Below are 70,913 nucleotides of genomic sequence, written 5' to 3' on the forward strand. Positions count from 1 at the left end.
GGAGGAGAGAGGAGGCCAGAGAAAGGGTGGTTGGTTTGCAAACACTGATGCAAGTGGTGTGGAATCACATCGCCGGCCTGTGCATGCAGAGTTGTAGAGAGATTCAGATCATGGCGATCGATAGCCGTGGTACGGGGGGAGGTGAAACACCAGCCATTATCTCTCCCTCATACTCGGCACAATTGCCTGTGTCACAGAGTGGGAGGAGAGTGGAGGGGCGACGTAGATGGGGAGCGTTTAGCGGGTGGAGTTTATCACAGTCACAGGGCGGGGCGTATGGTTATGTACGCGATGACGGAGACGGCGAAGTGTGCACGAGAGTATGTGGGTCACGGAGACGCGGTTGCTTGTAGGAGAGGGATGGGTGACGGAGACGGGAGTGGTGTACTGCAGTCTGTGTGACGGTGACTGGGAGTAGTGTCGGAGTACGGTGACGGTGACTGGTAGTGTTTTTCGACAGGGAGGGTGTTATGCATACGGGGAGGACTGTATTCGAGTTACAGTGCAGGGCCTGACTCTGTGTTGGTATCGTTGAGTGGGGAGATCCTGCTGTGGTGCAGAGCCTGTCAGTGTGTCAGTGTCACGATGAGGGGCGTGTTCATGTCAGATGTGTGTTGTGGCAGTGACACCGAAACACATTCAGTGTCCCATTGAAGAACGTCTCCGTGTCACAGTGAGGGTTGTGTGCCCCGTTCATAGCTTATGCAAACAGTGCTGTCCCACCTGCAATCAAGTCTCACTAATATCTGCCGTGTTTAGCCTTAGATGCGTTGACCCCTGACCTGAGCGCATCTGCCCTTCAGACAATACTTCCCGCATTGAAACGTACGCAGCTCAGAATATGAGTCCCAGCAGGCTCAACTTTTTGCTTCCTGACTTTTTCAGAAGTCTTTGCAACATCTGACCCAACAACCACTCAACTATCTGTAATGGCGTTCTTGTTTACATGTCCCTGCAACTTTAGTTTATACCACCACTCTCCCCTTTTAATGGCAAACTTTACCGCTGGGATATTAGTTCCAATCCAGTTCAGGTGTAAATTGAGAGAGTTGCTCATGGGAGAGCAAGGTGGGTGCGGTGTGGCGCGGTCGCCAGCCAGGTGTCTGTGCTGCCCCCCAGTGTTCGTTCGGCAGAATACAATCTCTGTTGTGAACAATTGTAGATGACCGTGGCATTCAAAATGCCCAAGGGCCTCAAGCTGCATAAACGTGTGTGTGTGTGTGTGTGTGTGTGTGTGTGTGTGTGTGTGTGTGTGTGTGTGTGTGTGTGTGTGTGTGTATAAATCATTTGTGAATGTACTTACTGATATCTAAATATATCCTGCAATATTTATATTTTATACATATTATGTGCACTTCAACCCTAACTCTTTAGCCACATTTTAAACAAAATGTTTTTCTAATTTTTTCCACCCCTGCACATACATAAGTTTGAAAAACCGGCTGCCTTTTCCTACTTATATACTGGTGACGATAACGACAGCATAGCATCGAGGAATCTCGTTCTGGTCTGCAGTACCTCTTTTCCCATCACCTAACAAAGACAACCCTATCGATACAGCTCGCCAGATTTCAACCCCTACCCCCTGCTGAGCCACAGAACCAGTTAGTGCCAGAGACCTGACCGGTGAGACTTTCTCCTGCTTGGTCATTTGCACCTCTCCCCTCCCATCCAGAAGTATCCAAAGTGGTCTACCAGTTATTGAGCGGGTTGGCCACAAGGTGTCTCTGTACCTGCTCTGGCTGATTAACCCTTTACATCTTCCTGTCTGTCACCCAGTTTCCTGTATCCCACACCCTGGTTGTAAATACCTGAATACATGTCTTCCACGTCATCCCCTCAGCTTCCTGAATGATCCCGAGTTCAGCCAGTTCCAGTTCCAACGCTGTTACACAGAGCGTCACAGCGAGATTCGTGTGGGTTCATGGTATGGGTCGCTTAGCGTCCGGTCAGGGTTGAGTCCATGTCATGGTGAGGGGTGTGTACGTGTCACTGTGACAGCTGTGTGGCTCTCTCACTGCCTAAGCCGTCTGTGAAGTGGTTGTTCTCTGTGTTTCACAATCTATCATCAAAGTCCTTGACCTACCCCACTCCCTTCTCTGCCCCCTTGATGAGTTTAAATATGTCTTTTTGCTTCTCTTGCAGAGCAGTGAACGTAAATCACCGAACAGAACAGACACTTTGGCCCACAATGTTGTGGTATACCAGTTGAGCTAAATCACTTCTGACTGCACAACAACAAACTCCCTGCATTCACCGCACATTAACGTCCCTGTCGAAGAGGCACATGAACCCCTCTCTCCCTGAGTTCGTCAATGAATCTCGTGACTAGTAAAGCCGCCCCTGAACTTTGAATACTTCCCACTTCACCACGACTAATACACCCGAAACCGGGAATGTTGAGCTGACTCTTCTGTCCGCCCTGCAACGGCGTCTCTACAATATCATAGTTCCAGCCGTTGACCCCTGCCCTGAGCTGATCTGCCTTTCGTACAATACTTCCTGCATTGAAACGGAGGCAGCTCAGAACATGAGTCCCAGCAGGCTCAACCTTTTGCTTCCTCGCTTTGTCTCTGGTCTTAACAACATCTGTCCCTGAAACTAATCTACTAACCGTTTTGGCATTCTGTTTTTCATCCCCCTGCATTTCTGGTTCAATACCTTCCTGCCTCCTCTTTAATGGCAGAGCTTCCCGCTGGGATATTAGTCCTGTCCAGTCCCGGTGGAAACGGTGAGATTTGATCAGTGGCGGAGAAAATGAAGGGACTGCGGAACATGTGGTGGGGGGGGGGGGGGGGCGCGGCGGGTGGTGTGCGCCGGCCTGCGGACAGTCGTATGTGCCGCCCCCTAGTGTTCGCTCGGCAGAAGACAACCTCTGTTGGTGGTGAATCCAGATTTCGGTCGCATTCTGTGGACCCCGGGACTCAAGCTGCGTTGTGGCCGATTTTAAGCCTTATATTTTACAGGTGTTTTTGCACCTTGGTCCTGGAGTAACGCTGTTTCGTCCAGCTGTACTAATGGCTATTCATCTAAGATTGAATGAAAATTAAACTTTTCATTGTATTGAAATAGGACATACACTGGTCGCACCTTCCTCGGAAGAGAACCCAATGATCCAACTATCAGAAGCCCTCATTCATATCACGGCATCTTAGCCACGTGTTAATCGGTGTTGTCTTCCTATTTCGGGCCACACTAGCACGGACCGAACTTCTCCTCCCACTTAAGATTGCTGAGCATACGCTGAGAGTGGTAGTGTCCCTGACACTCTGGAGGCAAAATTCCGTCTAGGAATCTCTCTATCACACACAGAACCTCTTTTCTAATATAAAAACGGACAGTAAAACGCTTTCTAATTACATAAAGCGAAAAGGCTAATGTGAACGCGTATCCAAGTTTCGCCACGCCCATTCCCCGGAGTGTGGTGAGCTGTCACTTCCCCTTTAAGACTCAGGCTGCCATTTTTTGCCCGCCACATTCATTCCTGGAATGTCTGTAGTTAAAGGGATCCTCAACCGTAGGAGATCCCTTTCTGATACCAGTCTTTGTGAATTCGTCTTTGGTTTTCTTCAATGTGTTCTTGTTTATTTCGCATCTGAGTCTGAGTGTATTCTACACCTTGCTCTGCACTCACCTTCACCACCATCCACAGCACTCAGATACAGAAGGGATGACAACTTTAGGAGTCTGGGGATCTGTCGTCTCTCGCTGAAGATTCGGAAATTTCTCCAGAGGTACAATGGGGAGGCTCAGGATCTGGTATGGAGCCCGCAACTCAGAGGGTCGCAAGAGGCTGCAGAGGGATGTAGCCCCAACCGGCTCTATCATGATGAATCCTCCCCTCCATGGCTGTGGGGTGAATTTGAGAGGATGGGGAGATCTGAATGAAATCCTCTCTGGCATCACAATGTCCATCTCCCTCCAATCCCTGTACATCCACACGCCTGTCAAAGAAGCACTTAAACACCTCTATCGAACTGTCTCACCCACAAACCCTGGCAGCGCATTCCAGTCACCCAGGCTCTCTGTGTAAACAAGAGCTTGCCCATCACAGCTCCTATAAGCATCCCTCTTCTCACCTTAAACTCTGCTGTATTAGAAATTTCTATCCCAGGGGAGAAACGTACAGGTTATCTCGTCTGTCTATGTCTTTCGAAATGAGAAATACCTGTATCTCTCACCTCTCACACTACGCCTCTTCAGGAAAATTTGCCAGTTATCTGGTCTATCTGTGTCTCTCGTAATAATATAGAATTTATCCCCAAGAAAATGGTCATTTATTTATTTTATATTCCTCATTTCCACCCATAGGGCCTCACTTAGACGAGTTCTCATGTCTGTCGTGACTGAGCACGGCGGTGACATTTTCTCTGCCTAGGATTTTCACCCCTCCTCCTTCAATTCCTTCCGTTTTCTTTCTGATGTCCAACGCTGGAATTGAATTGAATTGTAAAGCAGTGAAACTGTCACGCCTGTAGGTGTCGCACCTTCCTTGAAAGGTCCCACTGAGATTTTCCATCATTAGGTCACCTCTCCGACCGTATCCACAGTAATATACCCTTTGCTAAGGGTGAGAGATATCCGGAGGAAGGTGGTAGGTGTAGCAACAGACGTCATCTCTCCCTCATAGTCCCCACAATTGCCTGTGAACGCAGTAAGGGAGGCGAATGGGGCGGTGACCGAGATGGGGATAGTTTAAGGGATTGAGGAGGTAACGGAGACGTGGGAGGTGCCACAGGAAGGTAGGGGATAACGGAAACGGGACGTGTGCAGGGGAGGGAATAGGTCACGGAGACGTTGTAGCCTGTAAGGGAAGGGGGCTACTGAAAGTGAGTTGATGTTGTGTAAGGAGTGTGTGACAGAGACAGAGAGTAGTGCAGGTAAAGGAGAGGTTGACGAAGACGGGTTCGGGTTTAAGTGATGGGGTGGATCACGCGGAAGGGGTGGGGCGTAGTGAATGTTGTAGATGACCCAGCCGGAGAATGTGTGCAATGTAGGGACTGTGTCACGGAGAAGGGGTAGATTGTAAGGGAGGGACGGGTGACGGTGTGGTGTTATGGAGGGAATGTGTGACTGGCACGAGGAGTAGTGTTGGAGAGGGAGTGTTTTACGGATTTGGGGAGGGAATTTGTAGAGGGAAGGTGTTATGAACACAGCGAGGAAGTTTCCTTGTTGCAGTGCAGTGTCTGTTTGTGTGTGGGTGTCGTTATGAGGGGCGTGTTTGTATCTCGACGAGGGTTGTGTCGGTGACACAGAAATACTGTAAGGGGTTTTTCAGTGTCCCTTTGAAGATGGCGTCGGTGTGTGTCTTTTTCAAGGTCTATACCATCAGTGAATTGGCCGTCGATGTGTGCACGAGCGTTTTAGTTTGATGTCTTCTTTCGACAAATTGCAGATTTCGGTGGCTTTTAAAGTGCCTAGAACCTCAAGTTGCTTATATATAAATATGTGCGCGCGCGCGTGCTTGTGTGCACGTGTACATAAAGCATGAAAGTATTTCATTGATATCCTACATATGCTTGCTATCTTTCTATTTCATACATATTATGTGTGCTTTGTGCCTCGTGCGACAGTTGGTTTTGTGTTTAGCAGCTTGGCACCGACGGTCATGTGTGATGGAATTGCCGTAAACTTAAATTGAATTGAATTGAATCCGTCTCGTCTGTAGAGGTCGCACTTTCCGAGGAAGAGATCCCAGCTATTCACATATCTGAAGACCTCGTTCCAAACCTAACATTTTAGCCACGTTTTGAACTGAATGTTCTTTCTAATTTTGGCCACAGCTGCGCATACACAAGTTTGCAGAACCGACTCCCTTTTCCTATCTATATACTGGTGAGGATAACGACCGCATACCATCGAGGAATCTCGTTCTCGTTCACAGTAACTTCTTTTCCCTTCCCCTAACAAAGACAACCCTATCGATACAGCTCGCCACATTTCAACACCCTCCTGTCTGAGGAACAGAACCACAGTCAGTGCCAGAGAACTGACCGGTGAGACTTTCCCCTGCTTGGTCATTTGCACCTCCCTCCTCCCATCCAGACCTATCCAAAGTGGTCTACCTGTTATTAAACAGGTTGGCCACAAGGGGCTCTGCACCGGCTTTGGCTTTTAACCCCTTTCACCCTCTTGTTTGTCACCTAGTTTCCTGTATCCTACACCTTGAGTGTTAATACCACTCTGTATGTCCTCCCTATCACCCCCACAGCTTTCCGAATAATCCCGAGTACCTCCATTTCCAGTCCCAACTCCGTAACGCCGAGTGATAGAAGGTGCAGCTGGATTACTTTCTTTCATCTCGCAAAAGGAGTATTTAACTCTCCAGACAGGCATTGTTACTGCTATGACTGTGCGATTACAAAGAAAGAAACAATGATTAAACCGAAAACAAATCAAACAGCATTTTTTTAACTACAGTCAGTTGCCCAAGACTCTCTTTTTTGAAGATTCAAAGAGATAATCCCTCTGACTTCCACTGAAATCCAATATCCCGACACTCTTTCCTTCTTATCTGGCTCATCTCACAGACTGACAGACAGACAGACAGACACGCACGCACACACACACACACACACACACACACACACACACACACACACACACACACACACACACACACACACACACATTCAAACACTGTGTGAAATTCTCCGCACACCATCCCATCACACACTCTCGGGTTCAAACACAGTGAAGCCCCTCCACACCGTCCCATCACACACTCCCGGGGTCAAATACAGAGTGAGTATCCCTCCACACCGTCCCATCACACACTCCCGGGGTCAGGCACAGAGTGAAACTCCCTCCACACAGTCGCAGCACACTCTCCTGAAGTTAGACACTGGGTGACACTTTCTGCAGACCGTCCTATCGCACACACCCGGGTTCAGACACAAACTGAAGCTTACTCCCCCTGGGTCCCTTCAGAAACTCCCATGTTCAGAAGCTCCTTCCCTCTCACCAATCCCCAGAACTCCGCCGTTCCAGTAGTCTTGAATTGTGTGCCGGCTCGGAGAATGTGCGTGTGTTTCTGTTTAGTGAATGTGCAGGGAAAAGGAGCGAATTGGAAGAGGGGATGGTTTTGGTGGGAGAACAGACGTGGTGGTGAGATAGCGGTCACTGGGATGAAGTGTTATCGAACCAAACGATCGGCCTGTTGACAGAGAACAGTGCAGAGGTTCAGAACCGAGAGATCGATATCCGGTGAAGGAGTCTGGTGTAACATCAGACGTCACCTCACCCCGTCCTCCCCAGACTTCCGTATGAACACAGAGAGGGAGACGTGTAGAGGAGAGTGAGGGTTAATGGAATCGTGGAGGACCTGCAGCTGATGTAGCGGGTCAGGGAGACGGGGAGAGGAATTGGAGAAGGAGGAGATAATGGAGACGGCACGGAGTGTAGGGGACGGAATGTTGATGGAGACAGGGTGTGCAGAAGAAGATGGCGGTGGAGGATACGGGAAGGGCTGTAGGGGAAGTCGTGGATGACGGTGACGGGGATGGTCGGCTGGGAAGGAGGGTTGATGACGAACAGGAGACTGAAATCTCAATGAACCAGGAAGACCCTCTTCCCCTCCGCCAGCATATTCCTGAACGCATCAGCACTATCTCCACATTTTTGAAGCATTTATTAGCTTTCAGCATTTGACATTAATTTTACATATTTGCACCCTAACAGATTCTTCAAAAGAACAAATCTCGGGTGGTCTAAGTCACAGATAATAAAACAGACCGTGAATCCGGTAGAAAAGATGCGATACAGGTGGACAGGACATTTGACACGCTGGCCTTCATCAGTCAGGACACTGAGTACGGGGGTCGGAGGTCACGTTGCAGTTGCAGATGACGTCGGTCAGCCCGCACTTGGAGTATGGAGTTCGGTTCTGCTTGCCTTGCTCTAAGAAAAATCTCAACGAACTGGAAAGATTGCAGAGGGAGATTTCCGAGGATGCTGCCGGGACAGGAGGGACGGAGTTATGGAGCGAGGTTGGGAATTCTGAGACTTTTTTCGGTGACCTTACAGAGGTGTACAGAACCACGAGGGACACTGATCAGGGTAATGCGTGCACTCTATTTCCCCAGGACTGGGGTACCGAGAAAATTACGCACATGATTGAGGGGAGTGTAGCTAAAGACTGAAGCGGGGAGCGATATGGTTTAGATAAAATAGAGAGAGTGGGATGGGGAGAGTGGGTAGAAGCAGAGTAGAGAATCGAGGGAGAGACCGGGAACAGAAGGGGGAATTGGGGGAATGGGAGGTAAGAAAGCGTGTGAGGAAAATATGCATGAAACTAAGGAGGTGGGAGTGGAGAGGGATGGAAGAGTGACTTTATAGGGACGAGGGTAAAGAGAGGACAAGATGGTGAGTAAGATTGTGATAGAAGGAAAGAGGAGAATAGGGTAAGGGTGAGGGGCAGCGGCGCGGAAGGGGTAGTGTGAGGGTTTAAGAGAAATGGGGGAGAAAGAGGATTTTATCATTATATTCACGTCGGCTCCACTGGTTGTTGACAGAGATCCCGGATCTTTTCAGAAATATCCGGACACAAAGGTGCAGACTTCTCACAGACGAAGCGCGTACGAACCTGACTGCAATGTTTAAGCTCAGTGTACCATGTACATTCACCGCACTCGGGGACTCCACCGTACATCCGGAACATGACATTCGAAGCCACTTTCCTATCAAAGAGGCGTAAACAATGTCAACGCACCTCCAGCAGTCAGTCTCCAAAACTACTGATACACTCCCTCGCCATTTACCTGTGGCACCCCAGCATCTCCCACAACCCCACTTTCCAAGCACAGCCCTGTGTCAGTCTGCAGAATTCTCCCACTGACCCACTCTCCCCCGGCAGCCCTGTGTCAGTCACCAAAGTAATCCCTTGTCCCACTCTCTACCCACTGATCGGTGTCAGAGTCCAGAATAATAACAGTACCCAACCTTCTCCTCACAGGCCCGTGTCAGTCCGCAAAATATTACCACAGAGCCAGTCTCTCCCAAGGCCACATGTCAGTCCTCAAAATGCTCCCATTCTTTACTGGCTCCCCACAGGCCTGTGGCTTCTGCCTAAGTGTTCACACTCACCACCCCACTCCACAGATCAGTGTCAGACCAAACTACACCCACTGCCTGACTCCTTGTAAGGAGATAGCAGATATTTGTAGTAAGCAGAAGGTTGTGATTTTGCGAGATTTTAATTATCTACACATAGACTGGGAAGCCGATCCTGTTAAAGGGCTGGATGGTATGGAGTGTGTAAAATGTATGCATGATAGCTTTTTGCAACAATACATAGAGGTACCAACTGGAGAACGGGCAGTATTGGATCTGCTGTTAGGGAATGAGATGGGTCAGGTGACGGAGGTATGATTTGGGGATCACTCCGTGTCCAGTGATCACAATACCGTTAGTTTCAATACAATTATGTAGAAAGATAGGACTGGACCCAAAAATGAGATTTTTGATTGGAGAAAAGCCCTCTTTGAATAGATACGAATGGATTTAGAAAGAGTGGATTGGGACAATTTGCTTTTTAGGAAGGATGTAATAGAGAAATGGAGGTCATTTAAAGGTGAAAATTTGAGGGTACAGAATCTTTATGTTCCTGTTAGGTTGAAAGGAAAGGTTAAAAGGTTGAGAGAGCCATGTTTTTTAAGCAATATTGGAAACTTGGTTTGGAAAAAGAGTGAGATCTACAACAAATATAGGCAGCGTGGAGTAAATGAGGTGCTCGAGGAATATAAATAATGTAGAAAGAATCTTAAGAAAGAAATTAGTAAGCTGAAAGAAGATACGCGGTTGCTTTGGCAAGTAAGGTGAAAATAAATCCAATGGGTTTCTACAGTTATATTAATAGCAAAAGTATAGTGGGGGATAAAATTGGTCCGTTAGATAATCACAGTGGACAGCCATGCGTGGAGCCAAAAGAGATGTGGGAGATTTTGAACAATCTATTTTCATCGGTATTCACGAAGGAGAAGGATATTGTACTGTATAAGGCAAACAAGTAGGGTAGTTATGGAAGCTATGATGATTAAAGAAGAGGAAGCACTGGAGCTTTTAAAGAATAACAAAAGTGGATAAGACTTCGGGTCCTGAAAAGATATCCCTAGGACTCTGAGGGAAGTTAGTGTAGCAATAGCAGGGGCTGTGACAGAAATATTTCAAATGTCATTAGAAACGGGGATGGTGCCGGAGGATTGGTACAATGCTCATGTGGTCCCATTGTTTAAAAATGAATCTAAAAGTAAACCTAACAATTATAGGCATATCAGTTTGTCGTCAGTGGTGGGTAAATTAATGGGAAGTATTCTTAGAGATGATATATAATTATCTGTATAGACAGGGTCTGATCAGGCGCAGTCAACATAGATTTGTGCGTTGAAAGTAATGTGTGACAATTCTTAATGAGTTTTTTGAAGAGGTTACTAGGAAAGTTGACGAAGGTAAAACAGTGGATATTGTCTATATAGACTTCAGTAAGGCCTTTGACAAGGTTCCGCGCAGATGGTAAGTTAGGAAGGATCAATCGTTAGGTATTAATATTGAAGCAGTAAAATGGATTCAACAGTGGCTGGATGGGAGATGCTAGAGAGTAGTGGTGGATAACTGTTTGTCAGGTTGGAGGCCGGTGACTAGTGGTGTATCTCAGGGATCTATACTGGGACCAATGATGTTTGTCATATCCATAAATGATCTAGATGATGGGGTGGTAAATTGGATTAGTAAGTATGCAAAATGATACTAAGATAGGTGCTGTTGTGTATAATGAAGTAGGTTTTCAACGCTTGCAGAGAGATTTAGGCCAGTTAGAAGAGTGGGCTGAATGATGGCAGATGGAGTTCAATACTTATGTATGAGGTGTTACATTTTGGTAGCACTCATCAAAGTAGGACATAGATGGTAAACGGTAGGGCATTGTGGAAACCTGTAGAACAGAGTGATCTTGAAATTATGGTGCATAGTTCCCTGAAGGTGGAATTTCATGTGGATAGGGTGGTGAAGAAAGCTTTTAGTATGCTGGCCTTTATAAATAAGAGCAATGTGTATAGGAGTTGGGATGTAATGTCAAAATTGTACAAGGCATTGGTGAGGCCAAATTTGGAGTTTTGTGTACAGTTCTGTCACCGAATTGTAAAAAGATGGCAACAAAATAGAGAGAGTACAGAGAAGATTTACTAGAATGTTAGCTGGGTCTCAGCACCTAAGTACAGAGAAAGGTTGAACAAGTTAGGTTCCTTGGAGCGTAGAAGGGTGAGAGGGGTATTGATAGAGGTATTTAAAATTATGAGTGCGATAGATAGAGTTGATGTAGATAGGCTTTTTTTCCATTGAGAGTAGGGAGATTCAAACAAGAGGACATGAGTTGAGAGTTAATAGCCAAAAGTTTTGGGGCAACACGAGGGGGAACTTCTTTACTCAGAGAGTGGTAGCTGTGTGGAACGAGCTTCTAGTAAAAGTGTTAGAGGCATGTTTGATTTTGTCATTTAAAAAAAAGTTAGGTTTTTGGACAGGATTTGAATGGAAGGTTATCGGTTGAGTGCAGGTTGGTGGGACTAGGTGTAAGTAAGCTTTCGACATGGTCTAGAAGGGCCGGAAAGGCCTGTTTCCGTGCTGTAATTGTTGTATAGTTATATGGTTATGGTAATTTTACTGCGCACTCTCTACCAACAGATCGTGCCGAACCCCAAACAAATCCAATTGCCCATTCTCGCAACGCAGGACTTTCTCTCTCTCCAAAATGCCCCGATTGCCCACTCTCTTCCCACAGTCCTTGTCAGTCCGCAAACTCATACCAATGTCCACTCTTTTTATCAACCCGTGTCTGACCACAAACTAATCCCGCTGCACATACAGCCTGTGCCAATCCCCAAAATAAATCCACCGCCCACTCGCTTCTCGCAGCCTGTATCAATCCGAAGACCCACTTTCTTCTCAGAAACTTTCAAGATCCCAAATCTCACCCGTCTTTGCATTTTCCAATCCAGTATGAACTGCGTTGGTCGCGTACAGCTTTGACAACAAATTTCTGTGAAATTAAATCACAATCATTAACGATTGAATTCGAGCTAAATTTAAGGAGCGTTCCTTTATGTCTGACCCCAGGACAGTTTGAAGGGATGGTGTTGCGGGAGCTTAATTCCGTGCCTCACCACAGTAGAATGAGATGTCACTGTGTGGAGGAAGATTCCCTCTGTGTCTGACCCCGGGACTGTGTGATGAGACCGTATGGAGGGTGATTCACTCTGGGTCTGACTCCTAAAATATGTGAAGGGACCATGTATAGGAGATTCACTCAGTTTCTGACACCGGGAGTGTGTGCTGGTATTAGAAGGAGGGTGCTTCACTCTGTGTCTGACCCCGGAAGTGTGAGATCAAACGATCCGGAGGGAGCTTCCCTCTGGTGTGGATATATCTTCCGTCGATCTGACACGTACCTGTTCTTCTGCTGAATTTATTTCAAGAAGTGTCGAATAAGAGATCGAACAATACTGCTTCGCTTCATCGTAGGAAGTGTTAACCGTCGATATAAAATAAGACCGGTTTTCATTTCTGATCCAATCCTGGTAACACCCTTGCTCTGGAAATGAGGAACAAGGAACAGTGAGTCTCCCTGCGTACCGTCCATTACATTCGACGGAAGACCGTCTTCCCTACAGTCACACACTCCCGGCGTCAGACACAGAGTGAATCTCCCTCCACACCGTCCCGTCACACACTCCCTGGGTCAGACACAGAGTGAATCTCCCTCCTCACCGTCCCGTCACACACTCCCGGGGTCAGACACAGAGTGAATCTCCCTCCACACCGTCCCGTCACACTCTCCCGGGGTCAGACACAGAGTGAATCTCCCTCCACACCGTCCCGTCACACACTCCCAGGGTCAGACACAGAGTGAATCTCCCTCCACACCGTCCCGTCACACACTCCCAGGGTCAGACACACAGTGAATCTCCCTCCACACTGTCCCATCACACACTCCAGGGGTCAGACACAGAGTGAAGCTCCCTCCATGCCGTCCCATCACACACTCCCGAGATCAGAGTCGCAATGAAACTACCTCGGCACCGTCCCAACACAGGAATTCCGAGTGAGTTATAGAGTGAAGGTCCCTGCAGGCCATTCAATCACACACTTCCTGATCGGTCAGACACATATTTGGCTTCCGTCCACAATGTCAGGTCTCATAATCTCGGGGACAGTCGAAGATTGAAGATTTTATCTCACAGTTCCATTATACTCTCCCAGTGTCAGACGCAGAGTGATGCTCCTTCCACACTGTCCCATCACACACTCCCGAGGTCAGACAGAGAGTGAAGATCCATGCACCCTGTCCAATCACACACTCCCTGGATCAGACACTGAGTGAATCTCCCTCCCACCGTCCCATCACACACTTCCGGGGTCAGTCTCAGACTGAAGCTTCACTCCACCACACTATCACACACTCCTTGGTTCAAACATGGAGTGAAGCTCCCTGCACACTCTCCGAATACTCAGTCCTGCCGATTAACACAGAGAGAACCTCCCAGAACACTTCCCTAACACACCCCTGCCGCATATTCCCGTGGTCAAACACAGTATGATGCTGTTTCTAAGCGGAGACATCAAATAACACAGGGATCAGAAAACGAGAGAAGTTCCCTCCACACCGTCCCATCACACACACCCGACCTAACACAGTGTAAATCTCCCTCCTTACGAACTCCGTACAACACACTCCTCCTGGCGAGTCACAGAGTGAAGCTCTCTCTCAACCGTCCCATCACGCTCAGCTGTGCTCACAAATAAAGTGAAGTTCCGCCCACGCTCTCCCATGGCACTGATGGGTTCAGACTCCCTCCACAACATCCAATCACACAATGCGGTATCACATCGTATGAACGTCCCCCTGCACTATCCCCTCACACAGTCCCTGAGTAAGACACAGAGTGAAGCTCCATCCACACTCTCCCATCACACACTCCTGATTTCAGACACATAATGATGGTCCCTTTATTCCGTCCCATCCCTCCCTCTGGGATTCAGGCACAGTGTGAAGCCTCCGCTACACCGTCTTGTCGCATACCCCCGGATTCAGAGTGAAACGCTCTCCCCACGGTGTCATAACACACTTCAGGGGTCAGACATGGAGTACATCTCTCTGGGCACTGTTCCTTCACAGACTGCCGCTATCAGACACAGAGTGAAGGGGATCCATACTGTCCCATCTGAACACCCACTGTGAGACATCGAGTGAAGCTGTATTGTTACGTCTCACAATCCCGTGTTCAGACACAGAGTGAATCAATCTCCACAACGTCCCATCACACTCTCCTGGATTCAGTGACAGAGGGAAACTCCCTCCACGCAGCCCATCACACACTCACCGGGTTAAACACAGAGTGGATCACCCTCCATACCATCTCTTCACACTCTCCCGATGTCAATCACAGAGTGACGCTTCCTCTCTCCATGCCTGCCCTGTGATGAGGAGCGGGTGGAGGAGGGGGATGATGCCTCACCTCTTCTGCTGGTCAACAATTCACAAATTTGATTATTGGTTTCGTTGACAGATCTGTACTTCGTTTCCATCTCAGTGAACTGGTGACGGAGATCGTTGTGCACTCGGTTAAGATCGGACAGATAAGAGTTGAACGGAAAAGCCTTGGATTCAACGGTTGAGTTTATCTCATGACAGCTTCGGTCGCAGGTGACCTCAGACTGACGAATCTGTGATACTGAGAGAGATGGTGAAGGACGTTTAGCGTTTGCTGTGACACGTGAGTCAGTGTCACGCCACCGAGCGATTCACAGGGAACGATTGTGTCAGTGTCACGGTGATGAGTGTCACAGAGAAGGTGTTGAAATTGGCACCGTGAGAGGTGTCGTCGGTGTCAAGCTGAAGTTTTGTTGATGTTACACTGGGGGTCTACGTCAGTATCGTGTGTGTCACAGCGACGGCCTTGTCACTGTCGCGGTCTGGAGTGTATCTGTGTCTCGGTGAAGGTCGTGACCGTTCTTCTGTAACAGCATTTTTGATGTTATGGTGAATGACGTGTCTGTGTCAGCATGAGTCATGATTGTGTTACGATAAAGAGCGTATTTTTTTTATCACGGTTTGGGGTGCATCCGTGTTATAGAACATAGAATAGCACAGCACAGTTCAGGCCATTCGGCCCACAATTTTGTGCCGACCCCTTCAAAGCTGCCTCCCATGTAACCCACCACCTTAAACTCCTCCATGTACCTGTCTGGTAGGCTATTAAATATTAAATATCACTCGTGTATCTGCCTCCACCACTGACTCAGGAAGAGCATTCCGCGCATCAACCACTCTTTGAGTGAAATAACTTCCTCTAATATCCCCCTTGAACCTTACCATCCCTTACTTTAAACCCATGTCCTCTTGTGTTGAGCAATGGTGCCCTGGGGAAGAGGTGCTGGCTGTCCACTCTAATTCTCTTTATGTCTTGTATACATCTATCATGTCTCTTCTCATCGTCCATCTCTCCAAAGAGTAAAACCCTAGCTCCCTTCAACTCTGATCATAATTCATATTCTCTAAACCAGGCAACATATTGGTAAATCTCCTCTGTACCCTTTCTAATGCTTCCACAACCTTCCTGCATTGGGGAGATCAGAACTGGGCACAGTACTCCAGGTGTGGCCTAACCAGAGTTTTATGGAGCTGCATCATTACCTCGCGACTCTTAAACTCTATCCCTCGACTTATGAAAGCTAACAACAATAAGAGTTCTTAACTACACTATCTACCTGTGAGGTAACTTTCAGGGATCTGTGGACATGTACCCCCAGATCCCTCTGCTCCTCCACACTACCAAGTATCCAAGTATCCTGCCATTTACTTTGTACTCTGCCTTGGAGTTTGTCTTTCCAAAGTGTACCACCTCACACTTCTGCGGGTTGAATTGTCTCTCTGCAAACTATTCAAGTATTCCAACCCGCCCTTCTGCCCGCACATCCATGTCGTTAATAAAATCACGAAATGCAGTTGTACTAGAACCGATCCTTGTGGAACATCACTAGTCACGGAACTCCAATCCGAATGTACTCCCTCCACCACGGCACTCTGCTTTCTCCAGGCAAGCCACTTTTGAATCCCCCTGGCCAAGCCTCCCTGGATCTCATGCTTTCTGTCTTTCTAAATACGTTCTACCATGTCGAACATTGTCCTATAGTGAGGAGATCAGAACTGGACCCAGCACTCCAAGTGAGGCCTAATTAGAGTTTTATAGAGCTGCATCATTACATCGCGTCTCTTAAACTCTATCCATAGACTTTTGAAAGCTAACACTCCAAAAGCTTTCCTAACTACTCTATCTACCTGTGAGGCAACTTTCAGGGATCTGTGGACATGTACCCCCAGATCCCTATGCTCCTCCACACTGCCAAGTATCCTGCCATTTACTTTGTTCTCTGCCGTGGAGTTTGTCCTTCCAAACTCACAATTCTCCGGGTTGAACTCCATCTGCCACTTTTCAGCCCACTTCTGCATCTTATCAATGTCTCTCTGCAATCTTCGATAATCCTCTACACTATCTACAATACCACCAATCTCTGTGGCGCCTTCAAACTTGCCAACCCACACTTCTACCCCCACATCCAGGTCATTTATAAAAAAAACGAAAGGTAGAGGTCCCAGAACAGATCTTTTTGGGACACCACTAGTCACAACCCTCCAATCCACCACAACAATCCTTAACAATATTCAAAAGACCACCAACCTTTGTGTCGTCTCCACACTTTCCAACTCGCCCTTCTACCATCCATGTCGTTAATAAAATCACGAAATGCAGAGGTACTAGAACCGATCCTTGTGGAACACCACAAGTCACGGAACATCAATCCGAGTGTACTCCCTCCACCACGACACTCTGCTTTCTCCAGGCAAGCCACTTCTGAATCCATCTGTCCAAGCGTCCCTGGATCTCATACTTTGTGATTTTCTAAATAAGCTCGACCATGTCGGACCTTGTCAAATGGCTTACTAAATTCCAAGTATATCGCATCCACTGCACAACCCTCCTCTATATGCCTGGTCACCTCCTCAAAGAATTCAATCAGGCTTGTTCGACACGATCTGCCCTTCACAAAGCCATGCTGACTGTCCCTGTTCAGACCATGATTCTCTAAATGCCCATCGATTCTATCTCTGAGAATCTTTTCCAACAGCTTTCCCAAAACAGACGTAAGGCTCAATGGGCTAAAATTACTCGGACTATCCCGACTAACTTATTTTAACAAGAGGACAATAATCGCCTCTCTCCAATCCTCCTTTACCATTCCCGTAGACGACGAGGACATAACGATACTAGCCAGAGGCTCAGCAATCTCTTCCCTCCCCTCATGAAGCAGCCTGGGGATTATTCCGTCAGGCCCCGGGGACTTGTCCGTCTTAATGTATTTTAACAACTACAACAGCTCCTCTCCCCTAATATCAACATGCTCCAGAATGTCAAACTCCCTCATATTGTCCTCACCGTCATCAAGTTCCTTCTCATTGGTGAATACCGAAGAGATGTATTCTTTGAGGACCTCGCTAACTTCCACAGCGTCCAGGTATATCTTCCCACCTTTATCTCTAATCGGTCCTGACTTTACTCCTGTCATCCTTTTGTTCTTCACATAATTGAAGAATGCCTTGGGGTTTTCTTTTACCCTACTCGCCAAGGCCTTCTCTTTCTCCCTTCTTTCTGTCACAGCCCCTTCTTCATCTCTTTTCTTGCTACCCTATTTTCCTCAATAGACCCATCTGATCTTTGTTTCCTATACCTCATGTATGCTGCCCTCTTCCATCGGTGTTACGGTAAGGGGTGTGTTGGTTTCACTGTTGTGTTTTACAATCTCAATATACTCCACTCTCTTTATTTACGGTCTGACTCCATCCGGAGACCGTTCCACTCACCATGGATCGAGAGTCCGACCACAATCACGATGAGGGCGAACGTAACTAGGCAGAGTAGGCAGATCAGACGGTACGGTCTATTTCCGATCTTCACTTTCGACTCCCGTTCTTGCGCAGCTGTAGAGATACCATACGACCATAAGATCACAATAAATATTTAATAAAACAATAGGAGTTACTTAATGAATACTGTACTTCAGTATCTTAGTGACTGTAGTGATGACTTGCAGCAGACTGAAAAGCCTGAACATGTAGATGTTACGAAACAGGATGTAATGGAGCTTTTGTAAAGCATCAAATCGGATAGGTCGCCGGTACCGGACGAAATATACCCCAGGCTACTGTGGGAGGCGAGGGAAGAGATTGCATTGCTGAGGCTCTGTCGATGATCTTTGCATCATCAATGAAGACGTGAGAGGTTCCGGAGGATGGAGTGTTGTGGATGTTGTTCCTTTATTCATGAAAGGGAGAAGAGATAGCCCAGGAAATTATAGACCAGTGAGTCTTACCTCAGCATTTGTTAAGTTAATGGAGATGATCCTGAGGCTGGATTTATGAACATTTGGAGAAGTATAATATGTGTAGGAGTTGTCAACATGGCTTTGGGAAGGGCAAATCCTGCCTTACGAGACTGATTCATTTTTTCTGGGGGTGTGACTAAACACATTGGTGAAGGAAGAGCAGTTGATTTAGTGTATACGGATTTCAGCAAAGCATTAAATAAGGTACCCCATGCAAGGCTTACTGCGAAAGGAAGGAGGAATAGGATCCAAGGGGATATTGCTTTGTGAATTCACCACTGGCTTTCCCACAGAAATCAAAGAGTGATTGTAGACGGGTCATATTCTGCATAGGAGTCAGTCACCATTGGGGTCCATCAGTGATCTGATCTGGGACCCTTATTCTTCGTGACTTTTATAAGTGAATTGGATGAAGATGTGGAGGGATGGGTTAGCAGGTTTGCTGAGGACACCATGTTTGGGTGTTGTGGATAGTTGGAGGGCTGTCAGACAGAACAGCGGGGAACTGATAGGATGCAAAACCGGGCTGAGAAGTGGCAGATGGAGTTCAAACCAGTTAAGTGTGAGGTGGTTCATTTTGATAGGTCAAATACGATGACAGAATATCGTATTAATGGTAAGACACTAGGCATGGTGGAGAATGAGAGTGATCTTGGTGTCCGAGCTCAAAGCAGCTGCGCAGGTTGACTCTGTGGTGAAGAAGGCGCATGGCGTATGGGCGCGAGGGATGCAAAAGTGGAGGAAAAGAGGGAAGGAAATGGAGAGAGAGTGGGAGAGAGGGAATTGAGGGACAGATAGCGTGAGAGAAGGCAGGGGAGAGGGGCAATGAAGGTGTGTGTGGTTGAAGGAAGGAGAAAGTGGGGAGGGGCCGTTAGAGGGAAGGGAGAGAAAGGGAACAGCATGGGAAGGAGAGGGAAAAGAGAGGGACAAGGGGCTGAGTGAGGACAAGAGAGGGGAGAGCGGATGAGATGGGAAAAGAGGGATAGAGGGGAGAAGAGAGGGAACACAAGAATGACGTGAGAGGGAAAGGGAGAGAGAAGGGGAAAGTGATAAGGCTTGTGCAGAGTGAGAGGAGGGAGAGTAGAGCGAAGGGACAAGAAGGGATTGTCCCTCCACAACGTCCAATCACACACTCCCGGGGTCAGACACAGAGTGAAACTCCCTCCCTCCATCTCTCTGCCCCACTCACCTCTGGAAGGAGTCTCTGAGTCCGTTTTTGTGAATTTCACATTCACGTAAGTCTCGCTGTCGTCCATCCTGTCGAGGATCCTCTGCGTCTCTGAGCTCAGGAAGGTTGTCAAAGGAAGTCTGTTTTGACACTGGAGTCCGACAGACACCAAGAAAAACGAGATGAGCGGCTGATAGAGAGTAACCAAGAGCACGTCTTGGGGAGGTGCCGTGGAGAGGGATTGGGAGTGTGCGAGAGGGTGGCCCACAGAGATAAGAGTGGGGAGAAATAGGGGGAGTGAGAGAGGGGGAGATAGCGTGTCGACGGAGAAAGAATTGGGTGACAGTGGACAGTGGGAGGAACGGTAGAGGGAAATGATGGGAGAGAGGTGGGAGTGAAGGGAAAATAAGAGCGATGGAGATGAGAAAACGGAAGTAGATGGGTAGCGAAATAGAGGGAGAGGCGTTTGGGAGAGAGGGGAAGAAAAGTGGGGGCGTGTATACGGGAGGAAGAGAAGGAGAGAGATGGAATGAGAGGAGCGTAGAGGATGATAGGAAGGAGAGAGAGTGTGGCACAGGGAAGAAAGCGGTCAGGAGAGGGAGGGATGAGGGAAAAGGAATGTAGACGATGAGGGAGAGCGTAGTCGAATGGGGAGAGAGACGAAAGGAATGGAAGGAGGGAGGTAGAGAAGGACGGCGGGTGGAAAGAATGTCGGAGTGATTTGTTTCCCTCATACAGAGTCCCGGTTGTTCTGGAGATTTACATTCCCCGGTTGGTTCCTGGTTTGCGCGACCGACGTTCCCACTACACCTGCTCATCGCCGGGGCTTCAGACGCTCTGTCTGCGAGAAACCACGGCCCCAGGGCAAACATCCAAACACCAACAAGGTTAGTGAGCTCCCCCTTTCACCGATTAACCTGAACAGCTCCCCTCCACTCTTGCCCTTCTCATTGTTTCCTCGTCTCTCTCTTCCAGTTGTGCACTCTGTATTCCCTTCTTTATACAATGGCGCGCGCTCTCTCTCTCACTCTCACTCTCTCTCTCTCACACACACACATACACGCCCTCATTCTCTCTGTCTCCTCTCTCTCTCTCTTTCAGCCTCTCTGTCCCTTCTCTCTCGTCCCCTTTGCCTTCACCATTCTTCTCTTCCCTTCTCTCCCACCTTCCCCCACTTTCAACTATTCCTCATCATCTCAACCCACGCCCTCATTTGTCTGCCTTTCTTTTTCTCTTTCTCCTCTCCACCAACGACGCCCGTGTCACTCCAAACTGTAGATACGCCTCACCCATCTACCGTTTGCCCCCCGAGCACAGTTCCTTGCATTATCCCCCACCATTCCGCTTTTCCGAGGGTTGGGTGAGATGGTTTTGGGAATTTCGTGGCGTTCAGCCCGGAAATTCCAGCTGTCTGTCAGAACCTCTCCCTTTTTCCAGTTACCCGCCCTCCCCCTCCGTCGCCCTCTATCCATCGGTCCCTTCCTTACTCCTCCACCCAACCCTCCCCTTCTCTTGCACCACATCGTTCCTCTTTTCAGTTTGTCCTTTCCCTCCTACATTCGTCTGATACACTCACTCCCTCTCTTAATAGGGTTGTATTATAGACCGACAGTTAGAGAGAATTGGAGGACCAAATCTGCAGAGAGTTGGCAGGCAACTGCAGTAAACATAAAGTTGTGATAGAAGGGGCTTTTAATTTTCGACATATTGGTTAGGACTCTCATACTGTTAAATGTCAAGACAGGTTGGAATTTGTAAAATATGTTCATGAAAGTTTTCTGTATCAGTATATAGAGGAATCGACTGGAGATGAAACAATATTAGATCTCCTATCAGGAAAAGAGTTATGACATGTGACGGAAGTGTGTGTAGGGGGACATTTTAGTTCCAGCGATCATAACAATATTAATTTCAACTTGATGATGGATAAAGCTAGATCAGGCGCTCGGGTAGAGGTTCTAAAAAAAAGGCTAATTTGAAGACATGAGAACAAAATCTAAAAAGCGTGGATTGGGACAGGTTGCTCTCTGGCTAGAATGTTGTTTGTAGGTGGGAGGACTTACAAGGAGTAATTTTGAGAGAACAGAGCTTGTATGTTCGAGCCAGGATTAAAGGAAAAATGAATATGAATATGGAAACTTGGTTCTTTAGGGATATTGGAACTCATAAAGAAGATGGAAAGATGTATGACAAGTATAGGAAACAAGGAAGAAGTTACTTGAGGACTATAAAAGTGAAAAAAAATTAAGAAAAAATTCAGGAGGGCTAAAAGATGACATGAGGTCGCTTTGGCAGTCAAGGTGAAGGATAATCTAAAGACATTCTACAGGTATATTAAGAGCAAAATGATATTAAGGGGTGTTTCTCCTGAGGCTCCTGTACCACCCTCCCTCCCTCCTGATGTTTGAAGTTTAGTAACTGTTCCTGAACCTAATGGTTTGTGTCTTGAGGCTCCTGCCACTGTTCCCGATGGTTGAGGGATAATAATTGCTCCGGAACCTTGCGGTGTGGATCCAGAGGCTCCTGTAACTCCCTCCTGATGGCTGAACGGCGGTAAGGGTACATGAACCAAGTGGTGTGTGTCCCGAAGCACCTATACCTCCCTCCTGATGGTTAAGGGGTAATAACCGATCGTAATCCGGGCGGTTCGGGTCCTGAGGCTCCTGTACCCTCTCTTCTTATCTATTTGGGACTTTTACCTACGAATTATCATGTTCTTATGTTTCCTGCAAACCGTCTGCGATCTCTCTACAGGTTTGTTTATCCTAATCCAGCGGACTGTTGTCTGGTCTATAATGTAGCCCCATGATCACGGCCATACATTTCTTATTCCTCATTTCCACCCATATAGCCTCACTGAGACGAGTCGGCTCGTCTGTTCTGACTGTGCACTGTGGTGACATTTCCTCAGGCAAGCAATGTCACCCCTCCTCAATCTCACGTCTAAAAATAGGGAAACCCGAAATCAGGACCCATAACCACTCTGCTACCTGCGCTGGAACTCTGAATCCCATCCCCCTGCAATTCGAGTTTAACAACTCTCCCAAAATCTTCATGCATTGTTCTGACAAACCTTCCCGCTGGAGTATCAGTTCCCCTCCAGTTTAGGTGTAAACGGTCCTCCATCTCTTCTGTAGACATCCCACCTTCCTTGGAAGAAAACACACTAATGCCAAATTTTGAAGCCATCCCTACTACACCAGCTCTTGAGCCACGTGGTAATCTGTATGGTTTTCCTATGTCTCGCCTCTCTGGGACGGGTGGTGACCCTGTCCTTTAATTTAATTGCTAAATCCCTGCCCTCATTTTGCAGAACGGCCTTCCATCCATACTGATGTCATTGGTGCCGATATAGACCAAGTCTTCCTAGGTCTGGGCACACTGGGACGGGTGGTGGTCCAGTCCTTTAATTTAACAGCTGAATCCCTGACCTCACTTTGCAGAACCACCTTCCTATACATACTGATGTCATTGGTACCGATATAGACCAGGTCTTCCTTGGTCTGGGCACACTGAGACGGTTAGTGGTCCTGTCCTTTAACTTAATTGCTAAATTCCTGACCTCACATTGAAGAACCATCTTCCCATTCATATATATGGACCAGGAAATGGTCAATATTCATATATGGACCAGGTCCTCGTGGGGCTCACTCACCCAATTAAGAGTCATGGAGAAGGAATGGTGTGTTGAGAGAAGAGGAAGGAAAGGGAGGAGAGTTTAGTCCACAGAAATGGTGATCAGATTGCAGTCTTTGCAGCAAAATGAGTGAGTTACCATTTTTCTGCAACCTAACTCAGATTGGAGTCTGTTTAAATGCCGAAATCCACCGACACATGACTGGGAGTCAGAGACAGAGCGATACTCCCTCATTTCCCCATTTCCATCCATAAAGCCTCACAGAGACGAGTTCTGTTGTCTGTTCTGACTGTGCACTGCGGTGCCATTTTCTCTGCCCAGTCATGTCAACCCTCCTCCTGTAATTCCTTCCGCTTTCCCACGCCTGAAAATAGGGAACCCCGAAATTACGCGCTGTTCCGCTTTCTCCTATTGCAACCACGTTTCAGTCATGGCCGGAATATCATATCTCAGTGTGTGGATTCCTGCCCTGAGCAGCTCAGCTGCCTTTCTTTAAAGCTCGTGCTTTGAAATAACCCTTTGATGCCCGCCTCTGTCTGAGGTCTTTACAACATCTATCTCCACACCAACTCCGCTATCTGCTCTGGAACTCTGAATCCCATCGCCCTGCTACTCGCATTCACCAACTCACCCGAAAGGTCTCATTCCCAGTACTGGCAAACAATCAGTTCCCCTTCAGTTTATGTGCAAACCGTCCTCCATCTCTTTTGTACAGATCTCACCTTCCTTTGAAAAAACACAATGATGTCAAATTTTGAAGCCCTCACACCTACGTCAACACTTGAGCCACGTGCTAATCTGTAGGGTTTTCCTATGCCTGGGCTCACGGGGACGGGCAGTTGTCCTGTCCTTTAATTTGATTGGTAAATCCCTGATCTCAGTTTTGTAAACCACCACTTTATTCATACCGATATCCTTGGAACCGGTATGGACCAGGACCTCTGGCTGCTCACTCACTCATTGAAGAATCATAAAGAAGGAATAGTGTTCTGAGGGAAGAGGAAGGAATGGGAGGTAACTGGAGGCCACAGAAATGGCGTTCTGATTGCAGCTTTTGGAGCAGAACGTGTGAGTTACCATTTTCTTGCTCGCTACCTCTGATCGGAGTCTTTCTAAACACCGAAATCCACTGACCCATGACTATGAGTCAGAGACAGAGCGAGATTCCCTCCGTACAACACCATCACACAGTCCTGGAAACATACACAGAGTAACGCTCCCTTCGCAACGATCCATCACACACTGCCGGGGTTAGACATGTGAAGTAAATCCCGCACCATCACAGCACACTCTACTGGAGTCGGAAAAAGTGCGCCACCCTCTCCCTCCTCCGGTCTCCCCACTCACCCATACCCAGCCTTTCGGCGTTCCGGTTGTCTCGAATTGTGTGTGTGTCTCTCGGAGATGGTGAGTGTGTGTTTGTGACCAGTTGGTGTACTGCGGGAAGAGGAAGGAAGGGGAGGAGAGGAGGAGGCCAGGGAAATGGTGTTACGATTGCCGATTCTGACGCAAGTGGTGTGCAACCACATGACCAGCCTGTGCATAGAGAGCATTGGAGAAGCTCACAAGATATCGTGGAAAGGGGGAAGTGTAATACTAAACGTCATCTCTTCCTCATACACCCCACAATTGACTGAGACACATAGAGAGGGGAGAGTTGGGAGCTGTGGAGGGGGGCGTCGTAGATAGGGAGAGTTTAGCAGTTGGAGAGTATCACGAAGACGGGGAGGGGCGTAGGCAACGCACGGGATGATGGAGAAGGTGCAATTTTCAGGAAAGTCACTGGGTCACAGAGACGGGGTTGCATGTAACCGAGGGATGGATGACGGAGACGGGAGTAGTGTAGTGGAGACAGTGTGTCACGGTAAAGAGTACAGAGGAGACAGGGTAGTTAAGAAAGCTTATGGGGTGCTAGCTTTCATAAGTCGAGGGACAGAATTTAAGGATCCCGAGGCAATGATGCAGCTGGATAAAACTCTGGTTAGGCCACTCTTGGAGAACTGTGTCCAGTTCTGGTCACCTCACTATAAGAGGGATGTGGAAGCATTGGAAAGGGTACAGAGTAGAATTACCAGGATGCTGCCTGGTTTAGAGAGTATGCACAATGATCAGAGATTAAGGGAGCTCGGGCTTTACACTTTCGAGAGGAGGATGAGAGTTGACATGATAGAGGTGCACAAGAAATTAAGTGGAATAAGCAGAGTGGACAGCCAGTGCCTCTTCCTCAGGGCACCACTGCTCAGTACAAGAGGACATGGCTTTATGGTAACGGGAGGGAAGCTCAAGGGGGATATTAGAGGAAGATTTTCTACACAGAGAGTGTTTGGTGCGTGGAATGCACTGCCTGAGTCAATGGTGGAGGCAGAGACACTAGCGAAGTTTAAGAGTCTACTGGACAGGTATATGGAGGAATTTAAGTTGTGGGGTTATATGGGACACAGTGTTTGAAGGTCGGCACGACATTGTGGGCCGCATAGCCTGTAATGTGCTGTACTATTCTATGTTCTATGTAACTGGGAGTTGTGTAGGAGTTGGAGTGTTTGACGGAGTTGGGAAGTGTTTTGGAGAGGAGGGTGTTATGTTTACGGGGAAGAGTGTTTTAGAGTTACACTGCAGGTCGTGACTCTGTCGCCTCACTACAGGAAGGATATACAGATAGAATTCATGGTTAGACTCTTGGCTGTGTGGAGGATCAGAGAGATATGCGGACTCTGTGTTTGAGCAAGCATATGGTGTATTGGCCTTTAACAATTGTGGGAATGAATTCAGGAGCCGGGAGGTAATGTTACAGCTATATAGGACCTTGGTCAGACCACACTTGGAGGACTGTGCTCAGTTCTGGTCGCCTCACTACCGGAAGGATGTGGAAGCCATATAAAGGGTGCAGAGGAGATTTACAAGGATGTTGCCTGGATTGGGGAGCATGCCTTATGAGAATAGGGTGAGTGAACTCGATATTTTCTCCTTGGAGCTACGGAGGATGAGAGGTGACCTGATAGAGGTGTACAAGATAATGAGAGGCATTGATCGTATGGACAGTCAGCGAGATTTTCCCAGGGATGAAATGTTTGACACAAGAGGACACAGATGAAGGTGCTGGAGAGTAGGTACAGAGGATATGTCAGAGGAAATTGTTTTACTCAGAGAGTGATGAGTGCGTGGAATGGGCTGCCGGCAATGGTGTTGGAGGCAGATACGGAAGCGTCTTTTAAAAGACTTTTGGATAAGGAGCTTAGAAAAATAGAGTGCTATAGGTAAGCCTAGTAATTTCTAGGCTAGGGACAAGTTCGGCAAAAAATCATAGGCCGAAAGACCAGTATTTTGCTGTAGGTTTTCTATGTTTCTGTGTATTCATGGATATTCACGTATAGTTGAATGACGATTTCTCTTGGATTGCATAGAAACCGTATGTTATGCACAGGTCGCAACTTCCTTGAAAGAGAAACCAAAGATCCAGCTGTCTGAGTTCCTCATTCCTGCTCCAACACCTCAGTCACGTGTTAATCTGTATTATCCTCCCTTGCCTTCTGAGCCACTGAACTGATATCATTGCTGGAGTCCTGACCTGTCAAACATATTTCTAATTGTACATCTGCACCGCTTTCCTCCCACCCAGAAGTAGGAAAAGTGGTTTACGTGTTATTGAGGAGATTGCCCACAGCAGGCACTCTGCACCGGGCCTGGCTTTTAAACCGGTTTCATCCTCCGGACTGTCACCCAGTTTCCTGTGAACTGCACATTGGGTCAAACTAACTCCCATAAGTCCCCTCTATCAGCTCCTCAGTTTTACGAATTATCCCGAGATCATCCCGTTCCAGTTCCAGATCCTTAACCGGGGAGGGTTCGACGCTGCAGCTGGATGCCCTTCTCACAGATAAAGTCCTCAGAGACACTGCATGTCTCCATTTCGTGCCACGTCTTACAAGCGGAGCATTCAAACTCCCCCGCCAGGCATGTGTTCTGCTTTAACTGTGCAATTATAAAGAAGGAAACAATCAACATACTAAAACCAAACCTACCAAATGTTTTCCCCTGCCTTCTTTATTTTACCTTGCTAATGAAACCGCTTCGTAGATTTGTTGCTGGTCAAACAAATGCGAGGGGCTGCTTTTGAAAACCACAGTCTTCCCGCTCCCAATATCTGAATGGAAGCTGCCCCAATGGCTCCTTTCATACCATAGCATTACACAATCCCGGGCTCAGACAGAGTGAAGCTCCCTCCACACCGTCCCATCACACACTCTCGGGGACATACACAGAGTGAAGCCTGTTCCACACAGTCACATCACACACTCCCTTGGTCAGACACAGAGCGAATCTCCCTCCACACCGTCCCATCACATACTCCCGGGGACAGACACGGAGTGAAGCTCTCTCCGCACTGTCCCAACACACACACTCGGGGTCAGACAAAGAGTGAATCTCCCTCCACACCTTCCCATCACACACTCCCATGGTCAGACACAGTGTAAATCTCCCTCCATACCATCCCATCACACACTCCCGGGGTCAGACACAGAGTAAATCTCCCTCCACACCATCCCAAAATTTACTCTCGAGGTCAGAAACAAAGTGAATCTCCCTTCACACCGTCCCAACATACACTCCCGGGGTCAGACTCAGAGTGAATCTCCCACCACACCGTCCCAACACACACTCGCGGGGTTAGACACAGAGTGAATCTCACTCCTCACCGCCCCAACACACACTCCCGGGGTCAGACATAGAGTGAATCTCCCTCCACACCTTCGCATCACACACTCCCGGGGTCAGACATAGATTGAATCTCCCTCCCCACCTTCCCAACACACAGTCTCGGGGTCAGACACAGAGTGAATCTCCCTCCAAACAATCCCATCACACACTCTCGGGGTCAGAAACAGAGTGAATCTCCCTCCACACCTTCCCATCACACACTCCCGGGGTCAGACACAGAGGAAATCTGCCTCTACACCATCCCAACACTTACTCCCGTGGTCAGAAACAAAGTGAATCTCCCTTCACACCGTCCCAGCAGACACTCCCGGGGTCAGAAACAGAGGGAATCTGCCTCTACACCGTCCCATCACACATTCTCGTGTTCACACACAAATGGAGGCTCCTTCCACACCGTCCCATCACAGACTCCGGTGGTCAGACACTGAGTCACGCTCAATTAGCAACGATCCATCACACCACCCATGGTCAGACACGGGCTGAGGCCCCCTCCGCACTCTAACATCACACTTTCCCTGTTGCAGACACAAAGTGAAACCTCTTCTTCCTCGTCTCGTCACACACTTGCGGTTCAGAAATTATGTGCCGTTCCCCTCCACCCATTCATTTCGAGAGGACTGGAATGTAGAAAAGAGGATGTAATTTTAAGACCTAATACGGAACCGTGAGGCCACGTTGGCAGCATTGTGAGCAGGTTTTGATCTCTTATCGAACAAAGTATGTGCTCCTATTGGAAAGTGTTCAAAACAGATTCACGAACATGATTCCAGGATTGGACGGCTGGTCATATGAAGGCAGTTTGATGTCTCTGGGGACTGTTGTCACTGGAATTCAGTGGAATGTGTGATCAACTATTGAAAGCTCTCGGATGGTGAAATGCCATGACAGAGTGGATGTGGAAAGATTTTCTTCCTGTTTTAGGGCAGTCTAGGACCAGAGGACACAGCTTGGAATAGAGGACATCTTTTATCATGGATATAAGGCGGATCGTCTGCGCCAGAGTGCGGTGAATCTGCGGAATCCAAAACGCTGGCAACGGTGGAGGCCGAGACATTCGGAACCTTAAGGCTTTTTTGAAAGATTCCTCATCATTCAAGGCCGGAAGGTGTAGCTGGAGAAGGCGGGAGACTGGAGCTGAGAGGAGAATGGATCAGCCATGATGAAATGGCGAGCGGTCCCGATGTCCTAATTCTGCTCCTATGTCGTGTGGGTTTAATTGAAGTTCCTGGGTTACTGTGTGTCAGCAACTCAAAGGATCTATAGTGGATCCAACACGTTCACGCAAACATAAATAAGTTGTCACGTGGCCGAATGAACTTCCGGAACGTCCAGTCCCCGGACTTCGGTTACCTGTCGCTGTCCCTTCAAAACTGTGACTGGCAATTATTCACTGCCACATTCCTTCATGGAAAGTTAGAACCAAAAGTAATCTTGCCGAGCACTCACTGCTCAACCGTATGAGTTCCATTTCCTGGTTACTGTCTGTCATGTCGTCTTTGGTTTGTGTTAGTTTCGTCTTGTTTACTTCGAGTCTGGTTCTGAATTAATTCCAGACCTTCCTCTGCAGTCGGGTTCAACACGATCCATAGCTGTCTTATTACAGAAGGGATCACAGCTTTAGGATTTGAGGAGATGCGGTCTCTCATTGAAGGCCGGGATACCTCAATGGATTTACGGTGGAGAGTGTTCTGTCATGTCGCATCTCCGCCTGTTGTGGGGTTTGCAACACACAGAACCGCAGGAAGCTACAGAGGGTTCCGGACTTAGTCAACACCCCTCCCCACTATCCATGACATTTTCAAGAGGCGATGCCTTGAAAGTGCGGCATCCATCACGGAGGACAACCCGCCCCTCCCCCCCACCCGGGAGAAGCTCCATGCTCGTTGCTATCATCAGGGAGGAGTCGCTGGAGCCTGAACACCCACACACATCGATTTAAGGGACAGCTTCTTCCCCTGCGCCATCACATCGTCGAACAAATGAGCATTAACTCGACATTTGTGTTGTATTTACCATCTATATTTAATTAACACTAATTTTGCATTTTACGCATACTGTGGTAGCGAAAGAACAAATCCCAGTCCGTATAAGTTACACATAATACATCAAGTAGTGATTCCGGTGTAAAATATCCGATGCGGGTGGGCGGGACATTTGACACGCAGGGCTCCACCGGTCTGGGCACTGAGTACGGGAGCCGGGAGGGCACGTTGCAGTTGTACAAGACATTGGTGAGGGTTCATACACTGAGTTATGAAGAGAGATCAGGAAGGTTGGGATTTTTGTCCTCACAGTCTTGGGGGTGAACATTCGGAGCTGAGAGGCAGAGACAGAGTGAATGCGCACAGAATCTTTACCAGGGGTGGGGAAATCGAGAGAAAGAGGGTATAGTATTGATCTGAGTGGTTAGAGATGGGTGCGAGAGATCTGGGAGCCGGAGGAGTCCGAGTGAACAGAGGGGAGGGAGAGAGTAGGATGGTGAAAGGGAGAGCAAGGGGAATGGAGGGGAATGAGTTGTGCAGGGGGAGCGGAGAAAGAGAGCGGGTGAGAAAGGGCGAGGATATAGGGGAGGAGAGAGCTGGGGACAGAGAGGATGTCGAAGTGGCGAACAACGGGACATGGGGATATTATGAGAAAAAAAATGGTACATATGGGGAGAGAGGTTTGTGGGTGTGTGGTGGGGAGAATGGGGTTGCAACAAGAGGAAGCGAATATATTACGAGGGAGGGTAGAGAAGATGAGGCGGGAATTTGGGACGATCGGGTGAGTGAGTGGAGGAGAGAGAAGGTGGAAAAATACGAGGTAGTCACTTGATTCAAGTCGGTCCCAGGGTCTATTGACAGAGACCCTGGAACTTTACAGGAATATCCCAGCACAAAGGTACAGCCTTATCGCAGACGAAACGTTGAGCCCAATTGCAATGGCAACCCCGTACGGACGAGTCGCACTCACTATAGGCGTACATTCCTGAGTTAATCCTGTACAAGAGACTAGCGGCCACATTGCTGTCGGAGAGCGTTAAACATGTTCAACAGAGACAAAACAGCTCCAGCCGACACCCGAGACCATCGCCAAACTATTGCCATTAAACCGCCCTCTCCTCACAATCCTTTGTCAGTCTCCAAACTAATCACACGATTTCCCTATTTCCCCACTGCCTCACTGTCTCCGCACAGTCCTGTGTCAACCTCCAAACTAGTCCCAAAAATCCACTCTCTGCCACAGCTCTGTATCGGTCCTCAAACAATTCCCACTGACCCACTCTTTCCCCACACTGCCGATTGACTGCAATTTTGCCCCCCTCAACAGCCTCTCCTCAGTACACATTGCCTCTGTTTGTAACCAGTTACCTCATCTTCAGCACTATTGTCAGCCAATGCCGATCCTTCTGCATTGAAATGTGTGCAGCCCAGGACAATATTTGCACTGACCTCGACCATCTGAATACTACCTCTGTTTGAGTTTTTCCCACAGTCCGCCTCGACAGCCTCTCCAATAATTGTTCTGGCACTCTGCTTCCGATCTCTCTGGAACTAGTTGTCACCCATGAGTGTATGCAATTAGAGGTGCATAAAATAATGAGAGGCATTAATCGTGTAGATAGTCAGAGGCTTTTTTTTCCCCCAGGGCTGAAATATTTTCCACTAGAGCACATAGGTTTAAGGTGCTCTGGAGTTGGAACAAAGGAGACGACAGGGTTAAACTTTTTACTCAGAGAGTGGTGAGTCCGAGGAATGGGCTGCCGGCAACGACGATGGAGGCGGATGCGACACAGCCTTTTAAGAGACTTTTGGATAGGTATATGGAGCTCAGAAAAATAGAGGGCTATGGGTAACCCTAGTAATTTCTAAGGTAGGGACATGTTCGGCTCAACTTTGTGGGCCAAGGGGCCTGTATTATGCTGTAGGTTTTCTATGTTTTTATGTTTTTTTTCAAACTGTATAATCTTGCCGGATCTTGCCTGAGTAGCATGTGGTTCGAGTTTGAAAACTGAGATCACTACCCTGGAGATCATGCCTTTAACCGAACTCCCTGTCCTCCCTCGTCACTGGTCCTACCTATGTTGTTGGTAGTCAAATGGGAAAGGATATCGCTTTCTCCCCACTGGGCCTTGGACGATCTGGACAATTGCAATACCTACATCATGCTGCGGTTTATTGAGACGCCCAGTTATTCAGCACAATCATTTCCTCAGTTCTTATCAACAAGCTCCAAATCCCGGGCATTGCATCTCTCTCTCTGCTGCAGAATGTTTTACTTCCTCATCGGGAAACCACACTCGGTGTAGATCGGCCATACCAGCTCCGATCAACAAACAGTGTTGAAGTAGCAGATTCGCACTCACAGACACTCACAGTGACATCCACTGCCTCTCCTGTGACCAGTCGGTTTGTTACTCGCTCTGGGAACTCTAACAGGCTTGTCCGGCAAGATTCACACTCACAGTGACATCCACTGCCTCTCCTGTGACCACTCGGTTTGTTACTCCCTCTGAGAACTCTAACAGGCTTGACCGGCAAGATTCACACTCACAGACACTCACAGTGACATCCACTGCCTCTCCTGTGACCACTCGGTTTGTTACTCCCTCTGGGAACTCTAACAGGCTTGTCCGGCAAGATTCACACTCACAGACACTCACAGTGACATCCACTGCCTCTCCTGTGTCCACTCGGTTTGTTACTCCCTCTGAGAACTCTAACAGGCTTGACTGGCAAGATTCACACTCACAGACACTGACAGTGACATCCACTGCCTCTCGTGTGTCCACTCGGTTTGTTACTCCCTCTGGGAACTCCAACAGGCTTGTCCGGCAAGATTCACACTCACAGACTCTCACAGTGACACCCACTGCCTCTCCTGTGTCCACTCGGTTTGTTACTCTCTCTGAGAACTCTAACAGGCTTGTCCGGCAAGATGCACACTCACAGACGCTATGCTGACGTTCACTTATTTTCTGATTCCTCTCAAAGGACCCCAACCTTATACTTAGTAACACAGACTGATATTTTCTCAGCCAGGTAAGGCTGATTTTGAAATCGACTTCATCATCCAACTTCACACTCACTGTTGCTAACTTACATGCCCTTCCCTTGACTTTAATGTAGTCCTTAATTTCTCTCGTCAGCCGCGGATGCCATATGAGAACTTCTCTATCTCTGGGGCATATCTATCCTGCGTCTTGTGAAATGTTCCCAGAAACTTCACCCAACGTCTTGTGAAATGTTCCCAGAAACTTCACCCAACCCAAACCTCCTCCAATCCACCTGGACAAGCTCCTCTCTCATGCCTCCGTAATTCCCTTCATTCCATTGTGATAGAAACATAAAAGGTATAAAAAGCAAAAAGTAAGAGTGGAGTGAATTGAAGCGAAGAAAATTCAAGTGTAAAGAGAGAAATGTGACAAGATTTTAAAGGCACAATGAGTGTAAAGTCACTTTATCTGAATGTCCGTAGTTTTTCAAATAAGGTCGGTGAACTTGTACAAATTAGTACAAATGGGAATGATTTAGTGGCCATTATAGAGACGTGGCTGCAGGGTGAAGAGGATTGGGAGTTCAGTATCCAAAGGCATCGGGTAATAGCGAAAGATAAGCAGGAAGGTCAAGGAGGTGGATTAGCGCTCTCAATTTAGGGTGAGATTAGAGAGACAGTGAGAGACAATATACGGTAAGATTTGAGGAGCAGAATGCTGAATCCATCTGGTTCGACATAGCTCATTCATTCAAACACGAAGAAGGTGCCATGTTCCCGACTGAACATCCAGGTTTCAGCAAGTCCATTCCCCGGAGTGTGTGTCGCTGTCACTTTCCCTTGAAGGCTCAGACAGCCAATTATTGCCTGTTAGCAACCCTCCCCTCCACCGAGAACATGTTCAATAAGGAATGTCTCGGGAAGACCACATCCATCACCGAGGAAATGCAGGTGAAATTCCCCGGACTCCAGCCGGAAAAAGCCCTGTGCTCATCGGTACCATCGGGGAGGGGGTACAGGCGTCTGAAAACTCAACAATTTACAAGCAGTTGCTTCCCCTCCGCCATCAGATTGCGAAAGCTCTCTGAACACTTAAGCACTCCCTCGGTATTCACCTTTATGCAGTATTTATTAATTTCCCAATTTATGTTAATTTTACATCTTTGCAGCGTGCTGAGCTCACGTTGAAGTTGTAGAAGGCGTCACTGCGGCCGCGCTTGGAGGGCGGTGTTCAGTTCCGGTCGGCCTCCTGTAGGAAAGATGCCACTGAGATGGAAAGAGTGCAGAGGGAGAATTACGAGGATGTTGCCGGGTCAAGAGGGTCTGAGTCATGGAGAGAAGACAAGAAGGATGTGTCTATATTCCTTGGAGCGTGGGTATGAAGCGCGGAGGGGCACAGATAGGGTGAATGTGCACAGTCTTTTTCCCCTGGGTTGGGGAGTTGTGAGACAGAGTGCACAGAATTGAGGTGAGAGTGTGTGGAGAGAACCGAGAGAGGAGAGGCAGAGACTGGGGTCCGAGGGGGAGAGGAGGGGTAGAAAGGGAGTGAGTTTGAGAGAAGAAGGGTAAAAAGAGAAAATCAGTAGAAAGGGTTTGAGAGTTGCGTGGATTAAATGGGGAGAAGTGAGGTGTCGTCAGTTGATTGAAGTCGGCCCCACGGGCTGTTGACAGAAACCTCGGATCTCTTCAGGAATATCCGGGGATAAATGTGCCGATTTCTCGCAGATGAATCTGTGTTTCCATTTGCAGTTATAACTCCCGTACGTGCCGCAGTTACTGCAGCTGCTCGATCCATAGGACATCTTGTACAGAAGTTCAGAGGCCACATTCCTATCAAAGAGGTTTAGTCAATTTCAATAGAGGTAAAACAGCTCCAGCAGACCACCGGAGACGTCGCCAAACAAATAACTATGATCTGCGCTCTGCCCACAGCCCCCTGTCAGCCTCGGAACTAATGCCATGATACCGCGCTCTCCCGACAGCCCCAGGTCCATGGCCGTACGAATCCCATTACACCGCGCTCCCCTAAAATCCCGAATAATCTCCCAAATTAATCCCACTTCCTCACACTCTCTGGACAATCCTCTGTCAGTCATCAAACTAATCCCACTGTTCCACTCTCCCCACAAAACCGAGTCTTTCTCCAAACTGAACTTACTGACTCCCCCTCTCCCCACAGAACTGTGTCAGAACTCAAACTAATCCCACTGTCAACTCTCTCCCCACGACCTCGTTTAAGTCTCCAAAATAATCCTACTGACCCGCTCCCACACCACAGAGCTGCAACAGTCCAAACCTCACCTGTCCGCGCATTTTCCAATCCAGTATGATACAGATCGAGAGACAGCATTAGAAACAAAAATCTGTGAAATGAAATCACTTCAGTTAATGTTTAGAACCAGACTCTCTCAATGCATATCCATGTGAAGGGACGGTACAGAGAGGGAAACACCCAGTGACTGAGCTCGGGAGTGTGGAGTGAGCTTCACTCTGAGTCTGACCCCGGGAGTGTGTGATGGGACGGTGTGGAGGGAGCTTCACTCTGAGTCTGACCCCGGGAGTGTGTGATGGGACGGTGTGGAGGGAGATTCACTCTGTGCCTTACCCCGGGAGAATGTGATGGGATGGTGTGGAGGGAGATTCACTACGAGTCTGACCCCGGGAGTGTGTGATATGACGGATCGGAGGGGAATTCACTCTCTGTCTGACCCCGGGAGTGTGCGACGGGCCAGTGTGGAAGGATCTTCCCAGGAGGGTGGGGGGGGGGGGTGGGGTAGGATTGTGTGGAGGGAGAATCACTGTGTGTCGCATCCCAGGATCTCCTGATTATTGATATCTTTTCTCACGGTAAGACATACCTTTTCCTTGTTTGAATTTATTTCGAGGAGCCCTGAATCAAGTTCTGAACATTGTTGCCTCGCTCCATCATAAGTATTTGCGGTCTTGGATATGAAATAACACCGGTCTTCATATTTCATCCAGATCTGGGGACACAAACTCGCTTTTTCCAATCTATCACAGAGAGGTCAAACGCAGAGATAAGCAACTGATGCATCATCTCATCAGAGAGTCAGGATCAGACGCAAATTGAAGTAATACAATACCCGACCGCCCGCATCACGCAGTCCCGGCATCAGACAGTAGGTGTCGCTGTTTGCACACCGTCGCTTCTCACTTTCCAGATTCAGACACAGAACGAAGCTCCCTTGAATTTTCCAACTTCCAGTAATTCCCTCCCCCTCCCAGTTTTAATCACTGGAATTTAGAAGATTAGCGGGGGGGATCTTATTGAAACATATAAAATTCGAAAGGGGCTGGACAGGCTCGAAGCCGGAAGATTGTTTCCGATGTTGGGGATGTCCAGTACGAGGGGTCAAAGTGCAAAGCCTGTCAGGACCGAGACGAGGAAAAGCTTCTTCACACAGAGAGTGGTGAATCTGTGGAATTCTCTGCCACAAGAAACAGTTGAGGCCGGTTCATTGGCTATATTTAAGAGGAAGTTAAGTATGGCCCTTTTGGCTGAAGGGATCAGGGGGTATGGAGAGAAAGCAGGTACAGGGTTCTGAGTTGAATGATCAGCCATGGTCATACTGATTATCGGTGCTGGCTCGAGGGGCGAATGGCGAAATCCTGCACCTACTTTCTGTGTTTCTATGTTTCCCCATCCTCCAGCTCCCTATCAGATCCCTCATGGTTCCGCTTCCTTCTACTGTCCATAGTGCTTTTCCATTACATTCCTTAGAACCATAGAACACAACAGCACAATGCAGGCTCTTCAGCCTTCCATGTTGTGCCGACCAATACAATCCTTTAAAAAAGACTAAACTAAAAGATTAAACCCACACTACCCCATAACCGTCCATTTTTCTTTCATCCATGTGCTTGTCCAAAAGGCTCTTAAATACCCCAAATGTTTTAGCCTATTGGCGCCCTGGGAAACAGGTACTGACTATCCACGCTATCTATGCCTCTCATAATCTTGCAGACCTCTATCAAGTCTCCTCTCATTCTTCTACGCTCCAAAGAAAAAAGACCCCGCTCTGCTAACCTTGCTTCATGTGACTTGATCTCCTAACACCGCAACATCCATAGGGGAGGCTTATTTACCTTTCCTGCCTATCCCCTCGATGCTGCCCATAACTCTCATCTTGATCTTCCTTCTTACCGGTTTCACATCTGGCACCTACCATCTTTATCCTTACCACCCTTCCCCCAGGTTCTCTATAGAGACCCTGCCCCCACCCCTCAGTCCTGCCGAAGGATCGCGGACATAAAACGTTGGCTGTTCCTTTCCACGGAAGCTGCCCGACCTGCTAAGTTCATCAAGCGTGTTGTGCGTGTTGCTTTCACCGCAACATCTGCTGAGTATTTTGTGCTTAAGCTCCCTCCACACCGTCCTATAACAAACTCCCGGGCTCAGACACTAGATGCCGATCATATCCCACGGTCCCATCACATTTTCCAGTGTCAAACACAGAGTGTAAATCTCTCCATACAGTCCCATCACACACTCCCGGGGTCAGACACAGAGTTAATCTCCCTCCACACCGTCCCATCACACACACCAGGGGTCAGACACAGAGTAAATCTCCCTCCACACCGTCCCATCACACACTCCCGGGGTCAGACAGAGAGTGAATCTCCCTCCACACCGTCCCATCACACACTCCCGGGGTCAGACTCAGAGTGAATCTCCCTCCACACCGTCCCATCACACACTCCCGGGGTCAGACACAGAGTGAATCTCCCTCCACACCGTCCCATCACACACTCCCGGGGTCAAACACAGAGTGAATCTCCCTCCACACCGTCCCATCACACACTCCCGGGGTCAGACACAGAGTGTATCTCCCTCTACACAGTCCCATCACACACTCCCGGGGTCAGACACAGAGTGAATCTCCCTCCATACAGTCCCATAACACACTCCCGGGGACAGACGCTGAGTTAATCTCCCTCCCCACCGTCCCATCACAAACTCGAGGGGTCAGACACAGAGTGAATCTTCATCGACATCGTTCCATCACATACACCCGGGGTCGATGAGAAACTCCCTCCACATCGTCCTGTCACATTCTTTTGGGATCAGACGTGGAGCGAAGCTCACTCCACACAGTCAGGTCACTCATTCAAGTAGTCAAACAGAGAGCAAAACCCGCTTCTTCCGAGCAATCACAGAGAGGTCAAACGCAGAGAGAAGCTCGGGATGCATTTTCTCTTCACACTGTCAGGGTCAGACGCAAAGTGATGTAATACAGTACCCGACCAGCCGAATCTGACAATCCCGGCATCAGACAGTGGGTGTCGCTGTTTGCACAACGTCCCCTCGCACTTTCCAGGGTCAGACACAGAACGAAGCTCCCCTGAATTCTCCACCTTCCAGTAATTCCCTCCCCTTCCCTTCCCGCATCCCAGTTTCACTCTTCCTCCTCCTCCAGCTCCCTATCACCTCCTTCATGGTTTTTCCTTCTTCTACTAAACATAGTGCTTCCCCCTAACACACCCCCGGGCTCAGACACTAGATGTCTCTCCTTCCACACCGTCCCATCACATTTTCCAGGGTCAAATACAGAGTGAAACTCCCTCCACACCGTCCCATCACACACTCCCGGGGTCAGACACAGAGTGAAACTCCCTCCACACCGTACCATCACACACACCCGGGGTCAGACACAGAGTGAATATCCCTCCAGACCGTCCAATCACACAATCGCGGTGTCAGACACAGAGTCAATCTCCCTCCGCACTGTCCTATCACATACTCCCGGGCTAAGTGATGTAGTGAAACTCTCCACATCTTCCCTCCTCACCCCCTGTTATATTGAGCAGTTGAAACGGGGGATGTCGTCTCACCTGTTCTCCTGGTGAGGTATTGGCAAATCTGAGCTTTGTTTTCGGTGATGTTTCTGTACTTCATTTCGAGCTGATTGAACTGATGACGGAGATCGCTGTGCGTTCGATTCAGCTCCGAGAGATCCGAGTTGAGGACGGAAATGTTGTTTTCGAGGATAGTGAGGTTGTTGTTCATAGCGGAAAGATTATTTAGACAGATTCTCTGAGAGAGATCCAGGAGGGAGTTCTCGGATGTCCTGGATTCAAGGGTGGAGTTCAACTCATGGACTTGCTGTTGACATTGGCGTTGGGTCCTGTTCATCTCCTGATGTTGTTCCCAAAGTCTCCGGGTGTTTCGCACGGAGGTGATCAGTGACTGACGAGTCTGTAATACTGAGAGTGATAGTAAAGGGTGTCAGTGAAATGGTGTGAGGTGAGTCTGTGTCAGATGAGGGGAGTGTCTGTGTCACAGTGAGAAGTCTGTCTGTGACGAGGTCTGAGGAGTGTCGATGTCACGGTGTGTGGAGTGTCGGTTTCATACTGAGGAATGTTTCTGTGTCACAGTCAGGGGTGTGCGAGTATCACAGTGATATGTCTGTTTGTGTCACAGTGAGTGGTGTGTGAGTGTCACAGTGAGGGGTGTGTGAGTGTCACAGTGATATGTCTGTTTGTGTCACAGTGAGGAGCCTGTCGATGCCACGATGTGGGGAGTGCTGATTTCACGCAAAAGGTTGCATCATTGTCACGGAGAGGTTTGTGCCGGTGTCACAGTGAGGAGAGCGTCGGTGACACGGTGAGGGGTGTGGTGGTGTCACTGTGAGGGGAGTATCAGTGTTGCGGTGTGGGTTGTGTAAGTGTCACGGTGAGAGGGAGTGTCGGTGTAATGGTGTGGGCTTGATGGTGTCACGGTGAGTTGCATGTAAGTGTCATGGTGAGAGGTACTTCGGTGTCACAGTGAGGGGAGTGTCGCTTTGGTGTCACTGTTCGCAGTCTCGGTGTCACTGTTTGTAGTCTCGGTGTCACGTTCAGGGAAGTAGCGGTGTCACAGTAAAGGGAGTGTCGGTGTCACAGTAAAGGGAGAGTCGGTGTCACAGTGAGAGGGAGTGTCCATGTCACAGTGAGGGGAGGGTCGCTTTGGTGTCACTGTTCGGAGTCTCGGTGTCACAGTAAAGGGAGTGTCGGTGTCACAGTGAGAGGGGGTGTCCATGTCACAGTGAGCGGGACTGTCCATGACGATGTCCCGGTGGGTTCTGTCGGTGTCACGGTGAGGGACGTGACAGTGTCAGCGTTACAATGTGGGGTAAATGTCACGGTTAGGGGAGTATTGGTGTAATGATGTGGGCTGGACGGTGTCACAGTGAGGGGAGAGTCGGTGTCACAGTGAGAGGGAGTGTCCATGTCACAGTGAGGGGGACTGTCCATGACGGTGTCCCGGTGGGGTCTGTCGGTGTCAGGGTGAGGGACGTGACAGTGTCAGCGTTACGATGTGGGGTAAGTGTCACGGTTAGGGGAGTGTTGGTGTAATGGTGCGGCTGGACAGTGTCACGGTGTTGGGAGTATCGGGAATGTTGGTGTCATGGATAGGGGAGTGTCGTTGTCACAGAGAAGGGTGTGTAGATCTCACAGTGAAGGCTGTGTCAGTGTCGCGGTGAGAGATGTGTCGGTGTCACGGCAAGTGTACTGTCGTGCACGGTGTGAGGGTACTGTCATAATAATGGTAAGGGTGTTCTCTATGTTATGTTGAGGGTAACGTCTGTGTCACGGCGAGGGTCTTGCCGCTGTCACGGTGAGGAACGTGTCGGTGTCACTGTGAGGGGCTTTTTGACGTCACGGTGAGGGGTGTGTCGTTGTCAGTGTGAGCTTTTTGCGCTAACATTTCATTTCACTCTGCTTGTTTACGGTATGACTACACCCGGATCCCGTTCCACTCACCATAGATCGAGAGCCCGGCCACTATCGCAACGAAGCCGATCGTAACTAGGCAGAGTAGGCAGATCTTACGGCAGCATCCATTGCCGATGTTCTGTTTCGGCTCCTGTTTCTGCGCACCTACAGAGAGCCCATTCAGCGTGTGTGAGAATTCAGCCGTGACCCCCCTGGGACTCACTTCCACCCACCATCCGCGCCCTATCCCTCCAGCACGATCACCCCGTCCCTCTCTCAATCTCATCTACTTTCAGCCGTCATCACCGAGAATCCAAACTCCTTGACTTGGCAAAGGCTGACAGGTGTCTGACGGATTCCAGAGATCAGTCAGATCTCCCCTGAGCCTCCTCCGCTCCAGAGGAAGCTACCCATGTGTCCGACCTCTCGTTGTAACACATGCCACCGAATCCCGGCAGAGTCCTGTTAAACCTCTCCGGAGGCTCCCCAACGCCCTGACATCCTTCCGATAATGGGGTGACCAGAACTGTATACAACACGCCTGATTCAGCCTAACCAGTGATTTTTGTTTTTATGAAGTTGCATTTTAACAGCTGAAATTTTAAACTCTGTGCCCCAACTGATAATGGCAAGAGTGATATAAGCCTTCTTCGCCGTCCTATCAGAATGGATAGGATCCATGAACCAATGCATAGGACTACAGGATCCCGCTGCTAAACAACACACTTGAAGGTTTTGGCTTTAATAGTGTGTTATCTCTGAATATTTGAACTACCAAGGTGCAACATTTTAAGTTTGTCCGGGTTAAACAGCATTTAATATTCCTCCATCACATATCAGAAACTGATCCATGTCCTCCGGAATTAATTGCAGGTCCTCTAAGCGATCCACAACACCCATAAACGTATCATCTACAAACATACCAAACCACTCATCTACATTCCCATCCAGATCGTTTATATACATCACAGACAGGAGAGATCCCACCCACATCCATAGATACAGGTCACTTAATTGGAGCAGAAGAAGGTTACTCAATCACAGAATGCAGAATAAAGTATCGAAATTACAGAGAAATTGCAGTGCAGGCGGACTATAAAGTTCAAAAGCCACGAAGAGGAGGATTTGAGGTCAAGAGTACATCTTATCGTATTAGGGGTCCGTTCAATAGTCTGATTACTGTAGTGTAGAAGCTGTCCTTGAGCCTCCTGATACATGCTTTCGCATTTTCCCTCCGATGGGAGGGTGCAGAGGAGAGAATGTTCGGGGTGGGTGGAGCCATTTTTTTGATGATGCTGGCTGCTTTCCTGAGGCAGCAGGAAGTGCAGTCAGAGTTCATGGAGGGGAGGGGGGGGGGGGGGCTGGTTTCGGAGCTGGGCTCAGCTCTTTCCACAACGCTCTGCAGTTTCCAGCGGTCATGGCCGGAGCAGTGTTTATATTTTTAGTGAGGAACCAGGACGTTTCATGAGAACAGGGTAGTAGAGATGGTGAACAGGGAAGACAATATTTTGTTCTTCACTTTGTAGACGACTCTGCAGAATTTTGTGCGTCCCAGTGTCATAAGGGTGTGGGGGTGGGGCGTTGGGTATAGACTCAAATGCAGGACACAGACACTGAAGTACTAGGAACAGGACGGGACAAAACTAACGGACGGGACAGGTCGCAGACTAGGATAGGGAAGCAGGACCAGGACGTAGGACTGTGGGCAAGGAGCCCACAGTCACGTGGACTCCGAGCCCGTGACTGGATAAGGACCGAGTCTTGACTCAGGCTCGGACCCCAATCCAGGCGAAGACGTGACGAGGCCTGGGTTCTGGGAGATTGAGACTTGAGATTGGGATCCTTGGTGCTCGAGGGTTGAGACGGGGGTTCTTGGAAATCGAGGCTTTGGGCTTGGGGAACTTGGGGCTTGAATAACTCGGAGGCTGGAGCTTGAAGGCAGACTAGGAACTGTACCTCAACACAGAGCCGGGACTTATCCTTCGACAAGCCGGGACTCCTCTTTAACAAGACACTAACATGAGACTGGACAGTACATAGACATGGAGCCTGGATTTATCCTTCGACAAGCCGGGACTCCTCTTTAACAAGACACTAACATGACACTGGACAGTACATGCACATGGAGCCGGGACTTATCCTTCGACAAGCCGAGACTCAACTTTCACTCCACACCAAGGTGGGGCAGGATCATCCGTCGGTAACGGCAGAACGGCCTGACTTTTCCGACGAAGGCAAAGACAAAACAAGACAGATTCCCCGCAGGGCAATCTGTCCTTCTCTCTGATTTATGGGAAGGATGTAATAGAGAAATGGAGGTCATTAAAAGTTGAAATGTTGATGGTAGAATATTTATATTCCTGTTAGGTTGAAAGGAAAGGTTAATGGTTTGAGAAAGCCATGGTTTTCGAGGGATATTGGAGACATGGTTCGGAAACAGAGAGAGAACTACAATAAATATTGGCAGCACGGAGTAAATCAGGTGCTCGAGGAAGATAAAGAATGTAAAAAGAATCTGAAGAAGGAAATTAGAAAAGCTAAAAGAAGACATGAGTTTGCTTTGGCAAGTTAGGTGAAAATAAATCGAAAGTGGTTCTACAGTTATATTGACAGCCAAAGGATAGCGAAGGATAAAGTTGGTCCATCAGAGAATCAGACTGGACAGCTATGTGTGGAGCCGAAAGAGATGGGGGAAATTTGGAACAATTTCTTCTCTTCGGTATTCACGAAGGAGAAGGATATTGAATTGTGTAATATAAGAGAAACAAATAGGGTAGTTATTGAATTTATGATGATTAAAGAGGAGGAAGAACTGGCGCTTTTAAGGAACATAAAGGTGGATAAGTCTCCGGGTGCTGACAGGATATTCCCTATGACCTTGAGGGAAGTCCGTGTAGAAATAGCAGGGGTTCTGACAGAAATATTTCAAATATCATTCGAAACGGGGATGGTGATGGAGGATTGGCGTACTTCTCATGTGGTTGCTTTATTTAAAAATAGCTCTAATAGTACACCTATCAATTATCAGGCTTTACGTTTGACGTCAGTGGTGGGTAAATTAATGGAAAGTATTCTTAGAGGTGGTATATATAATTATCTATATAGACAGGGTCTGATACGGAACAGTCAGCATGGATTTGTGCGTGTTTGACAAATCTTATGGAATTTTTTGAAGAGGTTACTACGAAAGTTGACGAGGGTAAAGCAGTGGATGTCGTCGAAATGGACTTCAGTAAGGCCTTTTACAAATTTCCACACGGAAGGTTGGTTCGGAAGGTTGAATCGTTAGGTATTAATATTGAAGTAGTAAAATGGAGTAAACAGTAGCTGTATAGGAGATGCCAAAAGAGTAGTGGTGAATAACTATTTGTCGGGTTGGAGTACGGTGACTAGTGGTGTGCCTCAGGGATCTGTACTGGGTCCAATGTTGTTTGTCATATACATTAATGATCTGGATGATGGGGTGGTAAATTGGATTAGTAAGTCTGCAGATGGTACTAAGATAGGTGGCTTTGTAGATAATGAAGTTGGTTTTTAAAACTTTCAGAGAGATTTAGGCCAGTTAGAAGAGTGGGCTGAAAGAATGCAGATGGACTTTAATGCTGATAAGTATGAGGTGCTACACTTTGCTGGGACTAATCAAAATAAGACAAACATGCGCCAGGCTTTAGATGCCTCAGAAAGGAAAGTGCGGGAATCAAATGTTTTGGGGCCCTGGCACTGCTGATCAGAGATGGTGTCACCGCAACAGAAAAGGAGGAAGTCATCGCGGGATTGTCTACTGAGTCTGATGATAGAAGCAGGAAGGAGTTAATAAATCTACTTGGACTTTTTTATAGAGCACAGAATAGTTACACGATATTGAGGAGCAGATGGGGTGACCTATTCAGGAAAGGTGTAATAATAACAGAGTTGTCGTGGTGGGAGATTAGAATTTCCCGAATGTTTATTGGCATCTCCCTGGATCAAGGGGTTTAGATAGGATAGAGATTGTAAGGTGCCTTCAGAAAAGTTTCTTGACACAAATTGTAGATAAGCCTACAGGAGGAGACGCTGTACTTGATCTGATATTGGAAAACGAACCTGGTTAGGTGTCAAGTCTCTTAGTGGAAGAGCATTTTGGAGATAGATTAAACAGTTCTATCTCCTTCACCATTGCATTGGAACCATTGCATTGCATTGCATTGCACCATTGGAACAAGCAGGTTCGGAAAGAGTTTAAAAACACAAACACGATAAAATCTGCAGATACTGGAAATTCAAGCAAAACACCAGCAGGCCAGGCTGCATCTATAGGGAGAAGCATCATCAATGGGGACGGGTGAGGTTCCGAAGGATCGTATGGTTGCAGATGTTGTTCTCCAATTAAAGGAGGGTAGAGATAGCTGAGGCAATTACAGGCCAGATAGTCTTACTTCATTGGTTGGTAAGTTGCTGGAAAAGATCCTGAATGGCAGGATTTATGAACGTTTGGAGAGACATAATGGGATTAGGAATAGTCAGCATGGCTTTGTCAAAGACAGGTCGTGCTTTACGAGCCTGATTGATTTTTTTGAGGATACGACTGAACACATTGATGAAGGGAGAACAGTAGATGTAGTGTATATGGATTGCAGCAAGACATTGGATGTGATACCCTATGCAAGACTTGTTGAGGAAATAAGGTGTCAATGGATCCAAGAGGACCTTGCTTTGTGGATCCAGAATTGACTTTCCCACAGAAAGCAAAGTGTCGTTTTGGACGGGTCATATTCTGTATGGAGATCGGTGACCAGTGGTGTGTCTCAAGGGATCTATTCCGGGTCCCAGTTTCTTCCTGGATTTTATAAATGACCTGGATAAGGAAGTGGATTGATAGGTTAGTAAATTTGCTGATGACACAAATGTTGGGGGTGTTGAGGGTAGTCGGGACGGCTGTCATAGTTTACAGCGGGGCATCGATAGGTTGTCAAACTGGGCTGAGAAGTAGCTGATGGAGTTCAACTCTGATAAGTGTGAGGTGCATTATTTTTCGAGGTCAAATATGATGTTAGAATATAGACTTAATCGTAAGTCTCTTGGCAGTGTGGAAGATCAGCGGGATGCTGGGATCAAAGTCCATTGGACACTCAAAGCTGTTGTACAGGTTGAACTTGTGGTTAAAAAGGCATACGGTGCATTGGCCGTCATCAACCGTGGGATTGAATTGAAGAGCCAACAGGTAATGTTACAGCTATATAACACTCTGCTCAGACCCCACTTGGTGTACTCTGCTTAGTTCTGGTCCCCTCACTCCAGGATGTATGTGGAAATTATAGATAAAAGTGCAGAGGAGATTACAAGGATCTGGCCTGGTTTGGGAAGCGTGCCTTAGGAGAGTACATTGTGTGAATTGGGCCTTTTCTCCTTGGAGCGACGGAGGATGAGATGTGACCTGATAGAGGTGTATAAGATGATAAGAAGGATTGATCGTGTGAATAGTCAGAGGCTTTCTCCAAGAGCCTGAAACACTGACAGCCCAAGATCTTAAGGCACAAACTAACGGAGATGGGAGTAGACTCTCACATGGTGGATTGGATAGTGGACTACTTGACAGATAGTATGTGCGGTTGGGAGACTGTGGGTCTGACACGGTGGTAAGCAGCACTGGGGCGCCGCAGGGAACCGTACTCTCTCCGGTCCTGTTCACCCTGTACACATCAGACTTCCAATATAACTCGGAGTCCTGCCATGTGCAAAAGTTCGCTGATGACACGGCCATAGTGGGGTGTGTCAGGAATGGACAGAAGGAGGAGTATAGGAAACTGATACAGGACTTTGTGATATGGTGCAACTCAAACTACCTGCGTCTCAATATCACCAAGACCAAGGAGATGGTGGTGGACTTTAGGAGATCTAGGCCTCATATGGAGCCAGTGATCATTAATGGAGAATGTGTGGAGCAGGTTAAGACCTACAAGTATCTGGGAGTACAGTTAGACGAGAAGCTAGACTGGACTGCCAACACAGATGCCTTGTGCAGGAAGGCACAGAGTCGACTGTACTTCCTAAGAAGGTTGGCGTCATTCAATGTCTTTAGTGAGATGCTGAAGATGTTCTATAGGTCAGTTGTGGAGAGCGCCCTCTTCTTTGTGGTGGCGTGTTGGGGAGGAAGCATTAAGAAGAGGGACGCCTCACGTCTTAATAAGCTGGTAAGGAAGGCGGGCTCTGTCGTGGGCAAAGTACTGGAGAGTTTAAAATCGGTAGCTGAGCGAAGGGCGCTGAGTAGGCTACGGTCAATTATGGATAACTCTGAACATCCTCTACATAGCACCATCCAGAGACAGAGAAGCAGTTTCAGCGACAGGTTACTATCGATGCAATGCTCCTCAAACAGGATGAAGAGGTCAATACTCCCCAATGCCATTAGGCTTTACAATTCTACCGCAAGGACTTAAGAACTTTTTAAAAGCTATTATTAATGCTTTTTGAGATAGTGATTTAGATGCATATCATATTTTTTTTACTGAGTTAAGTATTGTATGTAATTAGTTTTGCTACAACAAGTGTATGGGACATTGGAAAAAAGTTGAATTTTCCCATGGGGATGAATAAAGTATCTATCTATCTATCTATCTATCTATCTATCTATCTATCTATCTATCTATCTATCTATCTATCTATCTATCTATCTATCTAGGAGAAGACGCAATTTGTATGTGGTTAAAGGTAAGTACAGAACAGATGTCAGGGGTGAGTTTTTTTTTACTCAGTGAGTGGTAAGTGCGTGGAATGGGCTGCCGCCGGCGGTGATGAATGCGAAGACGATAGGGTCTTTTAAGAGACTCCTGGAGAGGTACATGTTGCTTAGAAAAATAGAGGGCAATGTGCAACACGATGTAATTTCTAAAGTAGGCAAATGCTCCGAACAGTCCGATGGGTGTGTACAGAAGTGAGTATGTTCGGGGCGGGTGGAGGAGGTTTTTTGATGATGCTGGCTGCTTTACAGAATCAGCAGTGTGTTTAGAAAGGGTTCATGGAGGGTAGGCTGGTTTCGGAGCTGGGCTCAGCTCTTTCCACCTCGCTCTGCAGTTTCTTGCGGTCATGGGCGGAGCAGTGTTTATATTTTTTTAGTGAACCAAGACTTTTCATGAGATCAGGGTAGTAGAAATGGTGAAAATGGAAGACGATAAGACATTTCTTCACCCTGGTAGACTACTCTGCTGAATGGGGGGGGGGGGGTTAAAAGACTGATATGACCGGATTGATAGACATAATGGACGCTTGACAAGTCCCGTATCAAGATCCCAGATGGTAGATCTGTCTGGAAGATGGGAGAGAGGAATGTAGGGAGAGACGGAGAAGGAATGGAGCGGTGCAAATGGGCCGGAGAGGGAAAGGTAGTGAGCGTAGAGGAGTGAATGGGGAAGGAGATTACAGGTGACGTGAGATACAGGGAGAATTGTCGTGCGGATTTGACTGGGGAGGACATACGAGGAACTGGTAGTAGGTGTGTCATACAGAGGTTTGACCAAAGCTATTAACAAGGGCTCAGATGGTAGACTGGTCTGGAGATGTTGTCGAACCCAAGGAGATCTGTCTGGCTAATTTGATTGTGGAGGATTGATCAGGTCGAGATGCTGGATGCAATGTACACAGATATTAATAACGTCCCAGATGGCATACTGCTCTGGGAGATGATGTGCGACACACGCAGGGATGGATGATTAGATATATGAATGGCTCGGCAACAAGGTCTAGGGTTACAGTTAATTTCTTAGACTGGAAGCCCGTCACTGGCGCTGTTCACGGGCGGTCGGTGGTAGGACCCGCGATCTTTCTCAACTATATCGACCATTTATAGCAGATTATACAATACACGGTAGGTGAGCTTACAGACGACGTTGATGGCGTTTTAAACAGTGAAGACAGTTATCTCTTACAGTGGGATCTCGATTCGGCTGGGAATTCGGCTGAACAGGAGAACATGCAATTTAGTTTGCGCTGTCGTATATTAGCAGGGCAAACAACAGAGTTGGACTTTCACGGTGCAGGTGAGGAAACTTGAGAATTGTTAAGGAACAGCGTGACGCAGGGCTACAGGTACACGGTTGCTGAAAGTGGAGTCACAGGTAGACAGTGACCCTGGGGCGTGATGTGGAACAGAGGGACCCAGGGCTCGAGGTGCACGGGTGCCAGAAAGTGAAGTCACAGGTAGACAGGGACCCTGGGGAGTGATGTGGTACAGAGGGACCCAGGGCTACGGGTACACGGTTGCTGAAAGTGAAGTCACAGGTGGACAGGGACCCTGGGGAGTGATGTGGAACAGAGGGACCCAGTGCTCGAGGTGCACGGTTGCCAGAAAGTGAAGTCATAGGTAGACAGTGACGCTGGGGAGTGATGTGGAACAGAAGGACCCAGGGCTCGAGGTGCACGCTTCCCAGAAATTGAAGTCACAGGTAGACAGGGACCCTGGGGAGTGATGTGGAACAGAGGGACCCAGGGCTCGAGGTGCACGGTTGCCAGGAAGTGAGGTCACAGGTAGACAGGGCGGTGGGGAGTGATGTGGAACAGAGGGTCCCAGGGCTCGAGGTGCACGCTTCCCAGAAATTGAAGTCACAGGTAGACAGGGACCCTGGGGAGTGATGTGGAACAGAGGGACCCAGGGCGCGAGGTGCACGGTTGCCAGAAAGGGAAGTCACAGATAGACGGGGACCCTGGGGAATGATGTGGAACAGAGGGACCCAGGGCTCGTGGTGCACGGTTGCCAGGAAGTGAGGTCACAGGTAGACAGGGCGGTGGGGAGTGATGTGGAACAGAGGGTCCCAGGGCTCGAGGTGCACGCTTCCCAGAAATTGAAGTCACAGGTAGACAGGGACCCTGGGGAGTGATGTGGAACAGAGGGACCCAGGGCGCGAGGTGCACGGTTGCCAGAAAGGGAAGTCACAGATAGACGGGGACCCTGGGGAATGATGTGGAACAGAAGGACCCAGGGCTCGAGGTGCACGGTTGCCAGGAAGTGAGGTCACAGGTAGACAGGGCGGTGGGGAGTGATGTGGAACAGAGGGACCCAGGGCTCGAGGTGCACGGTTGCCAGGAAGTGAGGTCACAGGTAGACAGGGCGGTGGGGAAGACGTCTGACACGCCGCCCTTCATCAGTCAGGGCAATGAGTGCAGGAGTATGGAGGTCACATTGGAATTGTACAAGTCGTTAGTGAAGCTACACTTGGAGTAGTTTGTTCCGTTGCCGTCGTCTTGCTCCAGATAAGAAGCCACTGAGCTGGAGAGAGTGTAGAGGAGATTTAAAAGGACATTTTAGGAACTAGAGTAACTGAATTCTGGTGATAAGTTAGACCGGTTGTCAGTTTATACCTCGGAGCGCATAGGTGACCTTACGGAGTTGTATAAAAGCGCATGGGGCCCAGACAAGGTGAATGCACAAATTCGTTTTCCTCTTGGTTTAGAAAATCGAGAACCAGGGCCCACAGGGATCAGGTGACTGTCGAAGGTGGTGTAACTGGGGACACGAGTGAAACCTTTTCTTTTCTTATTGAGATGGTGGTCTGTCTATGGAACGAGCTGCCAGAGGAAGTGATCGATGTTGATGCATTAGAACTTGAACATCTGTGCGTACAGCACGTGACCCCTTCATACTGACGTTAATACTGTGAACTCTGACCTGCTTCTACAGGCACTGATAGTCTGGCGGGTCCGGCGGCGACTGGAGTGTTTTCATCCTCATCGATGAGAAGTTCGTGTCTCCCAAGCTTCAGCACTGAGTAGGTGGATGTTAGACTGTCTGGGAGAGAAAGAGAGAGAATGTGAGGGAGGGTGAGAAACTGAAGACGGTAGAGAATGGTGGGAGTGAGGACAGTGAGACAGAGCAGAGAGAGGAGACACGGAGCGAGAAGGCTGAGAGGTAAGGCGAGAAGGTGAGGAAGATGTGGAAGTGAGCGGTAAAGTCGAGGATTCCAAGTAGAAGAGAGAGGGCAGAACGGATCGATGTGGGGGGGGGGGGGGTGGAGGGTGACAGAGTGATGTGTTGAGCGGGAATATTGAATAGAATTGGGGCGACAGAACAAGGCGAGAATGGGAGGAAATGTGGCGGAGGGAACAGAGGATGAGAGGTTTTGAGTGGATGGGGAGAGACCAGTGTGAGAGCGGCAGTGCAATGGAGGGAGAGAGGGGTAGAGTGAAGGGGGAATGGGACGGAGAAGGAGAGGGACAGAGTGAGCGAGAGAGAATTCATGCGAGAGAGGGTTGTTTTTCATAGTTGTATAATTTGCAAGCTTTCTACAATCTCCACACACTGGATATACGACGGTCTTCTGGGGACTAAAATGTTGTGGTGATTTTTGCGCTCCATTCTGTTTCTTTGTGTCGTGGCTGCTTGCAAGAGGACGGGCGGTACGGTAACGTGGCGGTTTACAGTACCACAGACCCGGGTTCAATTCCCGCCACTGACTGCAAGGAGCTGGTCCGTTCTACCCGAGACCGATTTGCTCAAATCGCTGCCGGCACACAGATTGGTGGTGTTGTGGAAAGTGTGGAACATCGCTGATGGATTCGTTGGGATGGGGATCAGCTGTAAATGGGTGGTGAAATGGCACACGGAGTTTACTGAGGGTAAGAGTGAGGTTCTGAGCTCTGGACAGTCAAATGTGGAGGGACAGGAGACAGTTAACGGCACGACCCTTCCCTATCGACGTAGAAAGGGATCACGGTTAAACATGTTAAACACATGACTTTAGACGGGCATTTGGCCACGTCCCTTTCATGGGAAGTACATTGACAAGATTGTGTTGACTGGAATTCGCAATGAACTGGGAATCTGGGCTCAGAGTTGGGTTGTGTGCAGACCTCAGAGAGCGGCGGACGCTGGTTGGAAGACCGTGACTCCTTGTGTAGTGCAAGGATCCGTCCTACGACCTCTGCTGTTTGTGGCAAAGATGTGGATGGAAATCTGGATATTCAACTAGGCTTTGTGTGTTTATCATGTCCTGCCTCGTAGAGATAGTGAATTGATTTATGGTTTCGAGGTATCGAGCAGAGACCACCCAGCGGAGTACAGAAACAGGCCTACAATGTTGTCCCGAATGCATTCACTCTGGTATTAGACATTTCATCTTTGTTAAAAGGTACTCTCTTTGGACAGTCTGTGTCTCTTGTGACCGTAGAAACCTCTGTCAGACCTCCCGTTAAACATCTCCGGAGGCTGCTCAAGACCCTCTAACCGAACCACTCATCTAAATTGTCATCCGGGTCATTCACATACATCACAGACAGGAGAGGTGCCAGTTACATCCAGAGATACCGATCACTTCATGGCAGTGTAGTAACGTAAATCAATCACAGAATGCAGAATGACGGGTCACAGTTACAGAGAATGTGCGGTGCAGGCAGAGAATAAGCTGCAACGGCAAAGGGGAAGCAGATTGCGAGGTCGAGTGTACACATCATGGTAGAGGACGGTTCAATAGTCTGATAACACTGGGGTAGAAGCTGACCTCCAGCCTAGTGAGACATGCCTTCGCATCTCCCCTCCGATGGAAGATCTGTCTTTACTCCATGCACTTCTTTCTCAGCTCTACCGCTCCGGGTCCCGTCCCCCTTGCAAATTACTTTAAACCCTCCCGAACCATGCTAGCAATCTGCAAATTCACCAACCGCGTATTGTGTAATTTGTTACAAATGGTCGATATAGTTGACAAAGATCCGCCGTTCCTCCAGCCTGGCTGGAGGTGGTTCTGTGATGCTTCTGGCTGCTTCATCGAGGAGTCAGGAATTCTGGACGGAGTTCATGGAAGGGAAGCTGGTTTCCGAGATAGGCTCAGCTCTTTCCACAGCGGTTAGCAGTTTCTTGCGGTCACGGGTGAAGCGGTTTCAACATTTCGAGTGAGAAACAACGCTCAGCAGTTACTTGCGGTCACGGGTGAAGCGGTTTCTATATTGTGAGTGAGGAACAACGCTCAGCAGTTACTTGCGGTCACGGGTGAAGCAGTTTCTGTATTGTGTGCGAGGAACCAGGGCGTTTCATGAGAACAGGGAAGTACACTTGACGAATAGGGAACTCTATAACGCATTGAACGTTTCTAGTTGGTGGGCTACTCTGTAAAATGGTGGGAGACACAGCGAAATTTGTCTGACTGATTTGTGCGCATTGGCAGAGATAATGTATGCTGACTGTCAAGTTCCCAGATTGTGTACCCCACTGGAAAATGGAAGGAAGGGACAGCGGTAGGGACGGAGAAGCAATGGAGCGGATAGACAGGGAGGGCGAGGGGAAGATATGGAGTGTGGAAGATAGTGGGGGAATGGAGATACTAGATTGCGTGAGACCTAGAGAGAGTTGTCGGATAATTTGACAGGGAGGACAGAACAAGCACGGGTGGTAGGTGTATCGTACGTAGAGTTGAAAAGGGCTGTGGATAAATGGTCAGATAGTAGACTGCTTTGGAAGATGATGTGAAAGAGATCTGTCTGACTAATTTAACTGCGGAGGACTGATCCGGTTGGTAGATGTAACATACACAGATTTAACAAAGTCCCAGATGGTCTACCGCTCTGAAAGTTGGTGTACGACAAAGGGAGGGATGGCTGACTGGATATAGACAATAGACAATTGACAATAGACAGTAGGTGCAGGAGTAGGCCATTTGGCCCTTCTAGCCAGCACCGCTATTCACTGTGATCATGGCTGATCATACAATATAAAATTGACTCGGCGGTGGGAGCAAAGTTTGAGGGTTGAAGTTCGTTTCTCAGACTGGAGGCCGGTCACTAGCCATGAATACCAGAATGTCGCTAGTGGGACCAAGGATCTTTGTCAACTATATCGAACATTTGTAACAGATTACACAATACGCATTTGATAAGCTTGCAGTTGGTTGGCATGCTTCGGGAGGGTTTAAACTAATTTGCAAGCGGGATGGGACCCGAAGTGATAGTGCAGTGAAAGAAGTGCATGGAGTAAAGCCAGATCTAACATATAGAGAGGCTTTGAGGAAAGAGAAGCAGAATAAAGGCTGTAAAGGTAGTAAGGTAGAAGGGCTAAAGTGTGAGTACTTCAATGCAAGAAGCATCAGGAACAAAGGTGATGAAATGACAGCTTGGATGCATACATGGAATTATGATGTAGCGGCTATTAAGCAGACTTGGCTGGCACCAGGGCAGGAATGAATTCTCATTATTCCTGGATTTCAGTGCTTTAAAAGGGATAGAAAGGGGGTAGAGGAGAAGGGTGGCATTACTGGTCAGGGATACTGTTACACCTACAGAAAGGGTAGGTAATGTAGCAGGATCCTCTTTTGAGTCTGTATGGGTGGAGGTCAGGAACAGGAAGGGAGCAGTTACACTACTGTGGGTATTTGTATAGACTCCCTGGTAGCAACAGAGATACCGAGGAACAGATTGGGAGGCAGATTTTGGAAAGGTGCAAAATTAACAGCGTTGTTATCATGAGTGTCTTTAACTTCCCTAATATTGATTGGCACTTGACTAGTTCCAAGGGTGTCGATGAGGCAGAGTTTGTTAAGTGTGTCCAGGATGGATTCCTGTCACAGTATGTTGACAGGCCAACTAGGGTGAATGCCATAATAGATCTAGTATTAGATAACGCACAGGGTCAGGTCACAGATCCGTCAGTGGGTGAGCATCTGGGGGACAGTGATCACCGCTCCCTGGCCTTTAGCGTTATTATGGAACAGGGCAGAATCAGAGAGGACAGCAACAATTTTAATTGGGGAACGGCAAATTATGAGGCTATAAGGCTAGAACGCTGGTGTGAATTGAAATGATTTTTTTGCAGGGACATCTACTACGGACGTGTGGTCGATGTTTAAGGATGTCTTGCAGGAAGTTTGGGATAAATCTGCCCCGGTGAGGAAGATTAAAAAAAATGATAGTCTGAAGGAACCATGGGAGACAATTGAGATGGAAAATCTAGTGAGGTGGAAGAAGGCAGCAGACATGAGGTTTAGGAAGGAAGGATCAAATGGGTCCATTGAGGAATATGGGGTAGCATGAAAGGAGCTTTTTAAGGGACTGAGAAGAGCATGAAGTAGGCAGGAGAAGACCTTGGCGAGTAGGGTAGGCATTCTTCAATTATCAAAAGGATGACAGGAGTGAAGGGAGAACCGATTTGAGATAAAAGTGGGATGGAGGCTGTGGAAGTGAGCGAGGTCCTCAATGGACCCTTCGGTATTCACCACGGGGAGGGAACTTGATGACGGTGAGGACAATATGAGTCAGGTTGATGTTCTGGTGCATGTTGATATTAAAGGAGAGGAGGTGTTCGAGTTGTTAAAATACATTAGGACGGATAAGTCCCCGGGGCCTGACGGAATATTCCCCAGACTGCTCCGCGACAGTAGAGATTGCTGAGACTCTGGCTAGGATCGTTATGTCCTTGTTATCCACGGGAATGGTACCAGAGGATTAGAGGTAGGCGAGTGTTGTCCGCTTGTTCAAAAATGTAATAGGGATAGTCCGGGTAATTATAGACCAGTGAGCCTTACGTCTGTGGTGGGAAAGCTGTTGGAAAAGATTCTTAGAGATAGAATCTGTAGGCATTTAGAGAATCATGGTCTGATCAAGGACAGTCCGCGTGGCTTTGTGAAAGGCAGAACGTGTCTAACAAGCCTGATAGAGTTCTGTGAGGGGGTGACCAGGCATATAGATGAGGTTAGTGCAATAGATGTGATCTCCATGGATTTTAGTAAGGTATTTGACAAGGTTCAACACGGTAGTCTTATTTAGAAAGTCGGAGTGCATGGGATCCAGGGACGGCTGGCCAGGTGGATTCAGAATTGGCTTGCCTGCAGAAGGCAGAGAGCCGCAGTGGAGGAATTACATTCAGATTGGAGGGTTGTGAGCAGTGGTGTCACACAAGGATCTGTTCTGGGACCTCTACTTCCCGTGATTTTTATTAGCGACCTGGATGTGGGGGTAGAAGTGTGGGTTGGAAAGTTTGCAGACGATGCAGAGGTCGGTGGTGTTGTAGATAGTGCAGAGGATTTTTCAAGATTGCAGACAGACATTGATGCAATGCAGATCAGGGCTGAGAAGTGGCAGATGGAGTTCTACCCGGAGAAGATTGAGGTGGTACACTTTGGAAGGACAAACTCCAAGGCAGAGATCAAAGTAAATGAAAGGACACTTGGTAGTGTGGAGGAACAGAGGGATATGGGGGTACATATACACAGTCCCCTGAAAGTTGTCTCACAGGCAGACAGTGTAGTTATGAAAGCTTATGTGGTGTTAGCTTTCATAAATCAAGGGATAGAGTTTAAGAGACGCGATGTAATGATGCAGCTCTATAAAACTAGTTACGCCACACTTGGGGCACTGTGTCCAGTTCTGGTCTCTTCACTATAGGAAGGATGTGGAAGCATTGGAAAGGGTCCGGGGGAGATTTACCAGGATGCTGCCTGGTTTAGAGAGTATGGATTATGATCAGAGATTAAGGGAGCTAAGGCTTTACTCTTTGGAGAGAAGGAGGATGAGAAGAGTCATGATAGAAATGTACAAGATATTAAGAGGAATAGACAGAGTGGACATCCAGCGCCTCTTCCCCAGGGCACCACTGCTTAGTACAACAGAACATGGCTTTAAGGTAAGGGGAGGGAAGTTCAAGGGGGATATTAGAGGAAGGTTTTTCACACAGAAATTGGTTGGTACGTGGAATGCACTGCCCGAGTCAGTGGTGGAGGCAGATACACTAGTGAAGTTGAAGAGTCTACTAAACAGGCATATTGAGGAATTTAATGTGGGGGAGGGCGGTTAGGATTTTATACCTTGGCTTTCATGGGTTTAAATACCATGTGGGGCAAAGGAAGGTGAATGCGCAGAGTCATTTTCTATCCACTTGCAGAATCGAGGATCAGGACGCACAGTTCTGAGGTGATAGTAGAAAGAGATTTAACTGCGGACTAAAGTGATTTTTTTTAATCAGGCGTGCTATGTCTTTGGAAGGAACGACCAGAGAAATGGTCGATTCAGATGTATTAGTGCTTGTACACTTGTGCGTATAGCACGTGACCCCCCCCCCCTCAGAATGGCGTCATCAATGTGAACTCTGACCTGCCTGAGCAGTCACTGGCATTTCACCTGGTCCCGACGCAACAGGAGGATCTGCATCCTTAGCGATGAGAAGTTCATTTTGGCGAAGGTTCAGCTGACAGTAGGTGGGGTCCCGACCATCTGGGAGAGAATGGAAGAGAATGTGAGATAGGGACAAACAGAAGGGCTAGGAACAGGGAGAGAATGGGGAGGCGGAGTGAGAGACAGGGATGTATTATGATGGAGATGAGGAAGTGAGTAGAGAAAGACGTGGAGACAGAACAGCAGAGAGAAGGATGGATGGAGAGAGGAAATAGGGCGAGAGATGAAGACATACAAGTGATATACAATTGGCTCTGTGCGTGGAGAAAAGGTTTAATGTTGCTGTTCCTTTCTCGGTCTGGGAACCCGTCACTAGCAGAAACAAATGCAGTTTAAGTCGGATAAGTGCGACTATGGTATTTCTGTCAGACAGCCCAGGGTCCGACTTTCACAGCGTTCCGGAGGAACACTGAGGAGTGTTGGAGAACGGAAGGACCCGCGGTCCAGGAACACGATTCCCAGACAGTGAAATCACAGGAAGACAGGACGGTGAAGAATACGTCTGAACGCAGACCTTCATCGGAATGTCACTGACTACAGGAGTCGGGCGACCATGTTGCATTTGTACAGGACTTCGGTGAGGTCGCACGTGGAGTACGTTGTTCAGTGTTGGATGTTCTGTTCCCGGAAATATGACATCGAACTGGAAATGAGCGCTCGGGAAGATTTACGACGACGTTTCCGGAAATCCAGGGACTGAGTTAGGGAAAAAGGTTGGGTAGATTGCAACGTTATTCCTTGTAGCGCAGGGGGGACCTTTGAGCGGTATATAAAGCCACGAGGAGCATAAACAGAGTGAATGGGTGCAATTATTTCCGCTAGACCTGGGCAATCGACGGCCAGAGCGCACAGGTATAAGGAGAGAGGGGGGAAATAGATTCAACAGTTTGTTACCCAGGTGGTAGTCAGTCTGTGGAACAAGCTGCCAAGGAATTGATGGACACGAATACCTCACACACTTGGGCATTTGGGAGTATGACCTGTGAGCCCTCCAGAATGACGTCGTTGTTGCATCACTGACCTGTTTGTATATTGATGAGGGGTTCGAATTTCCGAATATTCAGCTCGGTGTAGGTGGAGGTCAGATGGTCTGCGAGAGAGAGATAGACAAGGAAGAGTGAGTGCGGTAGAGAATCAGGGACAGTGAGATGCAGAGGGAAAGGAAAAGAGTACAGACAGAGAGGGAAAAGAAGGTTGGGGACAGCGAGTGGGATGACGGGAAAAAGGCAAGCGGGGGAAGCGAGACGGAGTACGAAGACAGAGAGGCTGAAATGGATGGATGGAGTGGTTAAGAGAGGGGTGATCGAATAGGGGCGAAGGGCGGGAAAATGGAATAGAATAGGGGGCAGAGAACAAGGAGAGATAGGGGAGAAAGAGGGGATAAAATGATGTAAAGGGAGTGAGGTTGTCAGTGCGGAGAGTAAGATTCAGATGCGAAACAGAGGGGTGAGAGAATAGAAACGAAAGGGTGAAGAAATGTGGGAGAGGGAGGTTGGAAGAGACAAATGGAGTGAGAGAGTGAGGGAAAGAGTGTAGAAGGGAGAGCGAGTGTGAGAGACCGGGGGAGGGTAACAGAGGGGAGAGGATTGAGAAAGTGAGCAATGAGAGACGGAAGAGTTAATGGGGAAGAAGCAGTAGAGAGAGACTTGGTTATGGTTAGAGAGCGGGCAGAATGAGAGCGCGACGGAGGCAAGAGAGGAGGGAAAGAAGGAGGGAAAGGGAGAGAGGTTTGGAGAGAGGAAATAGAGGGAACGATACCGTGAGAGACAGGGTAGGGGGAGAGGGGGTACGGAGAGAGTGGTTGAAGGAGTGAGAGCGAGGGGAGGGGCGTTAGAGAGAGAGCAGAATGGGGAGAATAATGAGAGAGCAAAGAGTGAGGACAAGAGAAGGGAGAGTGGATGAGATGGGAAAAGAGGGATCGACGGGAGAAGAGACAGGAAACAGATGAATGAGCGTGACAGAGAAAGGGAGAGAGAAGGTGGGACGAGATAAGGCTTGTGCAGAGTGAGAGTTGGGAGAGGGGAGCGGAGAGGCTTGAGGAGATTAAAATACATTTTAGAGGTCTCCCTCATCACGACATCTCTCTTTGCCCTCTCTAAACACCACCCTACCCACGGCGCTCATTATTCACCTGCCATTCCACAGCCCCGCCTCCTTTCGCCCGCTGAACACTCCCCCCTCAGTCACCCTTCCACCCACCGCCCCGACCAAGACACTTCCACAGCACTGCCCCTCCCACACTGTTCCGTTCTCCCACACCACTCTCTCTACACCTCACTCCACACTGCTGTCTCTATACCGCCCTCACATGCCGGTCGCTCCACGCCTCCGTTCTCAAAGCGCGCCACGCCCTCATATTGCTCCTCTAGTCACCTCTCCTGAACGCTCCCTCCGACATATTCTCAAAGAGCGAATCATTAGGGTCAGCTGTCAGTTTGCCCTGAGTTTTCACGACAGGATTGGACACATTACAAGAACACAGTAAAGGCAAAAGTAATGCAACTGACCTCCATCTCTAGCGACCTGGGGCACAGTGAGGGTCCTGACTTTCGGCCCCACGCACGATACAGCACGTTCAGAAATTTGCTGAGGCTCTCTCATCATCGACCCAGCACGGACACCCGGGTTCGGAAACGGAGTGACACTCGCTCAACACCGGCCCATCACACTCTCCCGGGGTCAAACACAGTGTGAATCTCCTCCACACCGTCCCAGCACACATTCCCGGGGTCAGATACAGAGTGAATCTCCCTCCACACCGTCCCATCACACAATCCCGGGGTCAGACACAGAGTGAAGCTCCCTCCACACCGTCCCATCACACAATCCCGGGGTCAGATACAGAGTGAATCTCCCTCCACACCGTCCCATCACACAATCCCGGGGTCAGACACAGAGTGAATCTCCCTCCACACCGTCCCATCACCCAATCCCGGGGTCAGACTCAGAGTGAATCTCTCTCCCCACTGCGCCATCACAAACCCCCGTGCTCGAACGCAGAAGGGTTTCTATCCATACTGTTCATCACACGCTTTCGGAGTCAGTCTCAGATTGAAACTCCCTCCCTCCGTCTTTCTGCCCCACTCACCTTGGGATGCAGCCCGTGCGGCATTTTTTGTGGGTTTCTTATTCTTGTAAGACTCGCTGTCGTCCATTCTGTCGAGGATTATCTGCGTCTCTGAGCTCAGGAAGGGGAAGCAACCGTTGTCAGAGGAAGCCTGTGTTGACAAGGGAGTCAGACCGACGCCAACAAACACGAGTTGAGCAGCTGATAAAGAGGAACCGAGAGCTGGGGGTGGGGAGGTGCTGTGGTGAGGGATTGAGAGTGTACTAGAGGGTGGTCGACCGAGATAAGAGTGGCGGTGGGAAGAGTAGTGGGAGTGAGGAGAAAGAGGGGGATGAAGAGAGGGGGATATAGAGTGTGGGCGGAGAGAAAAGTGGGTGGCAGTGGACTGCGGGGGTTGAGGGGAGTGATGGGAGAGAGGTAGGAGTGAAGGGATAATGATGGAGATGAGAAAACGGGAGGGGATGAGGAAGATGGGTAGAGAAATAGAGGGGGAGGAGATTGGGAGAGAGGGAGAAATGTGGGCGCGTTTAACGTGAGGAAGAGAGAGAGATGAATTGAGAGGTGCGGAGAGGAGGATAGGAAGGGGCGAGAGATTGTTACAGAGAGGAAAGCGGAGTGCAGCAAAGGGAGGGGTGAGGGAGAAGGAATGTAGACGATGGAGGGAGAGAGCAAGGAAGAGAGCTCCAGAGAGGTCGTGAATGGGGTCACAGCGGAGACGGAGATTAGAGGGGTCGAGTGGGGAAGAGGAGAAGGAGGAGGAGAGGGTACTTCCATGCCCGTCCTCTATCGGGTAATCTCTCTGGCGCACCGTAGAACGGGAGAGGATGCCTACAGCGTCGCGCTGATCCGGGGGCTGCGGGAATGATTCACGGAGGTGGCGGAAAATGAGGCCCAACCACCCTTGCATCCCGACCACAGCTCCCCACATTTCCGTGGGTGGGGGTGGTGGGGGGGGTTTGTAAATTAGCTAACGTTTAGCCCGGGATTTCCAGCCGTCTCTCGATATCTCTCTCCCTTCTTCCAATTGCCCGATCTCCACCTTTCCTCCTTCGCCCTCTATCCCTCCCTCCCTTCGTTACTCCTCCACACAATCCTCCCCCTTCTTTTGCAACAGATCTTTTCTCATTCCCTTTTGCCCATTCCCACCCACCTTCATCTGCCAATCTCCCTCTCTCTCTCTCCTCTCCCAACATCGCCCGTATCTGCAATTTCTCCACTCCTTGCCTTCCCTTCCTCCCCATCACCTCCCAACCTCTCCAGTTCCCTCACCTCAACACCCTCGCCCATAACGTCCTTCCCTTCCCCACTCCTGTCCGCCTTCTCTTCACCTCTTCCCTCCCCTTTCCTCATTCTCCTCCGTCATCCTCCAATTTACTTCGATCTCAGCACCCTCCCATCTCTCTCTCACAACCTTCCTGCGTTCCCCTCCATCCCTCCCTCTCTGCTCCGCTCTCCACAGTTCCCGATATCGAGCTGGGACCCGCCCACTCCGTAGGCGCCTCCCCTCCGGAGCGCTGTGATGAGGGAGCTCCACGCCGTCTTGTCCACACGGGCATCGCTCCACGCTGGTGGGCAGTCACCTCCCTCTGGGGCAGGAGGACGAGTGGAATTGAGGAGGCCAGGCAGCTTTTCCGGACTTCCCCAGGAGCCTCGATTCCAAGGACGAGTTTCCTCCACTTTATGCGCTCCCCCTCCTTTCTCAACCCCTTCACCTCCCGATGTCCCTCTACAGGATCGGCCGCCTTTCACAAAGGACCGTGAAGGCGAGGAAGAGAGAGACAGAGAGGCCGTGAAGGGGTCAGAGCGGGGAAGACGGAGATTAGAGGGGGACGAGTGGGGAAGAGGATAAAGAGGAGGAGAGGGAACGTCCATGCCGGTCCTCTATCGGGTAATCCCTCTGCCGCACCGAAGAACGGGAGAGGATACCTACGGCGTCGCGCTAATTCGGGGGATGCGGGAATGATTCACAGAGGAGGCGGAAAATGAGCGATCCCGTGACCTCATTCCTCCCTCCCACTCGCTCACCCACACTTATATTCACCTCCCCTTCTCTCTCCTCCACCTCCAAAATCTGCTTTGTCCCCTCCTTGCCCCACCACTTGCCTCCGTCCCCTTGGTCCCCTCCCTCATCTGTCTCCCTCCCCCTGTCGCCTTCACCTTCTCGCCCCACCACACCCCTCCATTTCTCCCACATCCTACTCCCCTGCTTCTTCCCTTCCCCACACTTCTCGCCTCTCTCTCCACCCTCCCTATATCGCTCCTGCCCTCCATCCCGCCCTCTCAGTATCCGTTTTCCCACTCCCCACGATCCTCTCTCCCTCTTCTCTTTCTCCCTACTGCTGTACCTCAACCTCCCTCCCTAATCCACCGCTACCTTACGTCACCTCTTTCACTCATTTCCCTTTCCCTAACCTCCCCTTTCCGCTTCCTCCCATTATACATATCTCAGCCCTTCGCCTTTCTCTTCCTGTCCCACTTCCCACTCCCCACACTCCTCTCTCCCTTTCCCTTTACCGCACCCCTCCCTCTACCTCTGCCCCACCCTCCCTCATCACTACCCTTCTCTCCCTACTCATATCTCCCGCCCGTTGCATCCATCCCTCCCACCCTCCCTTCACCTCAGACAGAGGGACCGCACCCACCCACTCCCTCCACCCGGCGCACCTCCTTTCTCTTGTATCTCGGCGTTAGGAAGAGTTTCAGATTGTCCTCTGCATTTCTTTGTGGAAAGGCGGGGAGAGCAAGGGAAAGGGGGGCGAGTTTTGCAATACAGGGACGAATGGTGGTGCAGAGGATGAGGGAATGGAGAGAGGGGTAGGGAGGGACATGCAAGAGATATGTGAGGGCGGTAGTTTCATGGGAGTGAAGTGGAGAGATAAGATGCGTGAGAGGGAATTAATGTTTCGAGAGGGGGAGGCAATCAGCAACGGGACAGAAGGAGATAAGAACCGGGGGGGGGGAGTGGGGAGGGATCGTTGTCGAGTTATAATGCGGACAGGTTGGAGCCTCGGATCAACATCAGGAGTGGAGTAGAGGGTGCCGGTGGGGCTGAACAATAAAGGCAAGAAAATCTCTCCCCCCTACCTCGTGGGTCCCTCGCTCAGAAGGAGGAGGAGATTCTCAAAGAGAAGTTAGAGACAGACGGGGTAGAGTGGTGAGAGGGGGACGTTGGAAGTGAGGAGGGTTGTGGGTTGGCTAACAACTGGGAGAGTTCTGCCTCGTTACCCTGTCCTCCACTCCTGCCGTCTCTGACTGTGGGTCTCTGCCTCTCTGCGAAGGCTCGGAAAATCAGGAACGGAAATATCCCGGCGGATGGCGGCGCACGGCAAGGTGAGGGATAGAGTCGATTCCCCGGAACCTCACTCTCCTACTCGCTACAACAACATCGTCTGCCCTACCGCTTCTTCCACCCTCGCTGTCTCACTCTCCTCTCCATTTAAATCAGAAGTTTTTTTCCCACTCTGCCTCCCTCTCCCTATCTGATCTTTTCCATCTCACGGTTCCTCCCCTCTCCGTCCTCACGCTCCTTCCTCCCTGTCTCTCACTCTCCTTCCCTGCCCGCCAGCCACGGATTCTCTATCCGTTTCACTTCCTCCCTCTCCCTCGCAGTTGCATCTGCAACTGTCACACAGCCTCCCTCTACAACCGTCTCGAACTTTCTCTTCCCCCTCCATATTACGCTTCTCGCCATCATCACTGTCTCTATCGTCTCCTTTCCCCCTCTACGACCACCCTTCGTCATCTCGATCCCCACATTCCTCACACTCTCCCGACTCTCTTTTACGCCGCTACCCCACTCTCTAACAATGCCCATGTGCCCTTCCCCACTCCCTATCTCTCTCCCACACTCTTTCCCACCCCAACCTCCTTCCTTTCACCCCTCTCCTCCCTCTCCCACTCTCTCTTTCTCAAGCTTTCTGCCTTCCCTTTCAATCTGAGACCGTTTCTCTCGTCTAAACTTATTCTCCGATTCGTTCGCTGCCTCCCCGTCACTAACCCCCCTCTCTATCCTCCATGAATATCCCAAATATGCTGCAATTTCTCTCCGCTGTCCAGATCGCTTCCGCACTCTACCCACTCTTTCCCCATCCCTATCTTTCTCACTATGCTCTTCAATCAGCCCTCTCTTTCACTCTCCCCTCTCCCTTTCTCCACCAGCCTCACTCTCATACTTTCTCTCTTCCCAATCACTTTCGCCCGCACTGACGGATATCCGATAACTGTTCCGTTTCCTGGAAAGGCGCCCCCACTGGACAGGTACGTCCTCGTCACAATTTTTATCATCGCAATCGGGATCGGTCACACTCTCCATTGTAAGTCAGATGCGCGGGGAAAAGAGAACGTATCTTTGGAAATGATGGACGTGTAGAGAGGGAGCTGGTGGGGATTGTTCGGACTGGCGCAGGGAGAGAGAGTGAGACAGAAAGAGTTACACGGAGAACCTCATCAATGCCCATGCACACACTTCGGGAGTCAAACACAGAGTGAATTTCCCTATCCACCGTCCCATTACAGACTCCCGGGGTCAGGCTAAGAGTGAATCTCCCTCCACACCGTCCCATCGAACACTCCCGGGATTAGAAACAGAGAGAATCTCCCTCCACACTGTTCCATTACACACTCCCTGGGTCAGACACAGAGTGAATCTCGCTCCACACTGTCCCATCACCCACTCCCGGGGTCAGGCACAGAGTGAAGCTCCCTAAGCGTTGTCCCATCACACACTCCCGGGGTCAGGCACAGATTGAATCTCGCTCCACACTGTCCTATCACACACTCCCGTGGTCAGGCACAGAGTGAAGCTCCCTAAGCGTTGTCCCATCACACACTCCCGGGATCAGAAAAAGAGAGAAGCTTCCTCTCTGCCCGCTTTCCTCTCTCAGCAATCAACAGCGCTTCGGCCTTCCTGTGGTCTTGAACTCTGTCTCTGCCTCAGAGATAATATGTGTGTGTCGCCAACTGTAGAGCAAGGGGATGGGGTGGGTAGCGGAGGAGAGGGGAGGGCAGTGAAGGGATGTTGAGTTTTCAGTCACTGGTCGGGGGTGATGAGAGGTAGAGAGGCTCAAAACCAAGAGATCGATACCCAGTGGAAGGAGAGCGTGATAGCACCAGACGTTAACACTCCGCCATTACACCCGTATTTCTCTGTGAAAACAGACAGAGAGACATTTGAACCGGCCTGACGGAGCCGTGGTGCAGTAGGGGAAGAGGCGCGTTTCAGGGAATGAGGATCTCGGAGGGAGTGGGTGACAGAGAAATACAGGGTGATAGGTGATACAGGGTCTGGCGGAGACAAGGAGGGGTGAATTTAAGGGATAAGGTGACGGAGGACTATAGAGTAGGGCGGAGAGTCCCAGACAATCCTCAATCTCCCTCTGCTTCAGTCGGAATTTCCCCCCTGCTTCAAACGGGGACAATCACACCAGTGCCCGAGAAGAGTAGGGAGAGCTGCCTTAACAACAATCGCCCAGTGACTCTCACAGATACAGTGATTGAGTGTTTAGAGAGGCTGGTCATACCCAAAGTCAACCCCTTCTCCAGCAAGGACATGGCCACTATAATGTGACGAACTCCACTATAGGTCTACCGCGGATACAATCTAATTTGCTCTCCCCTGGACCATGGACCACCTGGACAATTCAACACCACCGTTAGGCTGCTGTTGACTGACAACAGCTCGGCGCTCAGCATAATCGTCCCTTCAGATCCTGGGCCAGTGAACCTCCCTCTGTAACATCCTCATCGGGAAACCTCAGTCAGTTCAGATCGGCAGTGACGTCACCGATCTACAGGCGGGGTCGAGGAAGCAGAGAGGCTACAGAAGGGTTCAGAGAGATTGGGCGAATGGGGAAAGAAGCGGCGGGTGGATCACAGTGTCGGGATGTGTATGGCCATGCACTTTGTTAGAAGATATAAAGGCATAGATTGTTTAATAAATGGTGAGAGAATTCAAACACATGAGTTGCAAAGGGACTTGGTAGACATCGTGCAGGATTCCCTAAAGGATCATTTCCAGGTGGAGTCCCTGGCGAGGAAGCCAAATACAATGTTCGCATTCTTGTCGAGAGGATTAGAATATGAAAACAAGGATGTAGCGTTGAGACTCTATAAAGCACTGGTGAGGCCTCACTTGGAAATACTGTGAGCGGTTCTGGGTCCCTTATCTATACCGGCCAGATGAGCTTGCATTGGGAAGGGTTGAGAGGAAGATCACGGGAATCATTCCGGAATTGAAACGCTGATCAGATCAGGAGCGTTTGATGGCTGGAACTCAGAAGAATGAGGGGCGGCGGGGAGAGGGTTGTTGTTGAAATCGATCGAATGTTCAAAGGCTTCGACAAAGTAGGTGTGGAGAGAAGGTTCCCCGTGGCGAGACCTGTGGACCCACAACGCAATGGAGATCCGTCCTTTTAGAACGGAGACTGGGAGGAATGTATTCAGCCAGAGTTTGGTAAATATGTAGAACAGGTTACACAGGCGGCTGTGGAATCCGTGATTGGGGGTATTGAAGTCAGAGGTTGACAGATTCTTGATTATTCAGGGCATGAAGGAATACGGTGAAAAGGCAGGAGATTGGGAGTGTGGGGGACGGACCTGGATCAGACATGATGAAATGGCGCAGCAGACTCGATGGCCTAATTCTGCTCCTATATCTCATGGTCTGATTTTAGATTCCTGTGCTGCCGGGTGTCAGCATCTCAGTGGATCTGTCCTGGTGGGACCAACACATTCATGCAAACACGGAGAAGGTGTCATGTTCCCGACTGAACAGCGCCAGGCAACCAAGTGTTGGCACGTCCATTCCCCGGAGTGTGATGAGATGTCACTTCCCTTTTAAGACTCAGACTGACAATTATTGCCTGTGAACATTGTTTCATGGAAAGTCTGTCGTTGACGTCCCCGTGCTGAGCACTCAGTGCTCAACCGTAGGAGATCCACTTCGAGAACTATTCTTTGCGATATAAACTTCAGATGCATTTGCTGTCGTCTTGTTTATTTCGAGTCTGAGTTTCAGTGTATTCCAGACCATACTCTACATTTCCCATCACCACCATAGATCTCTCGTTACAGAAGGAATTACAACGTTAGCCGTTTGAGAAGGTTTGGTCTTTCATTGAAGACCAGCAAATGATCGCTGGGAATTATTGCATCGCCGCCTGGTACGGAAGCTGCAATACACAAGGTAGCGAAAGGCGGCAGAGTGGTGTTGACTCAACCAGCTCCATCACGGGTACAACCCTCCCCAACATCGAGGATGCGAACCCTCGAAAAGGCGGCATCCATCACTGAGGCCCCTCACCCCGGGGAGAACCTCCCTGCTCATTGCTACCATCGGGAAAAGACACAAGAGCACCACGACCACATTTTTGCAGTATTTATTAACGTCTTAAAACTTACATAAATTTTGCATTCTTGCGACGCATTGATCCTGCAAAGATACAACGCTCATGGTGGATAAGTCACAGATAATGATAAGGTGGTAAACATGCGGTACAATCCTTTAATACAGGTAGCGGGAGGCCTGAAAGTAAGGGATAGGAAAATGGGGATGAAATAGGGGGAGACGTCAGTGGAGGAGTTCTGAGAGAGAAAGAGTTTGAAGGAACGAGGGTAAAGAGAGAGCGAGATGCAGAGTAAGAGTGCCATAGGTAGAGAGAGCAGAATAGTGTAGGGGCGAGGGTCAGAGCGGATGGGTTTGTCAGAGTCTGGGAGAGAGCTGGAATAGAGGTAAGAGAATAATGCCACTTGATTTAAGTCGGCTCCACGGGTTTTTGACAGAGATCCCGGATCTTTTCAGGAATATCCGGGCACAAAGGAGCGGGCTTCTCACAAATGAAACGGTGCTGATCATTTTTGCAACTGCCAAGCAAACCGGATTTACATTCACTGCATTCGAACTTTCCAGCGTTCACCTTGTACACGACGGTCGAGGACGCTTCCCTGTCAACGAAGGATAAACAATTTCAAAAGGGACAGCACAACTCCAGCAGACAGTCCGGTGTCAGTCCCCAAAATACTCCCATTGTCTCAATCTCTCCACACCGACCGGTGTCAGTCCTCAAAATACACCCCCTGACTCAGTCTCTCTTGACCGACCGGTGTCTGCCCCCAAAATACTCCCACTGACTCAATCCCTCCTCACCGACCAGTGTCGGTTCTCAAAATACTCCCACTGACTCAATCTCTCCTCACCGACCGGTGTCGGTTCTCAAAATACTCACACTGCCCCTCTCTCTCTCCCCACCTAGCTGTACCAGTTTGCAAAACACTTTCACTGACGCACACTCTGCAGCCCTGTCAGCCCCAGATTAAGCCCCTGTCCAACTCTCTCTTCACGGAGTTGTGACAGACTCCGAAATAGCCGCACGATCCCTCTTTCTTCCTACAGACCCATGTATCTCCCCAAATTATTCCCAAAGCCCCAACCTCTCCCCACGGCCCCGCGTTAGTTCCCAGGTTACTCCCACACACCGACTGTTTCTCCATGGAACCCTGTAAGTCTCCAAACTAATCCCACTGTTCTATTTTCCCCACAGGAGGTTTGATTCACTAAAATGCTCCCACCGATCCAGTTTCTACCTTATGGCTGCGTCTGTCCCAAGATACTTGTACCCCCACCCCCTCACGCTCACCCAACAGCCCTGTACCTTTACCTAAAATAATCCCACCGTCCGCTCCCTTCTCGCATCCAGTATCAGTCCCCGAATAGAACCCATGGCCCGTTCTCTTTTGAAAGACTTATATGCCAACAAATCTCACCCGACTTTGCATTTTCCAACCCAGAATGCACTGTCTTGGTCTTCGACAGCTTTGGTAACAAATTTCTGTGAAATTAAATTGCTATCGTTAATGATTGAAATCGAGCACAATCTAAGGAGCGACATTCACTGTCTGACACCGGGAGAGAGCGCTGGGACGTCGTGGAGGGAGTTTCAATCTGTGTCAGAACTCGGGATTGTGTGAACAGGCAGTGTAGAGGGCGCTTCTATCTCTGTCTGACCCCGGGAGTGTGTGATGGGACGGTGCGGAGGCAGATTCACTCTGTGTCTGACCCCCAGAGTGCGTGATGAGACAGTGTGCAGGGGGTTGCTCTCTGTGTCTGACCTCGGCAGTGTGTGATGGAATGGTTCGGCGGGTAATTCACTCTGAGTCAGATCCCGGGATTGTGTAATGGGAAGGTGTGGAGGGAGCTTCATTCTGGGTCTGACAGCTGGTGTGTGTGATGGGATAGTGTGCAGTGAGCTTTACTCTGGATCTGACATAGGGAGTGTGAGATGGGACGGTGTGGAGGGAGCTTCATTCTGGGTCTGACTCCGCGAGTTTGTGATGGGATGGTGTTGATGGAGCTTCACTCTCTGTCTGACCCGGGAGTTTGTGAAGGGACGGTATGGAGGGAGATTCACTCTGTGTCTGAACCCGGGAGTGTGTGATGGGACAATGTGGAGGGAGATTCACTCTGTTTCTGACTCCGGGAGTGTGTGATGGGACGGTGCGGAGGGAACTTGAATTCTGTTGTGGATATATATTCTGTCGATCTGACACATACCTCTTCCTCAGTTGAATTTATTTCAAGAAGCTTTGAATGCAAGTGAGAACAAAGTTCTTTCGCTTCACCGTAAGGTATTGTAAACGTGGATATGAAATAACACAGGTCTTCATTTCTGATCCAGTCCTTGGAACACGCTTGCTCTGGAAATCAGGAACAAGATACAGTGAATCTCCCTCCACACCCTCCCATTACACACTCCCGGTGTCAGATACAGAGTGAAGCTCCCTCCACTCCGTCACATCCCACACTCCCGGGGTCAGACACAGAGTGAATCTCCCTCCACACCGTCCCATCCCACACTCCCGGGGTCAGACACAGAGTGAATCTCCATCCACACCCTCCCATCACACACTCCCGGTGTCAGACACAGAGTGAATCTTCCTCCACACCCTCCCATCCCACACTCCCGGGGTCAGACACAGAGTGAATCTCCATCCACACCGTCCCATCACACACTCCCGTGGTCAGACACAGAGTGAATCCCCATCCACATTGTTACGTCACTCATATTCGGTATCAGTGCTTCCCCGCTCGTGCTACAGAACGCAGAGTGAAGCTCCCCCTGTGGCGCCGCTATATCGCACTCCCCGGTTCAGACACTACGTGTCTCTCCGCCACACTGTCCCTTGACGCACTGCCCGCCAGACAGTGGGTGTCGTTCTTGCCGTACGTCTCGTCGCACATTTCCGAGATCAACAACAGACTACCGCCTCCTCTCCCTCTTTGCCTTGTGATTAATAAATCCACTATCCTCTCGCTGTAAAAAAATTCTCTTCATCTCTGTACTAAATGGGTACCGTCTAATTCTAAGACTGTGGCCTGTTGTCCTGGACACACCCCACCAAGAGAAACAGGTTTTCCACATCTACTCCGTCCAACCCTTTCAATGAGATACCCTCTCATTCCTCTATACTCTAAGGATTGCAGTTCAAGGGCCGATAAACGTTCTTCATATGTTAGCTCCTGCATTCCAGGAATCATCCTCGTAAATCTTCTCTGAACTATCTCCAACATCAGTACATCCCTTCTTAGGGGCCCGAAACTGCACACTGTGTTCCAGATGAGTACTCTCCAGTGCCCTATAGAGCCTCATGAACACCTCCTTAATCCTATACATTGTTGCTCTTGAAATGAATGCCAACATAGCATTCGCTTTCCTTACTGCCGATCCAACCTGCTGGTTAACCTTTAGGGTATCCTGCACGAGGACCCTCAAGTCCCTTTGCACTTCGGATTTTTGAATTTTCTCCCCATCTAAATAATAATCAGTCCGATCTTTTCTTCATCCAAAATGTACAACCGTACATTTCTCAATATTGCATCTCATCTGCCATTTCTTTGCCCTCTCTCCTAAACTGACCAAGTCTCTCTGCAACCTTTCCGTATCTTCAACACTCCCTGCTCCTCCACCTATCTTGGTGTCATCCGCAAACCTAGCCACAAAACCATTTAATCCGTAATCTAAAACATAGAAAGACAGTGTAAAAAGTAGCGCCCCCATCACCGACCCCTGCGGAACGCCACAAGTAACCGGCAA

General features: G+C 49.0%; 3 protein-coding genes across 5 annotated transcripts; all 3 read right to left on the reverse strand.

Moving 5' to 3' along the window:
• Window positions 1-8,203: 8,203 nt before the first annotated feature.
• Window positions 8,204-24,678, reverse strand: LOC140719908 (uncharacterized). Of its 3 annotated transcripts, none has more exons than XM_073034835.1 (7): window positions 24,582-24,678; window positions 19,619-19,748; window positions 17,909-18,025; window positions 14,505-14,720; window positions 12,438-12,580; window positions 11,964-12,028; window positions 8,204-8,678 (listed from the first exon to the last, which is right to left on the reverse strand). In XM_073034835.1, exons 2-7 carry the CDS (start codon window positions 19,683-19,685, stop codon window positions 8,486-8,488), a joined length of 801 nt encoding a protein of 266 aa, XP_072890936.1. In that variant the 5' UTR covers window positions 19,686-19,748; window positions 24,582-24,678; the 3' UTR covers window positions 8,204-8,485. The 3 variants fall into 3 exon arrangements, with proteins under 3 accessions (XP_072890936.1, XP_072890935.1, XP_072890937.1); XM_073034834.1 differs by having other exon boundaries at window positions 19,619-19,708; window positions 24,582-24,663; XM_073034836.1 differs by having other exon boundaries at window positions 19,619-19,713; window positions 24,588-24,632.
• A 9,356-nt stretch (window positions 24,679-34,034) lies between these two features.
• Window positions 34,035-35,908, reverse strand: LOC140719937 (C-type lectin domain family 7 member A-like). Its single transcript, XM_073034854.1, has 3 exons — window positions 35,783-35,908; window positions 35,226-35,287; window positions 34,035-34,754 (listed from the first exon to the last, which is right to left on the reverse strand). The coding sequence occupies exons 1-3, from the start codon at window positions 35,900-35,902 to the stop codon at window positions 34,559-34,561; spliced, it is 378 nt and encodes a 125-aa protein (XP_072890955.1). The 5' UTR covers window positions 35,903-35,908; the 3' UTR covers window positions 34,035-34,558.
• Window positions 35,909-38,730: 2,822 nt separating this feature from the next.
• On the reverse strand, window positions 38,731-60,733 carry LOC140719880 (uncharacterized). The gene is made up of 7 exons (XM_073034806.1): window positions 60,595-60,733; window positions 59,848-60,027; window positions 57,781-57,849; window positions 56,679-56,798; window positions 50,278-50,397; window positions 40,689-40,805; window positions 38,731-39,149 (listed from the first exon to the last, which is right to left on the reverse strand). The coding sequence occupies exons 1-7, from the start codon at window positions 60,731-60,733 to the stop codon at window positions 38,731-38,733; spliced, it is 1,164 nt and encodes a 387-aa protein (XP_072890907.1).
• Window positions 60,734-70,913: the final 10,180 nt, after the last annotated feature.

This window comes from Hemitrygon akajei, unplaced genomic scaffold (assembly GCF_048418815.1).
Source record: "Hemitrygon akajei unplaced genomic scaffold, sHemAka1.3 Scf000033, whole genome shotgun sequence".
NCBI lineage: Eukaryota > Metazoa > Chordata > Chondrichthyes > Myliobatiformes > Dasyatidae > Hemitrygon > Hemitrygon akajei.

What these genes read in the sequence shown, in the direction of transcription:
- LOC140719937 (XM_073034854.1), bottom strand. Translation starts at nt 35,902, where the DNA reads ATGAAATATGAAGACCGGTGTTATTTCATATCCAAGACCGCAAATACT. An exon ending in TAAATTCAAACAAGGAAAAG is followed by an intron (nt 35,288 to 35,782) that starts GTATGTCTTACC and finishes TTCATTTCACAG; the next exon opens with ATTTTTGTTTCTAATGCTGT. An exon ending in ATTGGAAAATGCGCGGACAG is followed by an intron (nt 34,755 to 35,225) that starts GTGAGGTTTGGA and finishes CCTCTTTGATAG; the next exon opens with GAATGTGGCCTCTGAACTTC.
- LOC140719880 (XM_073034806.1), bottom strand. Translation starts at nt 60,733, where the DNA reads ATGCAAGGGTGGTTGGGCCTCATTTTCCGCCACCTCCGTGAATCATTC. An exon ending in GCCAGTGACTGCTCAGGCAG is followed by an intron (nt 50,398 to 56,678) that starts GTCAGAGTTCAC and finishes TTTCTCTCCCAG; the next exon opens with ACAGTCTAACATCCACCTAC. An exon ending in ATCAGTGCCTGTAGAAGCAG is followed by an intron (nt 40,806 to 50,277) that starts GTCAGAGTTCAC and finishes GGCTCTCTGTAG; the next exon opens with GTGCGCAGAAACAGGAGCCG.
- LOC140719908 (XM_073034834.1), bottom strand. An exon ending in GGTCGGACTCTCGATCCATG is followed by an intron (nt 14,721 to 17,908) that starts GTGAGTGGAACG and finishes CATCTCTCTCAG; the next exon opens with TATCACAGATTCGTCAGTCT. An exon ending in ATTGTTGACCAGCAGAAGAG is followed by an intron (nt 12,581 to 14,504) that starts GTGAGGCATCAT and finishes CCTCATTTCCAG; the next exon opens with AGCAAGGGTGTTACCAGGAT.